At 44.1% G+C, this 72,089-nt stretch overlaps 2 protein-coding genes across 2 annotated transcripts; both read right to left on the bottom strand.

Moving 5' to 3' along the window:
- Positions 1-4,584: 4,584 nt before the first annotated feature.
- Positions 4,585-6,841, bottom strand: INS (insulin). Its single transcript, XM_065403901.1, has 2 exons — positions 6,655-6,841; positions 4,585-4,721 (listed from the first exon to the last, which is right to left on the bottom strand). Exons 1-2 carry the CDS (start codon positions 6,839-6,841, stop codon positions 4,585-4,587), a joined length of 324 nt encoding a protein of 107 aa, XP_065259973.1.
- A 16,163-nt stretch (positions 6,842-23,004) lies between these two features.
- On the bottom strand, positions 23,005-54,038 carry TH (tyrosine hydroxylase). Its single transcript, XM_065403198.1, has 13 exons — positions 53,949-54,038; positions 46,370-46,582; positions 40,702-40,876; positions 39,144-39,232; positions 38,118-38,185; positions 34,794-34,844; positions 33,173-33,318; positions 31,577-31,712; positions 31,374-31,443; positions 29,331-29,387; positions 28,002-28,097; positions 27,692-27,825; positions 23,005-23,164 (listed from the first exon to the last, which is right to left on the bottom strand). Exons 1-13 carry the CDS (start codon positions 54,036-54,038, stop codon positions 23,005-23,007), a joined length of 1,485 nt encoding a protein of 494 aa, XP_065259270.1.
- Between the last annotated feature and the right edge of the window lie 18,051 nt (positions 54,039-72,089).

Below are 72,089 nucleotides of genomic sequence, written 5' to 3' on the forward strand. Positions count from 1 at the left end.
AGTCTGAGGCAGACAGATGTAGCTACAGTTCAGTAGAATGTTCAGTAGATGTTGTTCATTGAGAGGAGGGGGAATGAGGCTAAGCCCTTGCTCTAGTGGGGAGTGTCCACTGCTACCAAGCAGAAGAGACACACCAGAGAAGAAGGGTGGTCTTGTGGTTAAGGTGCCGAACCAGAACTTGAGCAATACGTGTTCAGTTCCTGGCTCTGACCCACACTTCCTCTGCTCCCCTGAACTAGTCACTTAATCTGCTGGTGCTTCTGTTTCCCCCTCTGTAAAACAAGGATGATAACTTCCTCTCTCCCAACCTCTGTCTGATTAGACACTGCACTCTTTTGGGCAGAGACACTCTTGACACGTATCTGGACACCGTCTAGCACAGTGGGGTCCTGACCTCAGCTGGGGCTTCTAGGTGCTACTGTCATAAAAAGAGTTAATGATAATGAAGACACTTCTCCTCTAATTTTGATAAGCACCTGTACAATGGCAATGATGCAATATACAAAGCTTCCCCTCTGACCCTAACGCCCGTCTAGGGGGCCTGCATGAGATATAGAGCACCCCAGGAATGGTCAGGGATTTAAATGTGTGCAGCTGCCTTGATTGTTTTTTCTGGGCAGTCACTGTTCATCTCTGACAGCATGTAACAAAAATTGTAAAACTGCCTTCTCTCCAGGCATTGATATCTCACTCATTGCTGTGGTATCTGAGTGCATTAAATACACAGGAATGTAATCCCAGGTGCCTGAGAGTTGCTGATTTTGACTAGGACCTGCCTTTCCCATCCCCTCTCCTCCTCTATATGCAGGCAGACTGTCTAAGGGAAAGGGGAGGGAGGAGGAAAGAGGACAGTGGAAGCAGGTGAGAGAACCTTTTCTTGGTGCCCATGTGCAAGCACAAGAACGTGGGGGTTGGGAATCTCTTCTGGGAGAAGGAGTGGAGGAGGAGGGAGGAATTCTGGTATCTTTTGGGTCAGGCTCTGTGAAGAGGACCAAGGGGGGAAGGTGCTTTTGTTGGGTGAGCATCCAGGTTGAGCGTTCTCATTCACAGCATCCAGGCTGGTGTAGGTAAATCTGGGTCTCCCTGCAAAGCCCTTTGATGGGGCTTTCACCTGCAAAGCCCACGAAGCAGTGAGTAACTTTCCCCACCCACCCCGAACTGAGCTCATGCCAGCTATGGGTGAGGAAGGAGTAAGGAGGTAGGATTTCAGCCCCACAGTGGGGTGGGCTCTGGCCAAAGAAGTGGTGTATGTTCTTGGCCAGGAGGAGTTAGGGGGCTGGAGGATTCTTGCTGAGAAGGAGGAAAAAGAATCTGCATTGTACTCCATGCTTGTGGGCCAAGATAAATGGGGAGACATCCTGCTTCCCTGTGGGGGCTTGAGACATCCCCTTCCCCATCCCACCCCCAAGTTCCATCTCATGAAGCAGCACTGGAGCAAGAGCAGTAAATAATGGTATAATCTACCTGTATTAGTGGGCCCCTTGATCCCAGGGAATCTATTGCTGCAAGTCTGGCAACATTGTCTGACTTTGCCTGTGCTAAGGAGAGTGAATGACCAACTGCACAGCTTTCCGCTTCATACAAGAGACGGTACATTCAGCAGCAGAGTGACACACGAGGGCACTGGCTCGGTTCCGATTTCAAAGGAAGAGAGCCACCTGCTGAATTACCAGTGCCACTTTCTGCAGCAAGTGTGCACTGCTTGAGCTCTGCCCTCTAAAGCACAGCAGATCCTACAGGTTCATGGTGAAAAGTGACACTGTGTTGTGCTCCAGGTCACAATTGACTGACCTTGGACAAGACTCACTTAAGCAGGCCTCTTCCTCTGCTGTTTCTAAGGGGACCCCAATTTGTGTTTCTCTCTCTAAGGAAAGAACTACTCTGGCACCTCTAAATCCAGTCACTGAGGAGAGGAACGTCTGCCTCACAAGGCTCTCTGTTCATGAGGCTTTCCTCCTTTGGGCTGTTTGGCCTTCCACATTTGCGAGTGGAGTCAGCATCAGAATCCCTCTTCTGTCTCTGTGGCTCCGTTTAGCACTGCTCCTCTGGCATGATGGAGAGTGTGCGATTGCTGGAACTTAAGCTAAATGCCTGAATTTAATTAAATAACAGCCTTATCATTAGTAATTGCTCTTGGTATTTTTATTGCAATAATCTGAATCCTGGTGAGCTCACTCGGCATTAGCATAGCTATGATAAGTGCTTCTCCGGAGTCTTCCCTACAAATGAATGAAGTGATACTCAGCCTGGCTTGGAGCTAGTTACACTGAAAGCAGCAACAGCCATGCAAAGATCTCGTCAGATCTTCCCAGCCTGGGGCTTGTGGCCTGAGTCTCCCAAGCACAACCACAGGCACCACAGCTCTATAGAATAGAGGCCAAAGAGATGTGTTTCTAGTCCAGGATGGTGGCAGCTGTAGGAGTGAGATGCTGAGACAAGAGTGGTCCTGGGGTTAAGGCACTGGACTAACCCCCCATCCTGCATGACCTTAGGCAAATCATTGAATTTCTTTGGGTGAAATCCTGTCCCTGTGAAGGGATTTTCACTAGAACTGGGCTTGAATCCTTTGTGGCTCAGTTCCCCATCAGTAGAATGTGGATAACAACATTGCTTTACCTCCCAGGGTATGGTGAGGATAAATGAATCAATGTCTGAGGCGGTCAGATATGACAATGATAGGGACCGTATAAGTACCTAGCTAGGAAGAGGTCAACTGGACGGAAAGTCTCATGCTGTTTGATTTTCCATTTTGTGCAGGTGTGCTTCCCGCCTGCACTTCTGCCAAGGTGACCCACACAAGCCCACACTATTCCAGTCCTTGAACTTGTCACCACTTTTGCCAGATTGTGTCCGTGGTGGAACTAGGAGCTGTACTCTAGGAACATATTAAAAGATGGCACCTGGGCTACTGTGATCCCTCGCTGGGAGACAGCAGTTCTGACATCTTTGGGGCCAGGTTCTATGAAGAGGACTTGGGGACAGGACGAGGATGGGGCATCTGAATCTCTGGGAGGCATGTACAGGTAGAACCCAAGTAGTGCAAGTTATGCTTGTGAGCCTGCAGACCAGTGAGGATGCTCTATAAAACATCTGCTTATCAGCCATTTAAAATTGACCACTGATGGTTTTGTTTCAGGGAAGAGGGGACGTATATGTTCAGACTAATATGTCTCAGTAGCCTCCCTCATCTACTGAGCTCCAAGTGAAATTATCAAAATTTGTCTCTGAAAGGAAAGAATTGGGTTTCTTTTCCTGCAAGCAAATGAACAAACAACAGTTCAGTGGAAATACAGGAAGGAATAAAATGGATGCAGCCACCTTGAGGTGCTTGCTTTTCACTGAGTGGACTTAAATGTCCTTTACAAAGCGTGTCTTTCTCACCAACAGAAGTTGATCCAATAAAAGAAATTACCTCGCCCACTTGTTTCTCTGGATAAGAGGGTAGTCCCATAACTAATCTCAATGATGGAGCGGGATGTTTAGTGCAGAGCACAGGGGGATGCAGTGTCACCCCATAAAAAGGGACAATAAAGTTAAACACCCTGAGTGCAAAAATAAGATGGGAATGGTCTCCCACGCATACAGCATTTGAATCTCGGTAACCTTGTTTGTTTTATTGAACCGAGGCAGTTTGGTGTAGGTGCCTTTCAGGGCTGCAGCTGAGATCAGATTAATCAAGAAATGAAATTCATGTTGTGAGACAACAACTTGTTTTGAGTGGAAGGGGCAGTATGTTATAAGGGTCAGGGAAATCCCAGCAAGGAACAGAAACAATTCCATGTTCCACATGGAGCACAGCTCAAACAGCACATTTTGAACACTGAGTATTCACTACAAATGGCTTGGGGAAACTCCTTTCACTGAAATTAGCTTTATATCAACTATTGGTTAAAGACTGTTGAAAAACAAACTCATTTTTAATAACCATGAGCTACTTGTGGGCAATTTGCAAACAGAAAGAGGGCTGGATTCACTTAATCAGTCGTTCATAATGATTAATTTAACCAGTTATAGTTAAGAGATGACTCCACTCTTTGCTTATAGCAGCCTGAGCCCTGTTATCTTCTGCTATCTGAGTTCCATTTTCCCAGCAGTCCTTCTATATTTGGACCATGGACCTACAGAAAGTTGGTCAGTATCAAGTGTTGATGGAGATGGTATGAGAATAAGCTGCTGGCAAGACATGCTTCATCTTAAACCCCCTTTTACCACCCATCGCTAAGTCACTGATGGTAGTTTCTACTACTAACCCTGACATGCCCAGTTCAGCATTGCGTTCTCTGCTTTTAGGGCTTTTTAGATTCCCAAGAAGTCTTCTGAGTTGGGTAAAGGCATTATTACACGATGGGTGACTCCACTCCTTTCTGATCCCTTTGATACAGACCTATCAGACTGCAAAGGACTTTTCAGACTCTGGATTCCTGAAACAAACAGAGTAGGCTCCAGAGGCAAACATATAATGAATTACACAGCTCCTTGAGTAGATTCACAGCATTTTTATTCAATTGCTTTAAAGGTGCAATACCAAAAGTGCCTTTCTCTCTCTCACACACAGAGACACACTCCCCTCCATATTTGTCTCCTCTAATTGCAGTAGTTTTCCAGCTGGTACAGGGAGCAGGTGTTATGGCAGCATTGCTCAACGATTCCCCTCTTGTCTTGCTGGTATTCCTGTTGTTGGAATGGCAGTTCTTCCACTGAATTCTGCAGATGGCCATTCACTGCCAGGAAAAAGAAGAAAACCTTGTGGAATTATATATAGAATTACCTTTGACTGTTTTATCTCAGCTGGGGTACCTCTTTATAGTGATCAGCATTTCCTGTATAGAGCTGATTGGAAAATAGGGGGAAACTGAATTTATTTTCCCTTTATTAATATTGTAGCATATAGAGACCCTGTATTTAGGGTGATCAGATGTCCCGATATTATCAGGACTCTCCCAATATTAGGGACTCTGTCTTATATACACAACTATACCCTGCTCCCCGGAAAGAAAAAAAGTGACCCGATTTTTCACACTTGCAATCTGGTCATGCTACCTGTATTTCATGTTCCAACCAGGTTCTATAATTCATTAGCGGGGCCATGCCTGATGGGTATTGACAATACTAAAAGGAAGAGGGTGTGGAATTATTGTGGGGGACTTGTAGAAATGGAGAAAGATCTTCTGAGCTAAATGAGGTGCCTGGCTGGTAATAGACTATTGTAAAAATGTGCTGCTCTGTTACATGGAGATGAGTTAGGCTGGAATTGCAAATATCTCAGAAGGTCCTCATCTTGTGAGCCTGAGCAAACAACTACACTGCCCAAGGGATTGTGGGCAAATGTTAGTTGTCAGGTTGGGTGTGTTGCCTCTTGAATCTTGAATAGCCTTTTCCTCTTCACTGGCTGCATGTAGCCTAGGGATGACTGGAACATGGTACATATTTATGTGTGGTGAAAAGTTTTTTGGGGGAAATGGAGGACTTTTACAAAAAAATTCCAAATTTTTGATTAACTGAAATGTTTTCAATAGAAATATTTGGCTTTTCAATGAAAAACATGGAAAACTTCAAATGAAATGAAAATTTTTGCTTGGAAGAAGAAAAAAGCAATTGTACAACTACAAAAGTTTAGATGGAAAAATTGTGACCGTTTCCATTATTGCATCACTTTCCCCTGGCTCTTTGTTTGTCTTTGTTTAGAAGTTCTCTGGGGCTCTCTGTTTTATATTTGGAAATCTCCTAGCACAAAGGGGCTTCCTGTTCAATTGAAATTTTCCAGCCAGTCCTTTTACTGTCAAACAGAATAGCTTGGAAACAAGCCCATTCACTCTGCACCTCAGTCAGGCAGATGCTACAGTGCCACTGGCACCCAAGTGAGCTCCTGATTTCGACACCATGACATTTTTACATGGAGGAGCCTCTCTTCCCCTTGGAATGCACCTGAAATCTTGGGCTACCATGTAGACAAGCCTTGTCCTTCCTTCAGATGGTCTGTGCTCAGCCAACTGGCTGAGAAGAGCGGTGGTGCCTGTCAATATCACTTCCATGTCAGCCATTTGGCAGCATGAAGCACTTTATGAGCCTATCAGGAGCTGGGAATGGCACTGTTCCCAGCCCCTGCTTTCCAAGGGAGGAGACAAGTGTGAGCCTTCAGTGATAATTCCTACAGCATGTTGCTTTACTGCAGGACCACCCAGCCAGCCTTTGCGTTTTTTTTTTTTTTTTTAAAGCTTCATTTGAAATTTGATTTTCCAGTATTTGTACAATGGGGTCCAGATCCAGGCCTGGGATCGCTAGGCTCTACCACAATACACATTAATAATAATAATAATAATAAGCATCATTTCTTTGCTTCATACAGTTTTGCTCCATTGAAGAGAAGAGGGCTGCTAACATTTCAACAGTGTGCCCTGAAGGACAGATGGAACTATTAAGACATGCTGTGCCCTAGTTTTCTCCCTGCCAACACTTGCAATACAGACTTCCCCTTTCCTCACCGGCCACCCTGTGATGGAGAAGCATCTTCTCACTATGATTCAGCAACATGCTTCCTACACATATATACATAGCCTGCGAGTTCCTGCATAAAGAGAAGTGGTTTGCAAAGGGAAAGAAGCTGATGTGAGCTGCAGGGGAGGCAAGTGGGACTGCTGGAAAGAACTGACTTACCTAGGGGCTGCTCGAGGTCCCGTCGGGCTTTGGGAGAGTAGAAGAAGCCCCGTTCTCCACACACCAGATAGAGGGCCTCCACTAGGTGTGAGCCGCAGAGGTGCTGGTTGGCAGCAGCATGGCTGATAGGGGGGCCAGAAAGAGCAAGGAGGGCCAGGAGAGGCAGTGATCGGATCCAGAGAGCCATGACGAGAAAGGCGAGACCTAGGAAAGCTAGGAGGGGAAAAATGAGGCAGAGAGTGAGGGGGAGAATGAGCTAGAGACAGGGAGGGTGGGTAGGAGAGAGTTTAATATGAGACTTGCGTCGTCGTGCATCTTAAAGCCTTTAATTCTTTTGGCAAGAGAGTCAATGCAAGGTGATGGAAGGGCCCCTCTAACAATCCCACAGAAACATGGGTGAGAGGGTGCTTTATGAATCCCAGTCACAGGGAAACTTTGGTGCCTCCCATGTGATATTACATTAATAATAATACGTTTAAAAAAACAGCTCGTACCCAGTACGTATGGAACCCAGTCAAGTAGAAAATGGCTCATGTCTAATTTATCGCCCCCTAGCCTCTTCCCCCAAAGAACTTGACTGGACCCTAAGTGCCTGAGAATGAAATAACAGAGAACTGCTCTTAACTCCTGCACATCAGCCGCAGCTTGGAGCCTCAGGGAAGAATGCGAAGATAGCCTATGATCTCCCCAAATCCTGGGGCAGCAAAGCACTCAGGGCTCAGTGGGGCATATGGAAACCCCAGTCATATTCCCTACACCAGCGCTGGTGGGGAGAGGGCTTGTACTGTAGGAGCCACAACAGCACCTCTGCAGCAGCAGAGGACCCTCCTACAGCAGGATGACCCTTCTATGGCTAGTTATGTTAGTCATGTGGTGCTAGTTAGGGGATGGCTACAGCACACACCAGGATCTGGGCCATAGTCTTTTGAACGGAATGCTGCAGTCATCTGCCATGTTAATCCCAAGGTGCACACAAAGGGGTGAAACAGACCTGATCAGGCAGCTTCTGCTTATCCATAGAACAGGAACAACATGTGCCATAGCGGTGCCAGCTTCCCTACCCATCCTACCAATGCATTTCAGCCAGGGCCTGGATAAGGAGGCAGCCCACAACGCCCAATTATAAGGAGCTGGGTTTTTTTATAATTATTATTATTTTAGCCTATATTTAGACTGTGGGTTTCTCCCCCTTCTAGCAGGTTGCCCTTGGCAATGAATATTTTGTGGGGAAAACACTCAAGATGGACTTTCACTGTTGAGCCTCCGCGGTCACCCCTTCCCACTTGCGGTGCCCACCTGTGCTATGAACATAACAAAACCACCATTGTTGCGGGCACTGACTCGCACCCTTGTTTGCTGTCCTAGCAGAGAGAGCACGAAGACTGACCGGCCATGGATAGGTAACCCATTCATGTCAAGTCTAAAGCTCTTGGGCAGGACAGTGTGGGAAATTTTGATATCCCCATGCTGTGCCAATGCTGCAGATAGCTGACATCATTTGCCAGAGCTGTCAAGCCGACACCTTTCACTGGCACTACATTCTCCTAAGAAAAGGGCTTGGAAAAAAAACACAGTTAGAGGCTGAGATGATGGTGATAGAGAGGAAAATGGACTTACCTAACTAGGTGGCAGCAGGAGAAGAAGTGAGGTCTGCTTGGAGAGGCTAGAGTTGCTTTATAGTGACTTCCCTATCCTCCTTTCACTGTATTTATATCCTTTTGCATTTGTCCGAACAACACAGAAATTAATCAGAGCTCCACCTTCTCAGCGATGCCCTGGCCAAAATTTTTGCTGCCTAGGCACATTAAGTCCTCTCTGCACAGTGTCAACAGGTCTTTAGGAGGTTTAAGATAGAAGCAACAGTTTGCAGTTTCCATCTCATTTCACCTGTAGCCTGTTTTCGCTTTGCAGAAGCTCTGTCTGGAGTTGTGGTGACCCTTTTAGCAGGAGATAATGCTGCTATTAAAGCTCTAACGATTACACTAATGCTGGGCAATAGGCACTGCCAGGATTGAGGGGGCCAAGTGGCTGCCAGTCTCAACAGCTGTTTCTGAAGTGTAAAATTAGAGAAAAGCAAACATGTTAATATGTTAGGTTAATTTCAGCCCACTGAGTAACTGACGATAGGCCAAGCTGTTGATGAGACTGTGCTAGAGCTAGGTGTTAAAGAGGAAAGAAAACACTTCATTAGAGGGAAGGATATCTGTATCTCTCACTCACTCTCATATATATATATATATATATAAAATACCAGAAATTGGATCTTGGACCCGGAAAACGTTTCTGATGAAAATTTCTGCTGCCATGTGATTTTCTGTAGAATTCTACTCCATTGCTGGCAATTTTTAAATCAAGATTGGATGTTTTTCTGAAAGATGCTCTAGGAATTATTTTGGGGAAATTCTATGGTCTGTGTTATACAGGAGGTCAAACCAGATTATCCCAATGGTCTTTTCTGGCCTTGGAATCCATGAACCTCTTTTTTTTTTTTTTTTTTTTTTTTAACGAATTAGGTTCCTTGCCTTCAGGGTTCCAATGGAAAGCTTAAAACTGTGACCCAAATGTAAACCAATGCACTGGTGTCTGCAGAAAACCTGAAGGAATAGCTTGGAGAGGTGGGAGCTACTCCATTTATATTATTAGCTTGTTAATTCTGCATCCTAATGATAACATTTAGCATATTATAATGTGAGGAGAAATTAAAATAAATAGAATTTAATATCAGAATGAATAATGGAGGGGCTATTGTATTGACTACATTATTCATAGTCATAAAAACAAAAATAAAACAAATTCACCATAAGATGATACAGAATTTCTACTAGAATGCTCCAGAACATAGGGAGCTAAGTGCAGAATTTATGTTTCTCTCTCCTCAGAATATATGGGAGTCGGGAGGTTGCTGTCGTTCTAGGTTTCTTAGGAGTTCATATTGAATGCATAATGGCTGCTACGTTTGCCTGTCCAGATGCTACGTTACTCTGGAAAGCACTTGTAGCATAAAAAGGTGCTATATAAAACTACACACTGCAGACAGGGCATGGTTTTTTTTTTTATTATTATTATTCTGTACTTCCGTACTGGTATCCAAATGATACAAAATCAGTAGGGGAAATAAAACCGGTGGACATCTCCGCTCCTCTTAAGAGGTTTATTACCTTTACGTCTCTATCGCACAGCAATAAAGGGAATTATGGAAGATAAAAAGCATGAGGAGTAGTTGTTTGGTTCACGGTAGAATATAGGGTGGGTGAGAATGAGCAAAAGAGAGACTGAAGGGAGTTATAGGTTCAAGTGCAACCAGCTCACATGCAGGAAAGCTACCAGACATCAGCAGAAACCCCCTCTGTATTTCCAAAACCACAACTTGGATCATATCTTACTCAGGGCCGGTGCAAGGAAGTTTCGCGCCCTTGGCGAAACTTCCACCTTGCATGACCCCCCCCCCCAGCCCTGCGGCAGCTCCCCTCCGCCCTGAGGCGCCCCCTTCCCGCGGCAGCTCCCCCCTCCGGGGAGCTGTGAGGCAGCTCCCCACCCCAGCTCATCTCTGCTCCGCCTCCCCCCCGAGCACGCTGCCCCCGCTCTAATTCTCCTCCCCTCCCAGGCTTGTGGCGCCAAACAGCTGATTGGCGCCGCAAGCCTGGGAGGCGGGAGAAGTGGAGCAGCAATGGCATGCTCGGGGAGGGGGCGTAGCAGAGGTGAGCTGGGGTGGGGAGCCCTGCGGTAGCTCCCCCCCCAGCCCTGAGGCACCCCCACGGCAGCTCCCCACCCCCCTGGCCTGAGAAGCCATGTTGCAGCTCCCCACCCCAGCTCACCTCTGCTCTGCCTCCTCCCCGAGCACTCCGCCCCCGCTCTAATTCTCCTCCCCTCCCAGGCTTGCGGCACCAAACAGCTGATTGGCGCTGCAAGCCTGGGAGGCGGGAGAAGTGGAGCGGCGACCGCGCACTCGGGGAGGGGGCGTAGGAATGCTGTAAAAAAAAAATTGGGGGCATCGCTTTTTGGTGCCCCCAAATCTTGGTGCCCTAGGCAACCGCCTAGTTTGCCTTAATGGTAGCACCGGCCCTGATCTTACTTTTGTCTTCAGTAGCTTCCTCTTCTTCTGGCCTTCCTGCAACTCATGTTACTGCCCTCCACTCGATACAGAATTATGCTGCTACAATCACCCTTCTTTCTAATTATCTGATCACAACACACACCTTGTCACTGACCACTTTATTGATTTGCTCTTGCCCATTGTTTCCCAAAGTGTGGGGTGTGGTGGAACTCCCTGTTGTTCTCCAGTCTCTAGCTGGTATGGTTGAGAAGAAAACCTTCAGAACATGAAGTGAGTTGAACCACTATAGAGATGTTTGCACCTGAGTTTGCAGAGAGCCTGAAACAATAGCTCTGAGGTGTGAGATGCTCTGTTCATGTCAATGGGTGCTAACCAGATGCCAATGATGATACTTTAAATGTCAACACATTTAATTATTTCACTGCTCATCAAAGAAAGGAAAGAAAGCATCATACTATGTAGATCTACACCATCATTACACAAAGTATGTGAGGTCAAAAGGACTAACCAGCAAAGGGGCAGGGGGCATTAGTTTCATTTTCCTGAAAGTAAGCTCAACTTTCAAACACTGCTGTAGCCTACCACAGCAGGTTGCAGCTTCTTGCCTCACCCTCACAATATGGCTCCAGCTACTGTACATCATCTGAGCTCACTTCCTCCTGCTCCCGTGCCTGCTGCTGCCAATCCACTTGTGCCACCCTCTTCAAAACACACTTTTTCTGCAAAGACCCACAGCAAAAGAAATGCATTTAAAAAATCTGGACTCCTTTGATTGGACCATCTTCTGGTATCCTGTTACACTATTCACTGGAGTTACAGACGCTCAGCACCTCTGAAATTCAGGACCTTATATCTCTTAATTCTCTCGCCTGTTTAATCTAGAAATTAAGGGCCTGATTGTCCTCTTACACCTGTATAAATCAGAATTCCTTTGAAATGAGTGGAGTCAGACCAATATAAAAAATGATGAGAGCTGAATCAGTCTAAATTACCTAAATTAATGGCCTAAAGTCCTTAGGTAAGGGATCATGTCTTCCTCTGCTATCAGTGCTCTGTAAGTAATAACTCCTGTTTGGCATTTTCATGTTTTTAGGGAATATAGTATCATGTGTTTGCTAAATGACTCTGGGAGCAGAAAGTCTTGTGAAAAGTGGCAACCCTCTGATACATGGATGGAGAGGGGATTTATTTACCCACATAGATTATCAGTCATGTCCTCTGCTATAGATGCTCTCTCTCTCTTTTTCATGCTGCCATGACATTCAAACAAGTTAATAGCATCTCTGCACAATATGTAACATTATCCCCATCAACCCCCTCCCGCGGACCCCCAAAAAGCCTTTTGATGCACTACTGAGTGACCTGGCAGCATATTCAGGCATAGGGGCTTGGGTGCCAGGAAGATCTGAGTAGAGTAAATTCACTTAATCAGGCCTGCTTTCCACTGGGCTATGATAGGGTATTACCTGCTTCCTAGAGTAAATCCAATGTTCAGGAGATTTTCAAAACCACAAATAGAAACTGGGTGCCTACCACATCTCTGTGTCTTTGGCAATCTCCCCCAATATACTGATCCAAAGTAATGAATCCCACAGCCTGTTAAGCTTCTGACATTATAGGTGGCATTGGCAAAAATACATAAATGACTTAGGAGCACAAGTCCCGTTACAAGTTAGATGTTTTTAGTTCCCCCTCCTGCAATGTGGTTAGGTGTACCCAATCAATATACTGCACATCGTAGGCTCTGGAAGAACAATAGTTCACTAAACTGATTGCCTCAATAATATCCTATAGCAATGAGTTCCATAGGTTAATGGCAAGAGGTGCCATTTTAGAAAAGTGTTTCCTATTTATCTGTTGCCTTAGTGCTCCCTTGTTCTTGTATGATTGGGAATGAGTCTCCACTATGCCATTAAATATTTGCTTAGACTTTTGTTTATATCTCCTATTCCCCTTGTCTTTTCCACACCTTAGAACAGTGTGCCTTGAGCAGAGGCACCGTGCAAGGCTGTCTGCTCTTTGTCAGTTTAATCACTAGTGACAGCTATTAAGCATCAAAAGCATCACGGTAGGAAGGCCGGACCGTAAACTCTCTGGGTGCCCGTGACGGATTGCTGCAGAGAAGAGACCCGGATCTCTTTGTTTAAAGCCTCCATCCTCACATCTATCGCAAACTCTGGAGGTTTTAAAATGAGCTTTGATAAGCAGGACCCTTTCAGCATCCTGATCCTTCCCAGAAAAGTCTGAATGCAAGCCCCATTACCTAGGAATCAGTATGTCCTAGCAACTATCCCCGCTCCCATCCACCTATACTAAGCAACCTTTGCAGCCACTTGAATCTTGCATGTCTGCCTATGCCGGGGGTTGCTGCTGCCTGTTGGTTACACTTTTTAGAGCTGGAGGGCAGCAGATTTGCCTAACCTAGCAGGTCAAGTGCCATTGGGGCTGCTTCCAAGAGGAGCCTGCTCTGGAGAAAGGGCTTGTGACAACTTTGTACAGTTTGGGAAGCATCCTCAGATGTTTTAAACTGACATGGTTCCAGGGAAGTCAATAGAGCTCTTCTGATTTACACCAGCCAAGGAGGTGGCCCATATGACACTGATTCAGCTGCAGCTCCAGCTGTCCTTGTCCTATCATTTCGTTTATGGGCCTTACTTAGATGTCTGAAGCACTGCTTCCAATTGCACCCAAAACCAATTTTGTTTTGTGGTTAACTGGACTTAGGCCACAGGCCGATCCCTCCATCTATAGCTCCCATTAATTCTGGATATCCAAATCCCTTAGGCAGGTTTGAAAATCTCATCCTGTTTCTGTAGCATGCACACACGAGGTCTAGTATGGCATCAATCTTTTCAGGAATAAAATAACAGCTACCTGTGGAAAAGGAGAAAAGCCAAACTGCACCTGTCCAGACAGTAATTCCCATAGGTTTGCCATAGTTTGAGAGCACTTACTAGGACTATTGGAGTGTTGTTTTGTTCAATTCATTTTCCATTTCTGCAGACAGCTCAGTTTTTACAGATGGGGGGGAAATGATTTGGGGGAAAATTCAAAATTTTGAAGTTGTTTTGGAGTTCAAAATAGACCCATTTTCCACTTCTTGCCAAAACTTTCTATGATTTTTTTTTTTTTGCCCAAAAAATCATTATCAATTATATTGCATTTCAAACATGGGCTTTCAGTGAATGAAAAATATCAACAATGATTCTGATATAAATTTCAATAAAATGTTGATAAAAACATTCTGAAAAATGTTGTGCAAGAAGGACGGTGTCAATGAAGACAAATTTTTGCAAAAAGTTGAGAGTTTGAAAGAAGGCCGTCTTTCAATGAAAAATGTGTGAAAAATCTCGACCAGCGCAGTCAGTTTCATTGTGGGGTGAACCTACCCCTGGATCATCACTTAACTAGATGGAAACAGGCCAATGTCATAAACATTTCTTTGATTTTTAGGCCAGATTTGAACAGTGTGTTCAAACCCCCTGCACCGCCCCATCCTCTGGTCATTTGGACAGAAGAACATGCTGTGGGGGGTTGAGAAGGGTTGTTGAACTGCTCATGACTTCTGCCCTGTGTGACATAGTTTCAAGTCACGTCCAGAGCTGATATCTTCCAGCAAGACTTGTGCCTCCCCCAACCCTAAGTGCTTATATCAATGGGAACTTGGCTTAGGCAATCCTCAGCGTCGTGTAATCAGGTTTTACAGTCTGTTGCCAGCACAATAAATCCTTTACTACAGTAGATGTCTAGCATTTTCGAACGCTGTCCTGAAAAATAACAGGACTATTATGGGGGAACTGGTTAACGATTACAAGTTTGTGCAAATTCTACTGAAACCAAAGGTCAGATTCAGGGGTGAACAAGTTCTCGGTGAGTAAACCAATCGGTACCACAAGTCACACCCATGGCTTTAGCTGCCTCACTTGTATTGTGTTCACTGTTCACTGTTCGGGCTGCCCTGTCCCCATGCCACTGCCAGCTCTCTCACCAGCCTGATCTTATCACACTGCTGTTTAACCATGTCCAACTGTTTTTTGTTTTAAATGGAGATATCCTATCTCCTAGAACTGGAAGGGACCTTGAAAGGTCATCGAGTCCAGCCCCCTGCCTTCACTAGCAGGACCAAGTACTGATTTTGCCCCAGATCCCTAAGTGGTCCCCTCAAGGATTGAACTCACAACCCTGGGTTTAGCAGGCCAATGCTCAAACTACTGAGAAATCCAAACTGAGAGCAGATGGGTAAGTGCTTGTGAAAGGATATGGATCAGCAGTAAAAACGGAAGCCCTTTCTCCATTAAACAGGTACAGAAGTTCAGTCCTTGGCAGGCTGATTAGTCAGTTGCTCTGTCAGCTGTGATTATGGTTTTTGTAATATGGACACCTTTCTTATTGGAAATGGGGCAGAGACCATGGACTCATTCTCTCTAGGGATCACCTGTTGTTGTCGTCATCTTCTTTCTTTTCAATTGTGGACGAATTCATTGCATATGAAACCCATAGTAGCTGAGCTAGGCATAATGCATGCGAGCACTGTTTGAACTTTCCCCAGACCTTTCTGCCACTGCATCTTCTTACTGAGCCAGCAGCAACAGGGCCTCTCAAGATGTTCATAAAGATCAGAAGTGTTGTGTAGCAGCTTTTATGATGTCCACTTAGCAAAGGAAATAACAAGCCAACTCATAACCGAGATCTAATCTGGATCTGAAGACAGGGGTCTGTTTCTCTAGCTGCAGTATGCAAGTAAATCCCCTTGCTGTCAGTGGCAGCTGCTTTGTATCTGTGGTGGGAAAATAGAGCTTCCGGGAGTCCAACAATGAAAGGCCAGTCCATCAATTCACAATGCCACCCAGCACCCATATTCTGTGTCATTCTGCATGTGCTGCTCTCTCATACTAAATCCTTATGCTCAGCATAATCAAAAGAGGAGATGAGGATGTAATGTAGTCTAGAGGGTAGGGCACTGGCCTAGGAGTCAGGAGGTCTGTTCCCAAGGTCACACAACACAGAGGGGAAGTTGTTTCACCTTTATCCCTTCCAATCCTGTGTTCCATTAGACTGGAAGCTCCAGGGCTGTTTCTCACCATGAGTTTGATTAGCTCCCTATTGCTCATATTAAATCCTCAGCACGTCGTACAATGGGGCCGCAGTGTGCTACTGCATTACACACCATAACAAACAGATCAGGAAATGAGGAATCTGCAGTGGAAACGCAGGGTGAATTGAGAGCAAGAAGGGGATGTAAATCCAGGATTAAAAGCTCGTGGTATCCGAAGAGGGATGTAGCTTCAGCCTGCAGGTGTGGCAGGGAATCTCTGCCTGTGTGGGAGATATGGAGGCCGAGAGCTGAAGAGCAGTGGTGGCGAGCTAGAAAGGCTTATCTGGAACCGTACAATGAGAGAGATCATTGCGTCCAAAGGGACATTGTGCAAGCTAACAAGGACTTCACTCCACTATCTGGGATAAAAGCAATCCAGCTTGTTTCTAGAAACTAATCCAGGCTGTCAGCCAGGCACACCTCTTATGGGCTGACCTGATCTTCCCTCCAGCTATAAGGCCAGAGGAGCAATGTTACTACCGGGCTGGATTTCACAACTTTCCAAGCTCCTCCGGGTAGGGAACTTTGTCTTGTTCTTTGTTTGTAGGGTGCCATCCACACAGGGCCGGCTCCAGGCACCAGCCCACCAAGCTTGTGCTTGGGGCGGTACCTGGAGTGGGGCGGCGCAGCGCTCTGGCTCAGGCCGCCGGGGAGAGCGGAGCCCCGGCCGGGCACTCCGCCCTCCTCCCAGGGCTCCGGCCGCCCTCCCCCCCCCGCCCCCCCCCCCCCCCCCGGCCGCGGCTCACTGCCCCACCCCGGGCTCCGGCAAAAAAGCCAGAGCCGGCCCTGCATCCACAGCAATGGTGCCATAGTATAAAATCAAGGGCCTGATTCAAAACTCAGTACAGTCAACTAGACTTTCCCCTGGGTTTTGTATCCGACTCTACCATCAGATCTGATCTGTTACAAGATTGCTAGAGAAAGGAGATATATCTGTGTATATCAATAGGTAGCTAATGAACATAAGGAGTACCATATACAGGTACCTAAGAATACATAGCATTGTTCATAAGGCAGAAGGTTCAATAAAGTGGTTGCTATACACAGCACATGGCTTCTTGACTCCAGCTCTTACTACGATTCCTTCATCCAACGGTGACATTGTAGCAGGGAGGAAACAATTGGCCCAATTCCTTCATCCCTTTTCACATCCCTGGGAGCTCAGATGATTCTACTTTCCATCCACACTTCCCTCTTTGGTTAAGCTTCTCCACATGTGCTTCTTTCTAAAGTAATAAAGTAGAAGATTGTGTTGTTTGTGATGGAAGATTGGATCATCTAGGAGGTTTGTAGTTTAAGTTAAGCTTAATGTCAAATGTAGTATTTCTTATTGAAAATAAGTCAGTTTGCCCTTCAGCATGACTTAAAAGGCCATTGTGCCGACTGGATTTCTTAATAAAACCTAGTTCTGATCATTTTTCATCAGCAGATCTCAAAGCACTTTACAAAGAAGGGTCAGGGACATTATTTATTCCCATTTTACAGATTGGGAAATTGAGACACAGGGAGGGGTGGCTGCTGTTTTGAGGCTTGTGCCTGGAATTAGTTTATTTTATCCATAACTTTCTTTATCATCGGTTACACTTAACTCTTGAATAGCCCCTGGCCCTGTGAAGCACTATGAGGTTACAGAAGGGTTAATTCTCTCATGTGTGTACACACATACACAGAGAGACCCGGGTCTTTAAGACATTCCCAATTATTCTGGAAATCTATCAAATCCCTTGGGGTTAGATACCAATAATAATCACTGGATAAGTGGATTGTTTTGAGCACTTAAGGCTTAGAGGCACAGCAGTAACTGGTGGGTAGATTTTGACTACTGGTTTATTGGGTACCTAGACAACGAGGTGTAAATCCCACTGATAAGCACCCTTACTATTACAGGGTCCACAGAAACTAAGCCAGTGATAGGCTGGAGAGTGGTTTGGTTGGAGACAGGCACATGAATCTCTAGGTTCTTAGGGGAGATAATTAGTGGAGAGCTGGTTCTCTGCTGTCCCTCTCACAGGGGCTGTCAGCTGTGCAGCCTGCATCTGGTGCTTCAGAATCCCTCTTGCTCGCACTGTGGAAGTGACTCGAGGCATTGGGCTATCACTACCAGTGGGGGCTCTCCCGACTTGCTCCAGCTGAGGATCTGCTCCCATTAGTTCAAAGTTACCTCCTCTCAGTTCTTATCAATGTTTAGAAAGAAAGCTCCAATCTGTTCGTTAGTGGTTTGGCCTTAGCTATAAATCGAGGGGCCCGGTACTTTGCTCTGACATTGTTGTCCTTGTTATCTTGTCTGTGCCCCCAAAGGGAGGCAGAAGAGTTATTTAGGGCTGACCTCAGTGGAATAAGAATGAACAACTCGCCTTTCTCACTATTTTTCTCTCTCTCAGGTTATTATTTGTTACATCAGATCATCAGAGCAGGATATCTAATACTTCCCAGGCCATAAGATTATTTTTGAAATCATTTCATTGCTCAGTTACCAAGTGTGTAGACATAGTAAATCACCGTAAATAATAAAAGAGTAAGAGCGTTTAACAGCAAGGATAAAAATGGATCTTACGTCATTGTTTCTCCAACAAGACCAATTAAGATGGTTCCTGCTTAACTCTGAGTCACCAATGTGCCATCCCTTTGGCTCACATCTCAAAAAGCACCTGTGTTTCATTCCTAATTAACACTGCCAGCATCCCTCTGGCTGAATCTTTAGTGTGTTATATAGCAATGTATGTACACATCTCTCTCTTTGTCAATGCGGGGCAAACCTCTAAAGGTTTGGAGGTTGGGTTAGAGTTGGATCCAGGGTTTGACACTGGGAATTTAGATCTGGATCCAAGCTCTTCAAAATTCTGGGTTGTTCAGTGCCAGGGTTTGTTTTTTTGGATGGTGGGGGGAGATGGATCCATCTCTAGTTAGGTTTTGAAAGCTGCCCATGCAAAACTCCTCCATTCACAGTGGAGCACAAACATGACTTGTGCATGTACAATACCCAATGAGTATATGCAAGCCAGGATTTGTGTGCACATATTGACGTGGTCATGCACAAATCCTGATTTGTATCTATGCAAGGCAGGCATATATAAAAAGGGTGTGCAGATTTGAACATTCGGCCCCCAACAGCTCATTTTATTAATCTAAGTCTACGAAACCGGCAGTATAATAATTGTAATGTGTTTGCTTAGTTTGTAATGGAAGTTGTATGTTGAGAACTCAACAACGCCATATCAGTATGACTTCTGTTTTGTAGTCAGTGTTTATATATTTTTAACCATGAATCCTTATGTGATCTCGCCAAACCTAGTTAGTCAGCAAAATGGGGCTCAAAATCTCTCAATCAGGCATTTTCATGAGATATTTGATACTTCCTGCTTTTGGCCAAGCCAGAAACAGCACAAGACCAGCTTTTCTATAGGACTTTTGCTTTCAGTCCCAAACATAATAATGCGCAGCTGCAAAGGAGCTGGACTATTGAAAACTAATAAAGAAAAGTACAGAACATTTTTTTTGCCTCTCTCCCCTTCCCCCCCCCCCCAAAGAGGTTGATTTGCGCTTGATTCGAATTTTGGGTGATGGTTCAGGTCTGTTCTTATTTTATCCAAATCAATTCACAGGTGCTTATGTGAAAACACAAACATACCCACACCAGCAGTGTGACACACATTAGGCAGAGCTTCAGTTCAGACTGCCATTGTGGAACAGCAAAGCCAGCTGTCACAATTTTTTCAAAAGCTGTCACTGAAGAATAATACACAATTATTAAAAAAAAATAGTACTTGGACCATTTTTTGTTTGCTAAAAACAAAGTATTTCCTAGGAAATACTTTAGATATTTTCAGGACAAAATCCTCTTTAATAAAAACCCGAAACATATAACTGCTCTGATTTGTGCAGTGATTTGAGTCTGATCCAAAGTTTGTCATACTCAACAAACTGATTCAGCAAGGTACATGCCTCTTTTCTCTCTATATAATTTCCCACTTATACTACCACTGGTGTGGCTCCTCTGGTGAGCGCACTAATGTACACAGTGCCGTAGATAGCTGTTGCTGTGTTAACCACCAGCTTGTCTGTATCTCTGCTCAGAGCAGGTCTAGACAGAGAGAGTCAAACTGCAGCAGCAGCAGGTGCATTTTTCATCCCCATCAAAATCACTTTGTGTTACAGTTAATAACATTTGTTGGTTCCTAGACAAGTGCACTTGTAAGGACGTCCCTAGGCTGTTCATGGTCATCCCTAGATAATCCCTACATCATCTGCGAGGATTGAACCCTGGACTTCTGGATCTAAAAGTAGAAGCCACCAATGTTTGAGCTAGAATACCAACCCCATTAGTGCTGAGACAGTAACAGACTCACAAACCTCTCCTGGGCTCATGCTAGTGTTCTAAAACTAGCTGTGTAGATGGCATTTTGAAGTTGTGGCTTGGGCTAGCTCTGGAAGCGGAGTGGGCTTCAGAGCCTGAGCCGCAGGGTAAGCTGCAACTTCAAAATGCTGTCTGTCTATACAGCTATTTTTTAGAGCAGTAGCACAAGCCCAAGTCTGCTGACCCGGATTGGGAGGCTTGCTGCCATTGGCTGTGTAGACATACCCCATGTGGTTTAGCCCCTCGAGGTGGACAAAGAGACACAGTGGCTAAGCTAGCACTCCTACCATTACTAACACCACTGGAGCTGAACTTGTGGTAGTAATAGTGGGGAATTTAAGAAGGGGACAAGGATAGTGAAGGCAAGGCTGAAGCAAGCTTCTGTTTGGTGTTACTACTAAGAAAAAAGACATCTCCACTAATGCAATATGAGTAACTGTGCAATTAATAACACCTTGTGAAGGCAACAAATAAGCCTGTTCCCTAGGATACAATGGCTCACTAAGTCAATGTTCTGTATAAGCAGGGCTGGCTCCAGGCACCAGCTGAGCAAGCAGGTGCTTGGGGCGGCCAAGGGGAAGGGGCAGCACATCGGGCTCTTCGGCGGCGGGTCCCTGTCCCTCTCCGAGGGAAGGACTTGCTGCCGAAGAAGAAAGCGGCGCGGTGGAGCTGCCGCTGATCGTGATCGCGTTTTTTGTTTTTTTCCCGCCGCTTGGGGTGGCAAAAACCCTGTGTATAAGGGACAAGTCGGAGATCTTTTGCCTTATCAGATCCTTGTTATGTTTGTGTCCTGCCGGCAGACACGGGGCCTGGTCTCAGTTTGGAAATGAGAAAAGACACAGAAACCAAACCCAGGATGCTAGACCAGAAATATAATCTTTATTATTAATAATATGTGAGCAGCAGCATGACTTTGAACTGAAAAATAAATTGTTTTTCTTTACACAGACAGACAGACAGATCCATCCACAGCAGCAGCAACAACAGTGAGAGAACCATTCATCGAGGCATTAGTATACACAAATATCAGTGAATAAACTAAAGGCTGAATCAGATGAAGGCTTTGTATCTTCCTCCTCCTCCCTGCCCCAGAACTCCTCCTCCCAGCATGCTTCATTTAAAGGAGAGTTAAAACAGTGACCAGTTGCTCGTTCATTCTCCAGGTCATTTTTATACAAACTGCCTCCACATGTCATGAGGCCTGGGGAAATGGCACTGTAGCTTCCAGATCCGGCCCCACAGAGCACTTAGGAACATGCTTCACTTTAAGCACCTGAGCAATCTCATGATGGGTGTTATCCAACACAACTGAAGTCAATACAAAGATTACCACTGATGGGATTACCTATGTGCTTAACGTTAAGCACGTGCTTAAGTGCTTTGCTGAATCAAAGCATAAGACACTCCTGCTAAGGCACCTTCGACCCCTCGATGTTCTCTTTACCCAGCCTGCTTGCTTGCTGGGAGGGGAGAGAAATGGGACAATGGAGCTACAGTAACTATATATATTTAGTTTCTTGTATTTGAACAATGTAAAATAATTAAAATCCTCCCTTTCGGAATGAGCACCCTCACTGGTAGAATGGCAGAATGCAGACTAGCGTAGCCTTTGGGGTTATTATCTCTCTGTAACTGAGCAGGCAGAGCATGGAGGCCCCCTCAGAGTAAGTCTGAGAATGGGTTAAATGGGTGATGTGTGGTGTTTGCATTAAAACTCCTTAATGAGTCCCAATGGGAGGTAGGAAAACAGAGCTCCACTGAAGGGTTGGTTTCTCCTGCCCTCCTTCTAATTGTCTTTATCCTAGGGAAAATATATTTTAAGTATTTATAGCTTGGGCTAACATGTTGGTGCAGTTTTCCTTGGAGCTAGAAAAGGCTGTTTGCTACTAGCTGTGAGACTCCATTTTCGGTAAGATGGAGAGGGCTGATTGGCCAGATTCCATTAGGGGTGGGGCTAAGGATTTATAAAACTAGCTACTAGCCCCAAAAGGTCACTCCACATTGGGAGTTCAGTCTAGTCAGAAGGCTGCTCCAGCTCTGGGGTGATGGTTGTGGTTAATATAGCTCAGGAGTTCACTTCTACCCGGGAGTCTGACAGCACTCAAAAGCTCATTCCAACTTGGAAGTTTGGTGTGGCTCAAATGTTTGTTCCAGCCTGGAAGTTTAGTTTAGCTCAGGGGCTTGTTTTAGCTTTTGGAGTTTACTCCAGCCCAGAGAGCCCAGCCCAGTTTCAGAAATTTAATTTGGGTTACGAGTTCAGCTCAAACTAGGACCTAGAGCTGATAGGATTCACTTAGAAGCCTTTTTGCCCTCAAAGGGGATTTAATACAGGGTGGTTGCTTCTTCATGAAACTGCTATTGGGATTTTTTTTTTAATTAAATGAAATGTTTCCTGTGGGATCTTAAATGAAAAATCCCTTATGTCCAGTATTTGTAATGGACTCCTGACTTCTTGTGCTCTTAATTCCATTAATTGCACTTGAGTCTATGACCCACAGCTCACGTATAATGACTGTAGTGTGACACTATATTGGGGACTGACCCAAAGCCCATGGTAGGCAATAAGAAGACTCCCAGTGACTTCAGTAGGCTTTGGATCAGGCCCTTAACCCGTCCATCTTCCATTCAAACTGGATCATCTCAAAATACAAACATCCATCTTTAAATGACTGTGGAGATACAATGGTGGTGGGCAGCAGTACAAACCCTAAGAGAATGGGTTGAAGCTATTGCCCAGGACCTGGCTGAAAGCACAGTGGCAAAGTACCAGAGCAGGGGTCATCTCTGTGATGGTGGAAGGAGGAAGCACCCAGTGGCAGAGGGGAGAGAAGGAACATGGTTTTCATATTAACTGATAACATTCAGCGCATCAATTAAGGAGTGAAGCTCGTCCCTCACATTCTCCAGAGAGTGGTGGATCTTCTGCGAGTTGTCCAGAAGCTCAATGCTGTGGGTGTACGGATCGTATTTCACCGAGAAGGGTCGCTTGATGCGTGCAGCATAGCTTCTGTAGGGAGAGGGTAGACGCAAATGTAATGAGTAGAAAGGGGCTGTGAGTGGGTTGAAAACAATGGGGGGGGAGCGCATATGCTGCCATGAAATATCTTCAAAACGCTCTCTCTGCTTTCAATCACTTTCCATTTTAACATTTTATCAACTTCAAAAAAAAAAAAAAATCTGCACTTGTCCCAACATCAAGTTTATCCCCAATGACAGTGGCAGAGATGTAGTCTCGATATATCCCTAGTGTATTTCCATGTATTGGAGTCACACCTGGGATGAATTTGTTCCTGTGGACCATTTGTGGACCATGGGGGCAGAGAGGCTTTGTTCTCAGAGCTCTGCGGGCAAAGGGGAAGTTTGCATGGCTTCTCTGTACAGTGTCCTGACTCAAGACAGTACTTCACTCTCAATTAGTAACCCTGCACCTGACTCAGCATTAACCCATTGACTTCAGTTGTAGGTGTAAACGCTCAGCACCTCTCAAAAATCAGGACCATAGCCATTTGGGATAAAGATCACAGGATAAGTTAAAAAACAAAGGCCAAGATTGTCAGAACTGGGTGTCTGACCTTAGGTTCCTACGACAATATTAAGCACCTAAATAAGTGACATGATTTTCCACTACTGAATAAATATGGACTTAGGATCCTGACATTAGACATCCAAATTTGAAAACCGAAAAAAGCTTACAAAGATGGGGGAACAAGTTTGTTCTACTAAAGAGAGTATTTTTGATGAACCCCAGTTACATGAGTCATTATTTCTGATGGCAATAATTGATACTAGTAAACAGGTAACAGCAGGTTCACGTGGATAGAGGTGGACAGGGGAATGACTGAGTGGGATGATGATCACCCAAAGCATAGGAGAACTAGAATAACCAACAGTGTTAAACAATATCCTGCACATTTCACCTTGCTGCCAATATTTGACAGATCTGTAATACCTGGTTCACCTGCATCCTTTACTGATAGTCTTTATAGTATCAAGTAACATTTGTCTTTCCTTAGGTTCTGGCACCCTCTTGTGGTCTTTAAAATGCCATTCACTTACAGTTAAAATAGGGAAATGTACGATCTTCCAGACCTGGTTGAAAATTTTTCTACAAATCCGTATTTTCCAACAAGAAATATCTGCCTGAATCAGAACAGTGACTTGAACCTGGGTGTCTCACCCTCCCAGTGACTGCCATAATCACTAAGCTATTGGTTACACTGGCATGGATGGTCTCCCTTGGGTTTTTTTTGTTCACAAAAATATTTTTTCTCAAAAAAGTTCTAGTTTTGTTCCAACGTGGAACGCAACCATTTGTCGAAATTTTTCATGAAATGGAGTTCTTGTTTTCTGGCCAGATGTATTGCCTTCCTTTCTCTCCTAACTATGCCTCTGTTGATCACTAAAACCACAAGGAGTCCGGTGACACCTTAAAGACTAACAGATTTATTTGGGCATAAGATTTCGTGGGTAAAAAAACTACTACTTCAGATGCATGGAGTGAAAAAGTGAGGTTTTTTACCCATGAAAGCTTATGCCCAAATAAATCTGTTAGTCTTTAAGGTGCCACCGGACTCCTTGTTGTTTTTGTGGATACAGACTAACACAGCTACCCCCTGATACTGTCCATTGATAACTGTTTTTCATTGTTACTCGGATTAGAATGAATAGCTCTTTGAATGGTGGCTCAAAAGATAAAAGAAGCTCTGACAGGGCACTGAAAGAGTTTACATTACTGACAATGGTGGTCTTATTGGAACTGCAGTGGTCTGCTGCAAATTGGGATGTGGAGAATCCTGGGGGAAAACATTAATAATTAGAAATGTGGGCCCTTTGAGGATCCATATCTCAGAACTCCTTGGAGATCTTGCTTCTCTTGGTGCATAGGCACACAACATCCCCTCTGTAGGTAGCTTCATGGATAACTAAATAAGTGCCAGATTGTAAGCTCCTGGGGGCAGGGACTAACTTTTAGTTCAGCACCTACCACAATGGGGTCCTACTTCATAACTGGTGTGGTGCTGGGGAGTGCATTTCAGGGCTGAGCTTCCCAGACAGTATGGACGGGGCACTGTGAAGCTCTTGTTATGCAAGGCTAGTTGGAACCGGCACATAATAAAGCAAATTTCTTGCAAACCTGATGCTTAGGCTTCTAAAAACCTTTGTGAACCTGAGCCTGAGCGATCCCTGAGCACCACAAGTGAGGCTCCTAGATGCTAAGGTAATAATAATACTAGTGAAGTAACCTCATGTTCAACTCTTGTGTAATTCCTAAATGGCCTTTAAATAGGATCAGACCTTGGGGTATCTTCCATCAGTGAGAGACATTTTTAAGCAATCCTCTGTCCACACATGCAGCACAGTGGGTTTCTCAAAACTGCAGATGGCTAATTAATTATCTGTCAGTAAGAAAAGAAGCCTCATTTCTTAAGGAGGGCAGCCTGAGAGTGCTTACATCTTGGTAATCGAGTCCCAAAGGCCTGGAAGTGATGCTAGTGAATTTTAACATATTCAGGGGTTCCCTAAAGATTCTGGTTTAAACATTGCAGGTTCTTAACACATTATTTAAAATGGAGCATTCCACCGTCAAGATGCCCTGGGCCTGTACATTGTGTGATATTAAAAAAAACACCTTTTTCTTTGCTAATGGCTAAAGGAAGCATACATTATTTCCCCCTGACACTAGAGAGTAAAATGATTGAGTATAAGTGTGTTCTCCTGGGCACAGTTTTTTGCATGGTCCAATAGACTAATCAGAGCAGTTCCCTACAGAGAAAGGTATAAAGTAAACAACAAGTCCTGCAGCCATATTCTCCTGCCCATCATGAGTGCTCACTACTCACACAGTTGTATGTTAGAGCTGCCGGCCAACAGTGTGATAGGGATGGGGGACATGAGCCTGGAGATCATGGGGAAAATTGGGCCACAGACCTTGGGATCCCCAACCAGCCATGAGTCTGGTCTCTGCCATACTCTGCAATAACGGCATGGCTGACAGATGTGCCACGTCACCACTAAGTGTGGAGCTGGGGCTCCACTCTGTGACCCTTCTGATAGGAGTCCAGTAGTAGAGATAGAAGTGTCCATTCCTTTAGCTCATTCAGTCTGCCCTCCAGCTCACTGCAATTGACAGGTCTAATGCCTATGAACGATTAAGGGTTGGACGGGTGGGCACTGTGGCCTAGTGCTTAGAGCAGAGGTTTAGGAGTGAGAATTCCTGGGGTTTGATCTTGGCCCTGCTGTGTGAGCTTTGCAGAGTTGCTTTAACCTCATCGTGCCTTAGTTTTCCTACCTAAAACTGAGGCTAATATGCTTACCTGCCTGTAGGGCCTTGTGAGGCCTAATTAATTATGGTTTCTAATGTGTTTTGAGGTCATAAATGGGGACTTTCAGTTAAAGTGCCATATATACTCGTTCATAAGCTGAATTTTTTTAGTAAAAAAGGGAAGCACCAGAGAAGGGGGTCAGCTTATGAACGGGTATAGAGAGGGAGAGGTGGGACACAGCTCCTCCCCCCAAGAAAGGGGGCAAGGAGAGGCAGCACAGCCAACAGAGACAGAAGGGAAGAGGTGGGGCCAGAGTCTCTCCACTTCTCCAGTCTCCAAAGCAGCTGCAGCTCCGGGGCTGGCAGGCTGCGGCCATGCCGCCCGGCCCCGCCCGCCCACTGGAGCATGCTGCAGCTGCGCTGCCCAGCCCCGCCTGCCGGAGCACGCTGCGGCCATGCCACTCAGCCCCGCCTGCCGGAGCACGCTGCGGCCACGCCACTCAGCCCCGCCTGCCGGAGCACGCTGCGGCCACGCCACTGAGCACGCTGCGGCCACGCCACTCAGCCCCGCCTGCCGGAGCACGCTGCGGCCACGCCACTGAGCACGCTGCGGCCACGCCACTCAGCCTTGCCCACCAGAGCAGGCTGTGGCCGCGCCACCTGGCCCGCCGGAACATGCTGCGGCCGCACTGCCTGGTCTGGCCCGCCGGAGCAGGCTGCGGCCGCACTGCCCAGCCTGCCGGAGCAGCTCCAGCCAGGCCAGAGACATCCTCCCCTGGCCCGCCCCAGATAAGGTGAAAAGGGATGGGATGGGGAGAGTGTGGGGGTCCCGGGCTAGGGGTGGGGTCATGTGGGGGGTGGTCACAGGGGTTACTCCCCTGACGTCCAGCTTCTCTCCCCCCAAAAAATGTCCCCACCAGTTGCTGTCTCGGCCCATCAGGGTAAGCAGTTGGCATGCCGGGACACTTTGTTTTCTTAGGTTTACCTCCGTGCCTGCGGATGCTCAAGGTAAACAAAACATCTCGGCCCGCCAGCGACTTATCCTGATGGCCAAAAGTTTGCCGAGCCCTGAATTATAGGGTCGGCTTATGAATGGGTCATACACATTTTCCATTTTTACTTATCCATCTTGGCTTATAAACGAACCGGCTTATGATCGAGTATATACGGTACCAAGTATTGTTTTGAATGATGCAAGGAGGAAGGCAGGCCATGATATAATTAACTGTATGTATTTAGTTGCCCTGGTGGCATTTCCATTCTGGATCCTACCTGAGTTTGTCTTTGGCATCATTGAAGCTTTCGGATACAAAATACACTGGCTGGTAGTTCTGATCCTGGTAGGGCTGAACAGCGGCAGCATCTGGGTCAAAGTTCCGGACCTCCGGCTCGTCCGACAAGGAGTGCTGAGGAAAGTACGAATAAAAGCCAATACTTAAAGGAGGGGAAGGAAGTTTGTGTGCATGAGAGAGAGAAATGCGGAAAGTGGATTCGCTAAAGAAACTGGAGGTGTGCAGAGGGGAAAGGGGCCCTTTGCCTCAATGTGTCTGAGCAGAGAAGGACAAGGTAGGTCGAGACTTACTATTAGCTCCCCATAGGAGGATAGGAGCCCAGCTCCATAAGCTTTGATTATTCCATTCTGTTTGCAGAGCCCAAACTCCACTGTAAACCAATAAAGCTGCGAAGGGAAGAGAAAAACAAGCAAGGAGTCACTCCTCCTCCTCTTCATTTTCCTTTCACCTCCCCGCAGACCGTTCAGATCAGAGAACAGCCTTCCCGGGGCTGTTAGATGGGCTTGAAAGGAACCAGAGAGGTCACTGGCCACAAACCCAAATCAGATCACTCATACGCTTTGGAACAACTTGCATCTCTCTAGCCTGTCTGCCTATACTGTGCCCATCACTGTCATATCTGACTTGCATTGACTAATTGAGACCTTCTCAGGAATAAATCCCTCCTTCGTAGCTGGTGATGAGCTGCCTCTTCCCTCCCTCCCCCCTTTGGAAGATCTGGGGGCATGGTGCTGTCTGGTTTCACTGCTGGAAGGAGTGAGACAGACAGCAAGTTAGTAGTTTTATTGGGGTCCCCAATAGCATGGGGCTCGAAGCATTTGCTTGTGTTGCAGGTGCTCAAGGCCAGCTAGTCCCAATGTGGTTCACGCATCTCTCTGGATAATGTACTAAATAATCTGGTTATATCACTGAGTATTCAGTGTCAACAAAATACCTTTGTGAATGGGCCTTGAAGCTGAACTTGGTTAGGCAGACTCAAAGGAAAGGGATATAACTTAATCCAGCTCCAAAGATTCCTTTCAATGCTATGCAGTAAATCCCACATCTTTGACAGCGTGATGCCAGATGATAAAGAACTGTGAGTGCCATTGTCCATGAAACTTAATGTGTGGCCGGGTGAGCTCTGCTCAACCTTAGTCTTTTGTAATTGACCTCTATCCCTGTGAGTGAGGTAGACTGTGTTCCCAGCATGCACTTCAAGAGACGCTGCAGAGCCCCATGATGAGGCCCTGTGTTTCATTAGTGGTATGTGACGCTCTGGAGAAGGCCACCTAAGAAGGGAACCAGAACTCTGTGTTCTCCACTCACATGCTCCAGTGGTGTAATGCAGCATGCTGTGTGGGAAACAAGCCAACAGAGGCTCCCCAGTGACACATCTGCTGATTGGACAGAGAGAACGTGAGGGGAGAGACAATGAAGACATTTGGAGACAGGACATTAGTGACTGATCTTAATGCCTTTACTGAACCTGTATGTATGTAACTCAGGAAAAACTGCCCCATTTCCTAACTAAACCACATCCTCCTGAATCATCCCAGCCACTAATACCCAAGGAGGAGAAGGAGCTCACCAGCTCTGCTAGGGTAACAGGGATCCCTTCAGAGTAAAGGAAAACTTACCGTTGCAAGTTTCTCAATCTCTTCCTCAGTGGCTCCCAACGATGCCAGTCCAATATCCTAGGAAGAGAAGGAAGAAGGTTAACACATAAACACGGGTTGCACCCAGAGCCATTTCAATCCAGTCAGTTTTGCTAATGGGTTTGGCTTCTAGCCTGCTCAGATGTCACTCATTTTATGGACTTCTCACACCACCCCCTAGTTAGCATCCCAGAAACCAGCAGCCAGGGGGCACTACGCTAATTCTGAGCTTGGTGTGTAGCAGCTGCTTCGGTATCATTTTCTCTAACACCTTGTGCCACGGAGGCTGAGAGTGCAGGAGGAAGAAGGATGATCTTGTGGTTAAATCACCAGGCTGGGATTCAGAAGATCTGGTTCTATTTCTTGGTTTGCCACAGACTCCTTGGGCAAGTCACTTAATCTTTTGGTCCTCGGTCCCCCATCTGTAAAAGAGGGATAATACTTCCTCTCTCTCTGTCTTGTCCATTCAGTCTATAAACAAAGAAATGATACCACACCTCACATTTAAGGCCCTTGATGGCCTATCTCCACCTCCCTATCATCTCTCATTCAGTATCAAGATGTCAATTTCTGCCTCCAATCAGCAAATGTCAGCCTGTGTCACTCGTCTGTTACATTTTCAAACAAGGACCTTCATGCTTTCTTCTAAGCTGACCCTCCTGCTCGGGAAGAGCTCCCCATAAACATCCATAAAGCTGCCTCATTATTTTCCTTGAAATCCCTCTTTAGAATTTTCCTTTTCCATGATGCCTACCAGAAACTTGAAAACAGTTTGGCTACTGGTGCACTGAGAACACAGCCTATCATGCTGACCAATATTGTCTCGTCGTTTCCTTGTACTCCCCCAGCTGTCTGTATCCTTCTATTGTCATATTTAGACTGTAACCTCTTTGGGGCAGGGACCTTCTTTTGTTCTGTGTTTGCATAGCAATTAGCACAACAGGGTCCTGGTCCATGACAATAGTCATGTCAATAGTAATAAAAATACTACTACACCTCTACCCCGATATAACATGAATTCGGATATAACGCGGTAAAGCAGAGCTCCGAGGGGGCGGGACTGCGCACTCCAGTGGATCAAAGCAAGTTCGATATAACGCGGTTTCACCTATAACGCGGTAAGATTTTTTGGCTCCCGAGGACAGCGTTCTATCGGGGTAGAGGTGTATTACTAATGATGTAGGTGGGCAGTCACCCATCAGAAATGAACAAAGAGTAAAAAGCACAGCTCGAAGTAGAGAGGGCACAAACAACCTGTGGGCTGAAATACATACACACCATGTATTTGAGGAACAGTTACTAAGAATGACTACGTTCATAAAATGCAAAGTTTGATCTGTGGATAATTTGGGGGGGAGGTGGGAAAGGCCTAAATCCATTGGATAAATTATTTGCTGTGGTTGATACTCTGTCCAGCTCTAGTCCATGATCCTATAGCATGCCGTACAACAGGGGTCGGCAACCTTTCAGAAGTGGTGGGCCGAGTCTTCATTTATTCACTCTAATTTAAGGTTTTGCGTGCCGGTAATACATTTTAACATTTTTAGAAGGTCTCTTTCTATAAGTCTATAATATAGAACTAAACTATTGTTGTATGTAGATTAAATAAGGTTTTTAAAATATTTAGGAAGCTTCATTTAAAATTTAAATTAAAATGCAGAGCCCCCCGGACCGGTGGCCAGGACCCGGGCAGTGTGAGTGCCACTGAAAATCAGCTCACGTGCCGCCTTCAGCACGCGTGCCATAGGTTGCCTACCCCTGCCCTACAATAACTCCTGCTAGGGCAGTGCTAGGAGTAAGCTCCCACACAGCTACTATTTCCATGCCATTCCCAACCATACTGCTGGGGAAAATTGGAAGTGAAGTCGCTCCCCTATAGCCAACATAACCAGGCAGATCCCTAAGTAATCCCTGGTGGGCTAAGTTGGGATTGGAATTTGAGTTCTCACCATTCCCTAAAATGGCTTCTGAGCATCAGGACCCATTGCTGGGCTTTCAGTGCAAGGACCAATCTGCCCTAATTACCTGGGAGAACTGTGCGAACGTCCTGTCGGCCAGCATTGGTACGTGCCCCAGAAGTTCGTGACAACAGTCCCTTCCATTGGAAAGAAAAGAGGAAGGATGGATTAGTCACTGCTAGAGGGTTGAATCCCATTTCCTGGTTTTACACTGTGTCAGGAGCAGTGTGAGGACAGAGAGGATTCTGCATTGTACCCGGCCATACTCACGGCTCTGGGGAATGCATGGGTGAGGATGCATGGCGGATGTACTGCGTGCACTGGAATACCCTGAAGGCCAAGCTGGATAGGAAGTCACGTGCAGACAGCAGGCCAGCCACAGGTCGGAGCTGGAACCCAGTTCTCTCTGAAATAATCCAAGCAACCACTTATCTATAGGGCCCTACCAAATTCATGGCCTTGAAAAACATGTCACGGACTGTGAAATCTGGTCTCCCACCGTGAAATCTGGTCTTTCTTGTGCTTTTACCCTATATTATACAGATTTCATGGGGGAGACCAGCATATCTCAAACTGGGAGTCCCAACCCAAAAGGGAGTTGCAGGGTGGGGTCACAAGGTTATTTGAGGGGGGTTGCGGTATTGCCACCCTTACTTCTGTGCTGCCTTCAGAGCTGGGTGGCTGGAGAGCAGCGACTGTTGGCTGGGCGCCCAGCTCTGAAGGCAGCAGCGCAGAAGTAAGGGTGGCAATACCACACCATGCCATCCTTACTTCTGCGCTGCTGCTGGTGGTGGCTCTGCCTTCAGAGCTGGGCTCCCGGCCAGCAGCCGCCACTCTCCAGCTGCCCAGCTCTGAAGGCAGCGCCACCTCCTGCAGCAGTGCAGAAGTAAGGGTAGCAGTACTCCCACCCCCTAATAATCTTGTGACCCCCCCCCCCCACACACACACACACACAACACTCCTTTTTGGGTCAGGACCCCTACAATTACAATGCCATGAAATTTCAGATTTAAATAGCTGAAATCATGAAATTTACTATTTTTAAAATCCTATGACCGTGAAATTGACCATGAATTTGGTAGGGCCCTACTTATATAGTGAAAGTCCTTTGAGCCGAGTCTCAGAGTGGGGTGTTCATTAGTCATGGTAGTATTATCAGCACTTACAGCAAAAGCTATGGTACTGTAAGTGAATGTCTTCAGTTTTACCTTGGCAGACCTAGCATTTTTACTTGCAATAGACAATAAATTCCCTGCAAGCCAAGAGGACGTGGTGACTGGGCAAATGCTGAAATTCACCACTAGGTACAATGGGGTCCATACACGAATATTTCAGTGCTTGGGCTCTCCGTCCCAGCCCACACACCCTCCACACTAGCCCCTACATTCCTTGAGTTGATTCTCACTCCTGTGCTTGGAACACACATTTCCACTCTAGACTGCCCCCCCCCCCGCCCAATCCTTCTTTGCACTTCTGACTTGGAAGCCCATGCTTCAATGCACTGACTCCTGCCACCACCCTGAATTCTCAGACTGGGGCCCAGAATGCTCGCTGGCTCCCTCCCTTTCTCTATAGTCACTCTCAGACTCCCCAGAGGAGTACACACTCTTGCATGCGCCCCTCCCCCCCGCCCACTTCCCTCCTGGAGCACACTAGACCTCTCCCTTGTTTGTACTACCCTACAATACAGTTCATGCTGTCGGCCTCCATAGCAAGCACTTCTTTACCCTAACCTCCAGTTCCCTCCTGCAGATTCACATTCTGCCTTGCAATGCACCCCAGCCATTCCACGGATTCACATGTCTACATGCTGATACCCACGACCCTGTAATCCCACTCCTGGCCCTGGAATGTGCCCACACCCACCTTTCAGGAAGCAGGAGACATCCTCCAGTTGAGGAATGTTGTTCTCGCTGTAGCCGCAGAATCTCTCTAGCAGGTGAAAGGCCTCCAGGTGCTCTTTGCAGGCATGAGTCGGGTACAGACTCTTCAGTGTGGTGTAAACCTCCCTCCTTCAGAGTGACAGATAGGAGAGAGGGTGTGAATTCAGGATCTAGCCCTGCCAGCCTTTGTTGTGCCTCTCATCAGGACAGACAACACCCAGTACACATCCTGCTGGAATTCCTCTCCCTGTTTTTTTTATTTTATTTTATTTTTTAAACCATTGATTTTCGATCTGTTCACACATACATGCTCGAGCACATGTGCACACACACACTCCCCACCCAAGTGCTTCTTGCTGACCGTGAGAGTGGAGAATTCAGAGGCCACCTTCACAGGGACAATTCGTGTATCTGGAGATAACTAACTCAAGGTCAAGGTGCATCAAGAGAGTTCATTCTAACTGGGAACAAAAATCCAGTCCCAGTGGCTTTATCTGTTAAAAAAGTCACACTAGTGAAAGATAATTAAGAGAGACAGCAGATGGATAATCCAGAAATACACCTCAGCAGCTCCCCGATAAGTCATCTTCTCATTAGTGGTCCAAAGGTAAGTCTACACGGCAAACAGAAACCTGCAGGTGTGAGTCTCAGAGCCCAGGTCTACAGACTCAGGCTCATGGGGCTCACGTCATGGCTCAGGCTCTGAAGCCCGACCCTGTCCCTAGGCTTGGAGGCTCGCTGCTGTGGGTCTTAAAACAGTTTAGACGTACCCTAAGAGGAGCCTCTGGAGACAATAAGAAGTGGAACTGTAATGGACTTTAGGTACAGCCCTTATAGGGTGACCAGACAGCAAGTGTGAAAAATCGGGACAGGGGGTGGGGGGGAGGGAGGGGGTAATAGGAGCCTATATAAGAAAAAGACCCAAAAATTGGGACTGTCCCTATAAAATCAGGACGTCTGGTCACCCTAAGCGAGGAGGAGCAGCAGAAATTGATTTATGGTACTAAAGGGTCTTGGATGTGCCTTAGACCTTGTTAGGTGACTGAGCAGTTAGCAAGCAGAGTGGCAGTACAGGGTCAGATTTCCTCACATGCTGCACCTCTTTCTCTGAGTTACGAACATTAGCATCATCTGACGTTCTTGTTCTTTAGGGATGGGTCTCCTGGACCCTACCACTTAGAATTCCCTTAGCTCCCAAAAAGAATGAGGAGTACTTGTGGCACCTTAGAGACTAACAAATTTTAGTCTCTAAGGTGCCACAAGTACTTCTCATTCTTTTTGCTGATACAGACTAACGCGGCTACCACTCTGAAACTTAGCCCCCATGGAAACCCTTGCAAACAGTCAGAGCTCTTTACAGAGAGGCAATTAGGCAACATCCACACCTTCGTGATACATTTTTTAAGACACTCCACCACAACCATTCAGTTCTCAACTTCCAGTATTGGCCCCAGTATAAACCCACTACTGTTTTCTGATTTCTCTATTTGCCCAAGGCACACTCCCCCACAGCTGGTCAATGGGACAAAATCTTTTATTTCTTTCATGGTTCCTAATTCAGCTGGATGGAGTCAGAAAGGATTTTGCATTAAATCATCACTCACCATGTAGCTATCTCATCTGCCCTGTACTCCACTCTAGGGATTGGCTCCCCGCTGCAAGGCAAACATGGGGTTAGGGACGATAGGAGATGGGGAAACACAATAACAACATGCTATACACTCTGGGGCCCCAACCTTAAGAAAGCTCCCCCACCCTTTAAGAAAAGAGCACTACGTTTACGATGCACAATATCTGCACAGTATAATATGGATCAGACAACTTTAAACCTAACACATGGCTAGCATATGGGGCACAGGGTTAGCACAGATCTAGTAGGAAACATATGGGTCATAAATAGAGTTGGGCCAAATTTTTTGATCAAAACTTCTTTTCGCCAAAAATGCAGATTCAGTGACACCAAAACTTTTAGTGAATTTCTGTCAAGATTGTTCAGTTGTTTGGGTCAAAATGAAAGCTAAAAAAAAAATCTAGAAAAATGGAAACTTTGTTTCAAAGGTTCCTTTCATTTTATTTATCATTTTTTGTAATATATTAAAAATGCTCAAAATCAAAACAAAAGGTTTTATGGTGCGCCCAACAAAACAACGTTTTACAAATATTTTGATTCACTGAACCTGTCAAAAAAAACCTTCATTTTTGTCCCCACCAGAAATTATTTTTTTCTTTAATTTTTCAGACTTGCCAGCGAAAACTGAAAACGCTATTAGTTGCCCAGCTCTGGTCATAAGGCTAATTAGAGACACAGCTATTATATGAAGATGGGGCTAGCATGGGTCTAACTGGAGACACAGAGCTTAGAACTGAACATAGGGTTAGGAGGGCTTTAAACTAGCAGCTACTAGGGTGAGTGCTAAAGAGTCAAACCCTGCACATATGCTCAAAACATGTAACTGAGACTCAACGTAGCTTGAAGGTAAAGAATCAAGGCATCAAGTGCCGTAAGGAGAAGCAATTCTTCTATTGCCTGTACACCAATGCTAGAAAGCTGGGAAATAAACCATTTTATAGAAAAAAAGTGATGATTGGTATTACTGAAACCTGGTGGGAGGAGTCACATGACTAGAATGTTAAAATCACTGGATAGCCTATATTTCCTTGATAGGGTATATGTCTACACTTTGAGCTAGGGGTGTGATTCCCAGCTTGTATACACATACTCACACTAGCTCGATGAGAGCTAGAGTATAAATACTATTGTAGGTGTGGTAATATGGACAATGGCAGCATGGCTAAGCTGTGCTGAGTACATGCCCACAGGGCTCAGGTGGGTTTGATCTTGGCATAGCTAGGCTGTGCCTCCACTGTCACTGCCTATGCTCCCATAGCTACATTGCTATTTATACTCATGCTAATGCTCATCAAGCTAGTGTGAGTATGTGTATGTGAGCTGGCAATCACAACCCTAGCTCATAGGGTAGGCTTAGCAAGAAGGGAAGGGAGTGACACACTACATTAAAGATACTATTGCCTACTTTAGAGTTACTGACAATTCAGAAGGACAGGAACAGGAATGATTATGGATCAATGTTCTAAGTGATAAATCACAAGAATTATATACATAGACAGACAGACAAACACAAACACACACACACACTTGGTGCTTTAAGACGGACAGTTCCCCAAAGCTGACAATTGAGTAAAACTGAGTGGGAGGGGAGGAAAAATTTAAATATCAAAATGTGAGTGATCATTGACATATGTTTAATAATGCTTCATTCAATGACCCCAACAAACCCACAATTCCACAAGAAGTCTTTTTTATTAAAAAAACATCCTGGTAAAAAGGAAAAAGAAAAGTAGCCATATATATATATATATAGCTACTTTTCTTTTATTTATATATATATATATACACACACACACACACACACACAAGGGGACAATGGAAAAGTTGATAGCAATGAATACAAATGGATAGTTAGGAAATGCAGATGATTGATAAGGGAAGCTCAAGGTATCAATGAAAAATGTATGTCCAGTAGAGGTAAATATTTCCTTCTTGTTGTCCTTAAATATACTAAAACAAACAAAATCCTAATATTGGGATAGACCTGGTGATAGAGAAGGATGATAAAATTGTCAATTATGATGTAGAAAAGGCAGAAGTATTCCATAAATAACTTTGCTTTGTATTTGGAACGAAGCAAGATGATGCATTCATGCCTTACAGAGATAATGAAATACTTTCTATTCCATCAGTAATTAGGGAGTATGTTAAACAGAAATTATTAAAGTTAAATGGTTAACCGATGGATCTAAAAGTAATTGTAAATGGGGAATCATCATCTTGTTAGGGGCAGTGGGATCCCCAAGGGATCTGTTCTTTGCCCCATGGTATACAATATCTTTGTCAATGATTTGGAAGAAAATACAAAATTATTGCTGATAAAATTTGTAGCTGACACAAAAATTGGAGGAGTGATAAAAAATAATGATGTGGTCAAGTCAGTTCTAAAGACCAATCTGGATTGCTTGGTAAGATGAGCTCCAAGTGTAATACTATAACTAAGTGGGCGGGGTGGGGTGGGGAAGGGAATGCATTCCTTGGATGCTTAAGTAGGGACAGAGAAGGTGGTATTACATCTGTATCCAGCATTAGTGAGACCATTACTGGAAAACTGTGTCTAATCCTGGTATTCATATTTCAAAAAGAATGTTGAAAAATTGGAAAAGGTTTAGAAAAGAACTACAAGAGTGATTTGAGGTCTGGAAAACATACCTTATAACGAACTAATTAAGAAGCTCAATCTATTTATCTTATCCAAGAGAAAGTTTAGAGGTGACCTGTTTGCAGTTTACAAGTACCTTTATGGGGAAGGGAGTTCTGATAGTAGATGGTTCTTTAATCTAGCAGAAAAAGGTATAACAAGATCCAGTGGTTGAAAGCTTATTTCTAGATTGAATTTGTCTAGCTTTAAACACACATTTTTAACAGTGAGAGTAATTAACCATTGGATCAATTTACCTAGGGATGGGGTGGTTTCTCCATTACTTGAAGTCTTTAAAACAAGACTGGCTATCTTTCTAAAAGAGATGCTCTAGCTCAGACTAAAGTTATGGGCTTGATGCAGAAATTACTGCATGAAGTTCTATGGCCTGTATTATGCAGCAAGTCTGTTCTGGCCTTAACATCTATGAATTAATGAACATGTAGATTTTTAAACATGGGAGGAAGCTGAAATGAGTGCAGGGAGCAGAGGACCTGAGAAAATAAATTGGAAAGGGAGAATGGAAGGGCAAAATAATGAACAGAGAAGAAGATAAGTTGATAGAAGACAGATTTATGGAAGTAGCATAATGAGTTCCCAGCAGGTGGCACTGTGCTATGAAATTGCTCCTGCACATACGTTTGGAAAGTGTCTTACTGCTTATAGTGGAAGGCAATTTCTGCTATCATTTTCCTTCGCTGCCGGTATGCTTGGTCAGAGAATCCCTGTGACAAAAGGGAACAGAGAACAAGTGTTTAAGTTCGTTAACATTTCATACAGGAAAGTTCTCTCATTTCCCGCACCACCACACACACACTTAATATAGGCCCTATGGTGGGGGAGATATACACACCCACACATTAACAGTTAGCAACTGCCCCTCATTACAACAGAGGCCCCTCCTTTCATACCCATAGGTAACTCCATTCCCCATCTCAAAGTGAGAGCTTTGTATTCTCCTTCTAGGTGGAGGAATTGGGCCCTGCCCCAATCTAGTGTATGTCCTGTCTATTCATTTTCTGATAAGCCAGGTCCATCAAGCCAAACACAAGACATCTCTACTCCGTCTCTGGGAAACCAATTCTGAAACAGAACCAGTTAAAATTTAGGCTGGATAGCCATGAAAATTTCCGCAGAAGTGAGATCTTTTGGACTGAGGAATAATCTCCTTAGGAATGTAGTAGAAACCCCATCTCTTGATCAAACTAGACTAGACAAAGCACTGAGGAATACAGTATCCTGCAGGAACTAAACCTGTACTGGCTACAGGGCGATAGACAAAGTGGGATTACAGGTAGAGCTAGGCCAGAAATGGTTTTCCCATCCTAGGAAAATGTTTGACATTTTAAAAAGCTTTCCTTTCCCAATTTCGATGAAAAGTCAGAATCTCAAAAATATTCATGAGCTGACTATCCCACGAAAGTTTTGGTTCAAGTCTATCAAAACAGTTCCTTTTGATTTTGATCTTTTTGTATTTTAACATTTTTTTTAAATGAAAAATTAGTCCAAATGGACCCTTTCCTGAAAACAGTTATGGTTTTGCAGAATCAACATTTTCTGATGGAAAAACATTTTGTCAAAAAATTCCCAACCAGTTCCAATCACCGGTGCTTTCCATTTCTCTGTTTCTGTTGGAAGACACGTGGCTGGAAAGTGAGGATATGTCTGAACACACCAACTCACCGGATGATCCAAATCCAAGTCTGGGTCAAACTTGGTGACCAAGTGGTGACACTTGTCCAGTTCAGAGATTTTTCTTGGAAACCAGTAAACTGTAAAGAGAAATAAGACCATAGAAGTGAACGTTGAGCTAAGTATATCTCATGCCAAATGGAGGAGATAAGGTCATAGCACACACATGACCTGATGTGGCACATGCATAAACACATGACCACATCAATTCCAAATGATTTAATTGCACATGACACCACTGTGCTTCAATGGCTATGTTCCATGACTGCCCATGATCCCTTCCTATGGTACACCTATCCCACAGCCAGACATAATAAAGTGACCTCTATCACATGAGCAAACATGACTTCCCTTTCCACCTCCCAGCACAATGACATTTTCTGATACTAGGAAACCACTAGGGGAAAAAATGGCTTTCACTCATAGCAGCTTCACCCTCCCCAGGGTAAAATAATACATGGTCACTGTAAGACACCTAGGATCCTGCATGACCCCCACACACCTCTCACTGCTTCTGTTGATGAAGCTTAGGTACATCAAGGATTAGGTAGTAAGGGAACAAATCCATTTTACCAGCCTTCCCAGGCTTGTATGTACATAGAGAACCATCATCCAATGACTTGGACCAGGCTATTCACCTGCATCGCTAGGTCAGAGAGAGATGATGCAGCACTGATCAGCTAACACTGAAGGGACGGAATTACAAGGAATGCAGGGAGATAATAATGGCCTCAGATTAGCAGGGTGATACCCAGGACCCCAGGCACATGATCTTCTGATGCCAGGTATAGTGAGGAAAGCCCCCATGACTGATCACTTTCCCATCATCCCCATCTTCTGCTCTCCTTTCTGTTTGTATCTGTTGGGCACATTTAGCCAGAGTTGTTCCCTATCTAGCCCAAATATTGCCTCAGCCTTTATATCATGTTTAAATCACTTGCCAATTCTTGGAGTGCTGGCATCTCGCCAGGAAAAAATTAAAGCTCTTATTGACTTTTTCTGATGAACCTCCAGGGCTACCTTACCCTTACCACCCACCTAATGGCTGCTCCAGGAATTAAAGTGGGAGGAAGAGAGAAATCCTCTGACCTTAGTGATGTATCAAAGTAGAATTCTTGCTCAACTAGAAAGGATTCATTTTATTAATCCGTAGAGACAAGCAATTGGTCACTAGTGTCTCACTGGTGTAGAAAGAGCGCCCTCCAAACACATGTGGGGTTACTGACACATGGGTAGAAAGGTCAGAAATGTAAAACAGACAACTGGCTAGAATAAGCAGGGTGGAAGCTGTACAGTACTAGGTATTGGGCATTACATTTCTAATCCTGTTGCTATTTGGACCTGGAAGAAGGAATCCGACACCTCTTGAAAGGGGAGAAGGTGAGAGAGAAAAGATGGGATCTGAGGAGCTTGCTGGGAGGAGTATTCTAGTCTAGTCTAGTCTATTCAGATTCCTGGCATGTGAATGCTGAAATCCCTGTGCCACAGTTTCTAAAGTTCAATCTTCATGTTAGACTTGGGGGGAAAAAAACAGCTGCAAGTTCCTTACACTTGTCTTCCTTAGTGCTCCTCACATCTTCTGACACCCTTCTGATGGAGCTCATGAGAGTGCTGACATCGGAGCTATGGACTTCACACCGTACAAAATATTCCAGCTCAGTGGTCCCTGCCCGAGGTTTCCTGCTGGGCCTTGTCTCCAGGTGGTGAATTTTAGCTTCGAATGTCTTTAGAGGGTGGAAGAGGGGAAAGATATAATATAAAAATACAGGCTCTGATAACATTGCATTGCAAACTTTCCAACGGGTGAAATTAAAGTGGAGAAAGTCCAAAAACACAAACTCTTTCCAGGATGTCTGCAGGGTAGGAGCATGGGTATTTCTGATCCTGAGCTAGGAACGCCTGAAATCAGAACAGGACACTTTCCTGTTAATTCCATCCCTTTCATATACTGTAACGTGAGTAGGTTGAAATTCTATGACTGAAACATTTTCCCATTACAAAATGCCACTAAATCATAATGGACATTTTCTGCAAGGTTAAACCACATTTTGTAATGTCAAAAATTTTGCCCAAGAAAATGTGAACCATGGTGACATATTTTTCAATTCTTCAATTGGGAAAATCAAAATGAGAAATTATTTTGAAACAAAATGTCTCATTTTGAAATGGTGATTTGAAAAATTTTTGCTTCAATTTAAAATGTCAAAAATTAGCATTTCCTATTTGAAATTTTCAGAATTTTTTAAATTAACTTTTTCTCTATTTTGGCTTTTCACTCTGACTCGGGTAAAAAGTAATTTCTAAGTGGCGGCATTTCCTGTACATGGACTATTGCCCTCCTCAAACTGTTCTAATTGTTATCGAAGTGATGAGGCACCAGCTCTCAGCTCAGAGTGTGCAAACAAATGGCTGCAATTTGTTGTAGTTGCAGAACCTTATTACTTATGTTGAACAGCTGCAGTACACACAAGGAAGTGACATTCCACCAATACACTTAATATCTCTCAAATGCCTATTATGGGTGTGGATTTCAGCCACTATTACCCCAAAGGAAGCAAAATGCGAAGTGAGGAGCTAGCTTTCATCTACCAGGCAGTGTCAGTCCTGTGCACTGGCCAAGGTGCTGAAATAAAGACAGTGAAGAAACTGTCAATGCTATACATCATTAATGAGTCGTCTTTTCTCTCTGAAGGAGCTACAGGATCAAACACGCAGAGTTGCTCTCTCTTTCCAACACACAGACAGTTTTTCATGCATTACACCCATCTCCTCTGAATTCCTTAAGGATCTTATACCACAGCTACTATATCTCAGTCAAGGAAATTCCTTCACAGACTCTTGTCAAAAAAGCTATCGGCATCTCTAAAAAGTAATATTAAGATCCACCACCTCTGTCCTTTCTCACCAGCCATATGAACCAGCAGGTCTGCATGCTACTTCCACTGTCTTCCCATCCCCTCTTAGCCTGGAAGCAATATTCTCACTCTAATCTCCAGCATGTTAACAGGTTGTGATACTGCTTGGCCATTGGGCTGGCTCACAGAGAATTGTGATTGGTTTAGCTTCCCTTCCAATACTTTGACTCCTGATACATGGTAGAACTAATAAGTAACTTCCTTCAGCTCCATTTGGAATTAATTACTAGACACTTATGAAATCATAAATAACTGGAAAGGTTCCTCCTTTGTCTCCTGTTATCTTTATTACACAACAAAGGGAAGGCAGCAGCATCATGGGAGATCAGCCAGTGTTCACGCTGCCATTGGAACATCTTGCTTCTTGAGAAGAATTGGAACTTGGCCTCATGCCCTACCCTCCAATCTCAGTGACAGAGCTAGGTGTGCTGCTGGGAACGTCTTTTAGTGTATTGGAGAATCCCAAAGCACCCACTACGAGATCCCCAACAACAGGTATAAACTGGCATAACTCCATTGAAGCTAAATGGAACTAAGATGAGTTACACTAGGTGCGGATCTGTCCCATCATTCTAATTCTTTTATTAAACATGAAAGAGAGACCCCAAAAGTCAGACATCTTAATAGAGTTTAACTAGCTTATAAATTAGTCTGTTTCTCACTAGCAGCACTCGAGTGGCCCATTTTCTCTGCTGTCTCCAGACTAACTGAATGCAGGTGCAAGCTAGACTTTTAACTCAAGCTATCACATTTTTTTGCTTATTCCCCAGGCATTTAGCTATAGGAAAACAGGCTTCATTTTAGCACATGAGCTGAAATGATTGATTTAGATGGAATAAAGGAGCCCAAAGTGTTAAAGGTGTTAACATGACCCTGGAACTCTCCAACATTAAACAGTTTAAAACAGTTTGGTATACAGAGACCTCACCATGACAAACACTTTATTAATTTTAAAAAACATTTTATTAAAGATACAGAAAAGAAAGAGAAAGAGGTAAACCATCAGAAATTTTAAGTGTTAAGTAAGGCTTTTATTCTAACATTCATTGTTCCGTTTCCCTTTAGAAGTAGGGAGTCTTTAGAAGGGGAAAAAAAAGCCTTCTGTGACAGTCATTTAGATGCTATTATAGGTGGCAATATCTGTCCTTCTGAGGAAAAGAGCAGAAGTTGGTTGGGCTCTAGCTGTTATTGCTTCGGTTGTCAAAGTCTGATCCTGCTTCCTTTCAGACAAAACAAAATGAACACAAGTAAAAGGGGGGAGAAAAAAGAACAGCAAAGATAGAAAATGCAGCTTCTATCTTTGGTGTTTAATCTTACTTGTGTCCTCTCTGAGTTTAAAAACAAAAAACAAGCACAGCACATGGTCTTATTAGCCACTTCAAGACCCGGGAAACTTATACCAACATCTGGCTGTCCAAGGCATTGCTTTTAGCTGCCTTTCTGATCACAGGTTTACAGCAGTGGCACAAAAAAGACCAAGTTGGACCAGCTAAACCAGTCTCTGATTAGACAGAAGGAAAAAGGAGGGAAAAATAGATATGCCTATGTCCCACTCCATGACAAAATCTGGAAGCAGATGGGGTGGCTCTGGGGAGGCTGGTGCCATGAGCAAGATTTCACCTCTAGGTCACAGGATTGAGTCAAGCCTCAGGTTGGTAACAACTGAGAGTTAATCTGATTGCTGTTGAATGACCTATGTGAAATGGGTTTGGTGGCCTCAGTCCTGGGGACAGATGTTGATGTCATCAAGCTCACTTCCACAACTGGCATCTCAGTGGGGAATGATGACTGAAATTATATCAGTCCTAGAGGTGGTCCCTCCAGCTAGGGCAAAGGGAAAGAATAGAGGGATGCTATGGGAAGCTTGCTCTGCAGCTGCCCATGCTGTACCTGAGCACTGCTTGGTCTTCAGGGATATCAATTTGGCATCTTTCACCAACACTTAATTCACTCAGAGATAAAGAGTGGAGAAGGGGGATTGGCCCTTTGCATCCACAGGAGGGTTCTGACTGCTTCCTGGATATTTTCCCTGGTACAGGGAAATCTGGCCCTTGCAAACCCATTTCTCTGGGTGATGACCCAGTCTTTTCCGAATCTCTGAGTTCTTCAGTAGAGGAAAGGGTGTGATTTTTAGTTAATCAGAGGCAGAACGAGAAGAAAGAACGGAGGCAATGTCATGGATAAATTCAATTTAGGACCATGTTTTTAAATGTACCTACCCACCTCTCTATTACATTGTCCCCCAATAATCAATACCTTAGCATTAATCTGACAGCTCTGATTGCATTACCTATGTGTTGGCTGCATGCAACGCATACAGCAGAGTGAAACCAGCCTCCCTGCAGCCTGTTTCATGATGAGGCAAATGTCATTACACCCGTCTGTTTTCATATCTTGTACCTGCATTGCCAGAGGGATCTGAGAAATGAATCTTCCCCTGTTGTAACTTGACACGCTTGTGGCTTTTTTAAAAAAAACCTTCTCTATGTCAAGCTGAGAGAGCGCTTCCGCTGAGAGAGCTCCTCATGCAGTGAGTAAATTGCCCCAAGAGGAATCAGGTGCCATTTGAATAAAAGCCATCCTGAGTTCTTGCTTGACTTTTTAAATTGTTCTCTGCTGCCTTGGAATATATTTTATACACAAACACACACACACACACACACACAGTGTAAAATAAATATCACCCACATCTACTAAGTGCAGGACCCTGTAAAATTCACGGGATAAGAATCACTTTGCATCTCATACCAGAGAAGTAGTAAATTGCATTTGAAATCTGTTGTTGATGCGCTTCTGAGCCTTTTCTGACAGCCGCAAACTTCCTGGAAAGAGACAGCAACTGTGACCAAGACCAGCAGGGCTCTCAAATGCTTGCCTTATGGAGCACTTCTGGTCCACAGATCCCACTGCAAAGGCAATATGCTACAGGAACGCAGTGTTAAATACTGTAAATTGGTACATTTCTATCCTGCTTCCACCCATCCTTTCACAAGAGATACAAGGCCACTTGCAGTCCTTAAAGATCCCAAGCGGCTTTCCATAAGATTAGAGGAGGTGTCCTGATCAAATTTCACTTTGGGTAATTACTAACTAAACTCCCCCCTCACACATACACACAAATTCAACTGAATATTTTTTCTTTTCTACCTGTCCTCAGCTGTTTTGCAGTGTTGCTGTGTATTGTTAATGGTGGTCAGGTTTCACCCCCAGAAGTGGCTGCATTTCACTGGGGACTAAGGTGTTACGCACACACATACATGCACATACGACCGAATTCTCCTCTCATTCACACCACAGAAGACGATGGAATTAAACCAATATAAATGAAGAGACTCAGGCTCATGATTTGTAATCTGCTTTTGAAAATTTCTGCATGAAAAGTACTATATAAATTCAAGTCATTATCTTTGACGACTGGCTAAATAAGCAGCACTTACCTAGGTGAGCTTCTATCCATGGTACCAATATCATAGATAATGCTACTTTTGACTGGGAAAGCCCAATTATTTATCATCTCCCTATGCAATTGTATACAGTGATAAGAAATGCTTCTTGTCACGGGCATATTCAGGATGCAGTAATGAAGGAAATCAATGCAACTTTTGAAAGTTTATGGACCAAACTCATCCCTGGGATAAGTAGGTATCATTGACATTAATGGGCACTATGCTGATTTATGTCTATGCTGAAGCTGGTCCAGTCACTTTGGCTGAAGTTCAGTGGGGATATGATTCAGAGATGGGCAGAGCCTTGAGCGAGGGGGTGACTGAGGCTATGTGAGGGAGCTGCATGGTTCATCTGCAATCTGTCCAAACTCTGCAGTCTCTGAAGTGTTTCAGGGATTGCCATAAAGGTGGACAACAGTGCAGAGTGCGGGTCATTAGAGGGCACCATGAGAATCAGAGGTGAATACAAATCCACAGTTTAGTTGTGCTGGGTACTGGCTCACTCTGGGCAATGTTCAAGCAAAGGCAATTCCAGAGCCTGGAATTACAACCACAGCATTGTCAGGCAAGGGGTCTGTCTCATTCGTATTGGTCTCCTTGGGAAAGAGTGTGATAGAGACACCAGTAAATGAATAGAGTGTACTACTTAAGTTAATGTAACCATCAATATTTGAATTCATCCAGTTAAGCCCTGAAGAATTAAATCAATAATTCATACTAGGGAGGCTTTAAACTAGACCCTTATCCAATTGAATTTTGGTGAGTTGGCAATGTTCCCCCATGCTACAGTAACAGACCTTCCACCCACATCAAATGCAGTTTTCATTGAGTGCAGTACAGGAGGTTAGCCACTCACCTCAAACACTTTAAGTGCATGGGATAGCGATGAAGTCTTCGCTCCCTTAAGCATGAAGAAAAGGTTCAACATGGCCTTCCCATCCTTCTCCTCAAAGACAATTGTTTCTGTGGACTCTGCAGCATCAGTGGCGGCTGCTGCTGCTGCAGCAGCTTCTCTCTCCTTCCTGGCATCTTCGATGAGGCTCTGCCGTCTACCAATGAACCGTGGAGACTGGAAGGAGAGCAGAGTTAAAAAGCAGCAATCTTCTCCTTAAGACAACCGAGGAACAATGGGACTCCCACCACCTGATCCCCATTGTAACATTCCTTGAAGGACTAGCAGAGCAACTAGAGCAATCTGGCTCTGCAAACCTCAGTCTGGGTCCACGTTCTTTTCAAGGTTCTGAATTTGGCAGTAAGTGTAGTCAGGTACTGGAACTGTTCCACTGCAAAACATGATCCAAATAATTCAGGTGGCAGAGTAGTCATAGACATTTTTGTAAGTAGGGCCTGATCTCTTGCCCATTGATGTCAATGGAAAGTCACCCATTGACTGAATCAAGCCCCTAGTGAGTCACTCCTTTTCTTCTGGATGCAGATTGAGGCACGTCACCTTTGCAGTTCAGATTCCCCAGTTTAGACTCCCTACCATAGCTAACCAAAAGAGTGTATTTCTTGTATTACTAAGGTTGAGCCTGGATTTTTGCTATGGGCACTATGGATTCTATTGTTTTCGTGTGTTGTTTCATGATAAAGAAGCTTCTTCTAGAGCTTTGAGACACACTGATTTAAACCCTGGCCTCTATGGGAGGCAGGAGTCCGGATCTCGCAAGTGCCTACTTCAAGGAGCTGACTACCTTCAACTCGCATTGGTTTCAATGGGAATCACAGGTTCCCAATGCCTTACTGGGTTAGTCCTCTCATGCTGTGGTAGGTTCTAGTGCAGAGCGAATATGCCAACCCAACCACCTTTTACTTATGATCCTCTTATTCACTGCCACCAAAAACAGATCTTGGGCCCCATTCTCTGTTGATGTAATTGGGCTAGATCCATTTACACCAGTAGAGAAATTGATCTATCTGTTTTTTGTGTGTGTGTCTTATGCGCATTCCCAAACACTGAGGCAGGGGTATGTCTGTGGAGGTTTTGGGCCTGCAAATAGCATCTTTTATAGGCTCCCTTGTGTTTTTTTTTGTTTGTTTTTTTTTAACACCACTCTTATCAGAGATAATAGTTTCAAATCCATCTGAAATGGCCCTCACTGGAGTATAAGAGAGCGAGATGGTCCATCTGTAAACTCCCACCAGGCTTGTGTCTACTGGTCATTATGGGATCATACATTCATGATGTTTTGTTTGGTCTGACCAGAAAAGCTGTAAATCCATCCCAGCCACAACTAGTCAGACTGGCCTCAGCACACTGCTGGTAATATACCTCCTTCCCAGGGCAAGACTTAGCAACAGAGTACGAATAGGCTAAGCAATAAAATAAAACCAAACTGAATCTTCACCCCACATTTGAAATGCTCTTTATTTCTGAGCTCCCTGATTGCAGGGAAGAGTAGAAGAAGAAAAGTTATTTCAGCTATTCTGGCCAGGCTTGGAAACAGGAAGCATTGTGAGCTCCTGAGAAAACCTGTTCCCAGCCCAAGTTTGCAGGCATAACAGGTTTGTCTAATTCAGATAAGATGGTGACAATAACCCAAACTTTTGGGTGCTTTTCCAAATGGAAACTTTTATTTGTATGACCGTAGCACATAGAGGCTCCAACTCAGCTCAGGACCCAAATTAGCTAGACATTTTACAAGCACAGTAAGAAAGTCCCTACCCTAAAAAAGCTTCCAATCTAGATGGACAAGGCAGACAAAGATTGGGAGAAGTGAAATATTATCCCCATTTTAGAGATCCGGAACTGAGGCACAGTGAGCTTAAGTAGCTTGCCCAAGTTTGCACAGGAAATCTGTCACAGAGCAGGAACTGAAGCCAGTTCTTCTGAGTCCCAATTCCAAGCCCTTCTTTCCTCTTGTATTGAAAAATCTCTGAACTTTTTGAGGTTTGCCCACCCATAGTTCTCCAGATGTGTTGAATATGCCAACAGGAGGACTAGTAAAGATTAGTCCTGCGTACAATAAACAGTCACTGAATATTTTGCTCCCCTACAGATGGGTATATGTGAGCTTCCTTAGGTGGGTGGTAATACACTAAAGTCTGGTTTTAAAGCTTTATAAAATCTCTCACTTCCTTTTTCTCCCCACCTACTCAAGTGCCTTCATTTAATTAGTAGAGCTAGGTGCAAACCTCACTCACCTGTTGAAAAAAGAGTTCTTAACAAATTTGAAAGCATTTACCTTCCATTTGTTTTCATAATAGAGAAATTTTCTCTCTCATTGATAATTTGTGTTTTTTCCTTCAAAAAATTGAACATTTTCTACATCACAATCGGAAGTTTTCAAAATAAAAAAAACCCTTTAAACTGTCAAAAGAATCCTACCATATAACTCATCCTAACCACTCCCCCAAACCTGATGATGAATGATGACAACTGAGCATGACAAAAAGAAGACATGACTTATGAAGAAACACAAAGAAGACTAACACCAAGAGACTAAAACCCAGATGGCTACATTTTTCAGTTAGTTTCCATTGAAAATATTTCAAAAATGTCCATAACTCTCCCAAAAGGTTTGGGGGGGAAATTAAAAAAAAAAAAATCTTGCAAAATTTAAACCAGCTCTACCATTTAGCCTTTTTTTTGTATTTTTAATTTCCTCCACTTACCCAGGTGTATTTTCTTTTAAAATCATGCATGCATCTTTTATGCAGCCAGTCTCAAAGCTTTCCTCTCACATTTTAAACACATTCATCTGATGAAGTGGGTATTACCCACGAAAGCTTATGCTCCAATATGTCTGTTAGTCTATAAGGTGCCACAGGACTCTTTGTTGCTTTTTACAGATCCAGACTAACACAGCTACCCCTCTGATATTTTAAACACAAGCACTTATATAGGTTTCTGTGCCGCATATTTTTATACATCAACCCATGCACCTACCCCCAGTACTTTTTATTATAGATTCCCTTATATGGTGATATTTGAAGCTTGCCACACGTTTGTTCCTTGCAGTATAAAACACACACGTTTGAACAAATCATCACAGGTTATCTGCATGATCAAATCCACAATGGGTATGGAGGACTGGGTATGTGTTCATGTCCAAACAGAAAACTCATCTAACAAATATATTACGTCTCAATTGAAGAAAGCATCCCCATTTTGGAAGCAGTTAAGCACCGGTTTAAATCCCATCAGAAGTGTTTAAAGTTAATCAAATTAATTTAAACTTCCCACGATAGATGGAACAAACACCCCTGTGCAACACTCGCCATCTGTAACAAATCACCTCCTCAATGGTCCAAGTCAAGCAATGTTTTAACAAAAAGCTGCATCTTGTCCTGTTCCCTGAAGTTCAACAAACTTTAGCTTTGGCTGAGTAGAGAAAAAGAGAAAGAAGGAAAGAACCACGCATGAGAGATATAAATCACAGAGTCTAATGGACAACTGGAAAGGGCTCTGAAAGCATGATCATGTGTTGTATGAAAATCAGACTAGAATAAGCAGATCAGATCATTGATAAACATCCACTTGACATAAGTTGCTTCCATTAGGTGAGTTATGCTGGCATTCAGTCCCCAGCATAATCAGACATTGACACTGCAGCTTTGCTAAAACTTACTACATGACACCTCCTCCTCTGCATGATTAAGGCTGGCTTCACGGATGTGCAGCAGACTGCACTGGATCGAAAGGGAATCCGTTTTGTTTCCCTTCCTCCTCTACATCTGGCTACTAGAAAGAACTGTAGAATCATCCTAGCATGGCAGGCAGTCACCTGAACGTTCACCTAGTATGTCTGGGTAAGTTAACAAGATACTAGATTTTGTTTGGAAGGGTCTGGGGGAGGTAATATTTGCCTGCTATCTCCATGGCTTACTCTATTCCGTCTGTTTGCTAGCTTTCCATCACACTGGTCTCTCTCTCTTTACCCTCCTCTTTGCTATTTTTTTAGATTGTTATTTACTCCCAAAGAGGTTAAGTTGTAACTCAATACAGTTGCAGAGGGTTTTCATTACCAATTGCAAATTAGATACACACAAACAGAATTGATTCCTCTTTCCACACTGACTGTTCTCCCAGTAATGCTTGTTTTTTTTTAGAAGTCATTGTTGAAAGGTGTGTTTTGAATCAGCTTGCAGATTAGTTCATCTCGTGTATTTTAGAATTCTTACTACAGTAAAAACATTACTTTTGTTCTGTTAAGCATCAGGTTGCTTATTCTGGACTAGATTGTGAATCCATGATTGACATTTTGTGGTACTTTACTCCTCCAACAGCCCCTTTGAAATTGTGGCAACTCAGCGGGATGACTTGGTGTGAGTAAAGATGCCAGAGTATGGCCTTCTGAGTTTGAGTAACCACAGCAATTTAGCTTTCTCCCTGCTTATAATTTTCAAGAATCTAGGAAACAGAGAGGATTTTACTTGTTAAGAACATTTACTATAGCCTAGCATACTGATCTATATTGTGTCATTATTTCCTTTTGCCAGTATAGCTTATTTTGTTCAGGAACTGATATAAACAATACTAGCAAAAGCACTTTTTTGCTGGTATAAGCTGCATCTCCTGTAAGAGAGTTTGACGGTACAGTTATATCGTCAAACCATTTTTAGTGTAGACAAGGCTTAGATCCTCAATGCTTTGAGACAAGCACTGTCTTTTCGTTCTGTTTTTGTACAGTGCCAAGCACAGTAGGGTCCTGTTGCATGATCATCATCATAATAAAGGAAATGCAACAGCTCCTTTAGAACAGAGTGCGTATGTGGGACAGGGAACAGATCACTGACAGGATGTTAAAACACTCAAACAAGATGACAGCTTGTCCCAGACATACAGGTCCAGATTTTTAAAACGATATAGATGTTGCTGCGGTCAGCATCACAACACCTAAATGATTCAGGAATCTAAATCTCACTTTCAAAAGGGATTTAGGCACATAGGAGTCTAAATCCATCAGTTGTCTCTGAGATTTAGAAAAAGAGATTTAGAGTCCTAAATCAGTTAGATGTTGCGATGCTAAGCACAGCAACATCGAAATAGCTTTAAAAATCTGGGCCCACTCAATAAATAGCAAAAATGCAGGGGCAGAGCCTCAGTTGATATAAATCTGATTAATGAATAATGGGAATGTGGAAACCTTCTGCTAAAGGTGCAGTAAAAAGGATAAACTGAAAAAGAAAAGACAGAGTCTTAAATGTGCATTTCAGATTTGCCATCTGTTATTAAAGCTTAACAATTTCGTTCTGAGCTTTTCCAAGTCCCCTTCCCTTCGAAGGCAACGGTGTTTTGAAATAACTTGAAGTCTGATATAAGCTTCTCAGTGCTGAAAGTGGAGTGAAAAAGATGTGTGTGGGGGGGAGGGGTCTATCATAATCCAGGAGCAGCAGCTTTGGCAAAACAGTACTTAAAGTGCTCCCCTCAGCAGTCCGGCTCAATTTTTAAATTAGCCATTTGGGCGGAGGGAGAGAGTCACTAAAAGGGACAAAAGGAGACAATCTAACACAATTTCATTGTTAGCTTTTCTATGCTCCCTTCCCAGGGTGCCATGAAGGAGACAGTATTGCTATCACTAATACACCTGATAAACAAGACCATTCAATGTCACGTTTGTCATTTAAAGACTAAATACCCACATGAATTGTATACAGCACCAAATAAACGCCCCTTCATTGTCAGCTCCTGCTGTTACCATAGACAGAGGGGTGTTCTTCTAAGCATTCATTTGACTGGCAATCTGGAAAGTGCCAGTGTTCTAAGAGTTCACTACTACGCCAGCCAAAGCACTCTTTTGCTGGTACAAGTTGCATCTCAACTAAAAGGGTTCTAAGAGTTAACTACCTTGTAGTTCCCTATGTGCCAGTTGGAAAATGCCAAAGTGAGATATGGAAACTCCCATGGTTTTCTATGATTGTGTATTACAGAAATCATGCTTACCTCTTCATTTCCTAACTCTCCTTCCTTTCTTTCCTAGCATGCTACAGTGTCTAGGAAACTTTTTTGTTGTTTGCACAGTAGTTGATTTTACAAAATACATAGCATCGCATAGAGCGGAGGCAAGAGTGGGTCAGCAAAATACCGAGAGCAGAGAATGGAAAGCTCCATCCCCTGCAAATAACATATCAGAAGTCAAATCCAGTTTTACACACAATATTAAGCAACAATTATGTAGTGGATAGATGACCTCATCTCTCTTTCTTTTCTTTCCATGTCAAATATCGGTGATTCTAGAAATGTCTTTTCTATCCATGTCTAATATCTGTGGTTCTGGAAAGTGGTAGGAAAGAGGGGAGCTTTAATTTGGGGGGTGAAGTTTATGTGGGGAAGCTCTCATATGACTCGGCTAGGGAAAAGATGGTACAGTCACTGCTAGGAAAAGCCAAGGGATATTAAAACACATATATACTCTACGGTATAGACAAACCCTAAACTTATCTGAAATCCAGATTTTCAATACGTACTCTTTGCACCCAGTAAGATCCATTTTAAAAAAAACTTTACAATCTCCTACCTACTGGTATTTGGGACAAACTATAGAAGGCACTAAATTGAGTTAGCTTTGATTAGCACCTGCATTTGGCAATCACTTGAGATCCTATAGTGCCCTAACTGTGGGGCATTTTTAAGTTGTTCCATACAGTTGATTGCCCACTGTAACAGTCAGCCATCTAACAGAGAGAGAGACTGCCACGAAAAGGGACAAACTATGCATTAAAGGTTTGATCTTACAGGATGCTGCATGCCTTATCGTCTCATTGGCTATAATGTCTCTTAGAGACATCAGTTGGCGCTAGATGACAAAACTGTTTTTAACTAAAACGCCCTGCATGTCCCTAGTGCCAGGCCAACTGAATCAGTGTATCTGAAACTCACCTGGATTCAAATTTTAAAGGTAGTTTAAGACTCAGCATGAACTATTATTTTCCCCTCATTTATAGTTATATTGCATGCGGGGTCCTAAATCTCTGTGGGTGGAAGCAGACCCTGCAGTAATTACATAGTAACAGTTAGCAAGTTTCCCTGAATTCCCACCACCTTGTAGCTTCACTGGAAAAAAGACAGACATGCGTTTTCATTCAATTGGCAAAGAAGAATGCTCTTTGGCTTAGTGCCGTGAAATTAATAAAACCTAGAGAGTGTTTAGATTTTTCAAAGTGCATTTTTACCCTGGGGATTCCTTGTTAGTCTTGTTTTCGCTCTATTAGTTATTCCAGTTTAAGAGGGCGGTTTTATTATATTATTAGTTAGGATTATTTGTTTTCTAATATTTATATTTATTGTATATTAGTTTGTGTGCATGAATTATTTAGGCTGGATTTTATTTATGATTTGCCAACCCTGAGTGCCTAGATGCCTGGGTGCAGTGATGCTTTAGAAATAAAGTTATCATTCTGTTAGTCCATCTAGCTATAGTTGCAGTCCCTTGTGCAGCTTTAGCCATTCTGGAGATTACTGGGGGGTGGGGGTGGGGTGGGAGGGTTCTTACCATGATGGCCTCGGCTTGCTTGGAGTCCAGCTCTGACACCGCCCTGCGGAAGCCTTTGGCTGAAGAAGTGGAGGAGTTGGGGGTTGGCATCCTTGCTGTCGTACTGGCTCTGCTCTCAGCTTTGCCTCTCCTTGCCAGGCTTTTATAGGGCAGGTCTGACGTCAAAGACCCTTTCACATCCCCCCCTCCCCTTCCCCCCTTCCCTCCCTTTAGCCTGAGGGGGAGAGAAGAGGAGGAGGAGGGGATGTGGAGGAGAAAAACGCTTCTGTCCCATTAAATCTAATTGCTACAAAGATTGCAGACACCCTGCCTCTGCAAACCAGCCATCAGCCCTTCTCCTCCTGCACCCAAAAGCTTTCGCTCTCTGTTTCTCTTTCTCTGCCTCCTTGCAATGGAGTTCACGCCTTGGTCCTGTGTGTTTTATTCTCCCCCACTTTCTTCTCCAGTTTGGGCTATGCTGAGCTGAAGTGCTTTAATGCTGTAAAAGAATAAAACCAAGGGAGAAAAAGAGTCAGACCATTCTATCCTTTTTAGTCTGCAGCCGTACAATAACACTGGTCTACAATTTTTGAGAAGTCGTCTGCTTCAGAGATAAAATGTGCTATTTATTATGTATTTTGATGTGCTGAATTCAAATATGACAATTAAAACAACTGATTGGCTACTTTTTCTAAGATATTTACATTTTTACATTTTATGTCTATGTATATTGTGTAGATAGTAGAGTTTTAATCATAAATTGTAAACCTAGGTCTTTTCATGTGTTTATGGTTGCTTTACATGATAATATTTCACCTGTCCTGTTTATGTAACACTTTAAAAATCAGCAAAAGGCTTATATAAATAAAATTTATTATGAAACAAAAGGCAAAAAACTATTCTGTACATAGTTTAGTCCTATTCAGTGTCTACTCGGCGCTTCTTGGCTTGTCTCTTGTATTCATTAAATGGAGCATCTCTTGTCACTGTCCAGCAATAGTCTGCAAGCATTGATGGGCTCCATTTGCCCTGATAGCGTTTCTCCATTGTTGCAATGTCCTGGTGAAATCGCTCGCCATGCTCGTCGTTCACTGCTCCGCAGTTCGGTGGGAAAAAATCTGGATGAGAGTGCAAAAAATGTATCTTTAGTGACATGTTGCAACCAAGGCTTTTGTATGCCTTGAGGAGGTTTTCCACCAACAACCTGTAGTTGTCTGCCTTGTTGTTTCCGAGAAAATTTATTGCCACTAACTGGAAGGCTTTCCAGGCCGTCTTTTCCTTGCCACGCAGTGCATGGTCAAATGCATCATCTCGAAGAAGTTCACGAATCTGAGGACCAACAAAGACACCTTCCTTTATCTTAGCTTCACTTAACCTTGGAAATTTTCCACGGAGGTACTTGAAAGCTGCTTGTGTTTTGTCAATGGCCTTGACAAAGTTCTTCATCAGACCCAGCTTGATGTGTAAGGGTGGTAACAAAATCTTCCTTGATTCAACAAGTGGTGGATGCTGAACACTTTTCCTCCCAGGCTCCAATGACTGTCGGAGTGGCCAATCTTTCTTGATGTAGTGGGAATCTCTTGCACGACTATCCCATTCGCAGAGAAAACAGCAGTACTTTGTGTATCCAGTCTGCAGACCAAGCAAGAGAGCAACAACCTTCAAATCGCCACAAAGCTGCCACTGATGTTGGTCATAGTTTATGCACCTCAAAAGTTGTTTCATGTTGTCATAGGTTTCCTTCATATGGGCTGCATGACCAACTGGAATTGATGGCAAAACATTGCCATTATGCAGTAAAACAGCTTTAAGACTCGTCTTCGATCAATCAATGAACAGTCTCCACTCATCTGGATCGTGAACGATGTTAAGGGCTGCCATCACACCATCGACGTTGTTGCAGGCTACAAGATCACCTTCCATGAAGAAGAATGGGACAAGATCCTTTTGACGGTCACGGAACATGGAAACCCTAACATCACCTGCCAGGAGATTCCACTGCTGTAGTCTGGAGCCCAACAGCTCTGCCTTACTCTTGGGTAGTTCCAAATCCCTGACAAGGTCATTCAGTTCACCTTGTGTTATGAGGTGTGGTTCAGAGGAGGAGGATGGGAGAAAATGTGGGTCCTGGGAGATTGATGGTTCAGGACCAGAAGTTTCATCCTCTTCCTCTTCCTCGTCTGACTCAAGTGAGAATGATTCTGGTGCATCAGGAACCGGCAGTCCTTCTCCGTGGGGTACTGGGCGTATAGCTGATGGAATGTTTGGATAATGCACAGTCCACTTTTTCTTCTTTGACACACCTTTCCCAACTGGAGGCACCATGCAGAAGTAACAATTGCTGGTATGATCTGTTGGCTCTCTCCAAATCATTGGCACTGCAAAAGGCATAGATTTCCTTTTCCTGTTCAACCACTGGCGAAGATTTGTTGCACAAGTGTTGCAGCATATGTGTGGGGCCCACCTCTTGTCCTGATCTCCAATTTTGCAGCCAAAATAAAGGTGATAGGCTTTCTTAACCATACTGGTTATACTGCGCTTTTGTGATGCAAAAGTCACTTCACCACAAACATAGCAGAAGTTATCTGCACTGTTCACACAAGTACGAGGCATCTCTGCTCACTTTGGCTAAACAGAAATGTGTCCCTTTGCAAAATCAAACACTGACAAATAAGAGAGCACGACACTGTATGATTTCTAGAGCTGATATAGGGCAATTTGTTCAGCAGAGTGATGTAAGCTTTGTTATGATTGCATCATCCATGACTTCTAGGAATAACATGATGCAATTCATATCATGTATGACGCAATATCAGCTTCAGATTGCATCATTCATTGTTTTGCCTAAAAAGCAAGTACTGTCCAAACCCAGTCATAGATTTATTCATAGATCCAGTCAAAGATGTATTTTAGTCATTTCTGGTTTAAATTGAGATCCCTTCCCTTTATAACTCACTTATCCTCCGCCATTCCCAAGTCAAGGGTCGTATATACTGACCCAATAGCATATCTTGAAAACTAGAGCCAATCAACAATTTTAAGCATCATTTTCATTCTCTGTGACCCAGAATTATTAAAGTTTGACTACACTTATTTCAGAAGCATTTTGGCTGTAGAGCAGTGTAATGTAGACAACTAAATAATAATGAATAATAGAAATGAAATAGGACGTGGCATGCCCACTTTGGACCTGATTCTGAGCTCACATCCACCCCCGCTGGTGTAAATCAGGAATAATTCTGCTGAAGTCAAAAGGGTCAGATCTCCAGATGCAGTAAATAGGCACCGCTCTCTTGACTTCAGCACTGATTAACACCAGCTGAAGATCTGGCCCAAAGGGGTCAGACTGGTGTAAAACCAGCATAAATAAGACTAGAATCCTTGGGAGGAAAGGGGGAAGATTTTAAATTAAGAAATCTAATTGGAACAATATGAGAAGGATTCAGGGTTTTGCTCCGTTATTAGTCCAAACCCAATGACTCGAAGTTCCATGGAGCTATGACGATTCACTCCAGCTGAGGGGCTGCCTCAGGGATTTGGTGCTGCTACAACTGCCTTTTTCTCTTGGGCAAGACTTATTGGAAACAACTTCTGATCATTTTAAAAAATGGTGTTAATGCTGTGTGCTGGCTTGCAAGCCTTAAAACTGAGGGCCAGCTAATGTGAATGGTCATAGCACCATTGAAGTCAATGGTGTTATGTCAATTTGCATTAGCTGAGGATGTGTCCCAGAAACCCTCTCTTGTTAATTACATGGGCCACAACAATGTAAGACTCATGTTATCTCCCTAACGGGCTCCCAACTCTGGCTGGGAGGGACCGTCTTCAGTGGAGAGATGATAGTCTAGTCTTGATGGCCTATCCGGTCCTTAGCCTCTCTACTAAACTGCCAAGTTGGTTTCAATGACACTGGTGTTTGCTGTGTTGTGGGTACTCCGACACTGAGATCTAGACTTAATAAGCCCCGTTTGTAAAGTGCCTGACGTCTCTTGACGTCTCTTGACTGTTACAGTTTTGTTGTTTGTCATCTACCATAGTTAAATTGGAAAGTACAAACAGCATGACAAAACTGTATCAGTGCACAAAGATATTTTTGACCAGCACATCGGCGGGTGTATGGCAGCTTAGCTTCCTTGACATCAGAGTTATACCAATTTACACCAGCTGAGGATCTGTCCCAATACTGAATACAAATAAATTTCAGCTGAATTTGGTCATTTTGGATTCCACTTGCCAGCACTAAACACATGCAAATACCATTGTTAGACGGTGAATTGGCCCCTTTATGGGGGAGCAGGGTCCAGTGCACCTGTGACTCAATAGCTGCCTCTCAATTGGGTTTAAATAAACACACCTGGGCCAGAGAAGTGGGGAAGTCAGGAAGGGACAGATGACAGCTGCCTGGGGGCAGAGGAGAGAGAGAGAGAGAGAGAGAGAGAGAGAGCTAGTTGTCTGAGGGGAAAGAGTACCAGGAAACCAGGAGGAGAGCAATAACCATGAGCTGATGATGATAAGTATGAAGCTAGAGCTGAGGAACCCTGCAGGAAGGCTTGTGAAGTGGTCCCAAGGAAGAGTGAAAGAACCAGTATGGTCAATGTAAGCTGGCCCCAGAAGCAAGCAGTTGATCCTAGAGGGAGGTCCCAGGGAGCAGAGGTAGGACTCACAACAAGGAAGCCTGGGGAGCGTAACACTGCAGAGAGACCTGAGTGGAGTGCTGTGGGAAGAACCCGAGAACCAGGGGTTGGTCCTGGAGGGAGGTTCTTCTGAGCAGGGATAGGAATCAAAGGTGAGGAGTCCTGGGGCAATGAAACACTCTGAGGAGACCCTCTTTCAGCAGACCTGACTTGGGGCTATGGGAAAAGACTTGTGGGAGACAAGTGGGTCTTGGAACTCTCAGGTAGGAGGCCTGGAGAGTGGGGCCTTGGCTCAGGACAAAGGAACTGGGGTAGACTAGTTAATGACTCTTGAGTGGGTGACCTGGGAATGGTGACCTTTGTATGGGATCGGAGAGCTGCTGCGTGGTAACCTTTGTTTTACTTAGGCGGTTTTGAGAGGAACTGGTTTTACTATGAGGGATCTGTGGACCGGGGCACTTTATATGAATAAAAGCGTTTGAATTTGCCTTTTAGAAAGACAATATTCCTTTGAATGTGTGGAGAAAAGGGAAACTGAGGAAGACGTATGGTTATGCCATGGCCTGCTACAGGAGAGTGGCCCTAGAAGGGGCTGCCTCAAAACAGCCATTCTTTAGAGGTAAAAAAACTGAAGCAATGTGCAAAGTACCAGCCAGGGAGTCTGCTATCCCAGCTCTCCTCAGCTCTCAGCCACCTCTGCCTCCCTGATTTTCACGTGCCCCTTCTCTCACGTTTTGAACACTGAGTTCTTTCCATGCCTTTAATTTCATCCCTAATCCCCTCTGTGCCTCTCAAACCTACTGTTCTCCCTCTGCTAAACGCTGGCTGCTTGAAATGTGAGATGAAAAATAGTCTCACTTACCAAACTGAAGTGCAGGACAGCACTCGGAACCTTCCTACATCACCTTCCTGAAGTCCGATTGTGTTTATCATAGAACCAAAGCAGTCCACTGTCCCACTCAGTGCCTATGTGCTACTCCCATTGATAGTTCTAGGCAGTGTATGAAGGGGAGAGCAGACTGAGGTATACGCTATAGACGCCATAAAATATTTTGGAAAAAGAAGCAGGGAGTGGTGTGTGGCCAAAGTGCTCCTGAGCTCCGGTGACCTTTGGCTGCTGGAATGGCACTTTGGGGCTACTGGGAGTGAGAAACAAATTAGAGTATCCCTGAGGCTGATTTAGTTTGTGCCAATGGCTGAAGTGACCCCTGGTGAGCAGCTAGACTGGGGTTTGAGGAGGAAGGGGAGCAGTGTGTGTCAGGCGGCTTAGAGATACCTTTGTTCGTTTCTTTCCTCACTGGATCAAGCACTGAACACAGGATGTGCAGTCCTGCGGGTTGAGCTCAGTATTTGAGTTATTGTCTAAGTATAAACTTTTCCAGCATTTGCACTGAATATACATTTGCTTGACCCCCACTTTGGTTAAAGTTAGGGTGACCAGATGTCCCGATTTTATAGGGACAGTCCTGATATTTGGGTCTTTTCCTTATATAGGTGCCTATTACCCCCCACGCCCTGTCCCGATTTTTCACACTTGCTCTCTGGTCACCCTAGTTAAAGTTCTGACCAAGAAAACATTTAACTTGAAAAATGAAGGGAGATTCCTACAGTCCTTCACCCTTTTTTCTAGGAGTGTGCGCATACCCACCCACCCCATGGATTTATCACAAGCTAAGGGGAAGAAACATTTTGTTGAAATTACTCATTTAGGGCCCAGTGCAACTCCCATTGAAGTCAATCCTTATTGATTATGTCTAAAAAGAATCTCTAGGATAGGAATGATGCCTCTGAGTTGTCTGGACAGATTCAATTACAGGGAAATATCGAGGTACATTGTCAGTATCAAGAAACTATTCCATCAAGACGGGTCAGAGAACTGAATATGAGCAGCCCCTAAGGAGGAATTAACACTCCCTTCTATAAATGCTTCCTGAACTTATCAGCTTGGTGCAGTAGAACTTTGTGATGGTGAATTGTAAGTTAAAAGAAAGTCAGAGAATTGAGATCAATTATCTTAATATAACCCATGAGGACCTGTGGTAAGAACAGCCATTGAATGGAACCAACTTTTTAAAGAGGTGATGGAATCAAAAGTCACTTGAATCCTTCACGTTATAATTTGTTGAACCGATACGGGATATGGTCTAGATCAGTGTTTTTCAACCACTGTTCCGCGGCACACTAGTGTGCCGCGAGATGTTGCCTGGTGTGCCGTGGGAAAAAAATATTAAACCATGCTTGAATGTCGGAACTGGTTACTAAAATTTTTGAATCCCACCACTGATGTTAAGGACTATAAATAGCTCCGGTGTCACTGTTACACTAACAGGAGGAGGACAGGAGGAGACATCGCAGTAGATCGCCGATGAGCAGAAGAGCGCCAATGGATCTGGATTTGGAGGAAACATGAGCAGAAGAGCGCTGACTGATGGATCTGGATGGAGACATGCGCAGAAGAGTGCTGAGTGTGACGGACAGCGGCTATCTGGAGGAGACAAGCGCAGTAAGTACTGAGTGACAGTGAGATACTGCAGTGATGGACAAGTTTTTGAAAAGGAAAGAACTGGACTCTGAACAAAATTTGGAGCCAGATGAGAGCCCAAGTATGAGTGGGGATCAAAAGAAAGCAAAGATGGTTAGCTCAAGCAAATTCTCTGGCACAAGGCAATATAGCGAAAGCTATATTTCATTTGGATTTACTTTCACCGGAGATGCAAACAAACCAACTCCACTGTGCGTGGTGTGTGGTGAAAAGCTAGCTAACAGTGCTATGGTCCCAAGCAAACTTAAACGCCATCTCCAAACGAAACACCCTTCGCTTCAAAACAAGAATGCGGACTATTTTGTTCGCCTGCGTGAAAACACGGAGAAACAGGCAACTTTCATGAGAAAAACCACAAAGGTAAATGAAAGAGCTCTTAAAGCTAGCTATCAAGTTGCTGAACTTATAGCCAAGTCAAAAAAGTCGCACACTGTGGCAGAGACATTAATACTTCCCGCCTGCAAAGCTATTGTAGAGGAGATGCTTGGACCTGAAGCAGCTAAGGAAATAGCCAAAGTCCCTCTCTCAGACAACACAATTTCCAGACGTATTAATGACATGTCTGCAGACATCGAAAGTGTGGTTTTGGAAAAGATCCGTATCAGTGAGAAATTTGCATTGCAACTTGACGAGTCTACTGATATCAGTGGACATGCTCAACTCTTGGCCAATGTGCGTTTTGTTGATGGTGATGCAATTAGAGAAAACTTCTTTTTTTGCAAGGCATTGCCAGAAAAAACAACAGGAGAAGAAATTTTTCGGGTCACATCAGAATACCTTGAACAAGGAGGACTTAAGTGGGAAAACTGCACAAGTGTCTGCACCGATGGAGCTGCAGCCATGGTCGGGCGCACCAAAGGCTTTGTAAGCAGAGTGAAGGAAAGAAATCCAGATGTGATTGTTACGCATTGTTTTTTACACCGTGAGGCCCTCGTAGCCAAGACTTTACCAGCAGACCTAGTTCATGTGTTGGATGATGTTGTGCGCATGGTAAACTTTGTAAAGTCACGACCCGTGAAAAGTCGCATATTTGCAGCTTTGTGTGAGGAGATGGGAGCGAAGCATAAAACCTTGCTGTTTCATACGGAGGTCCGGTGGTTGTCGCGTGGCAAGGTCTTGGTTCGTGTGTATGAGCTGCGGGAGGAACTTAAAGTATTTCTGACAAATGAGAGGTCAGATTACGCAAAGCTGCTTGCAAGTGATGAGTGGTGTGCAAGGCTGGCATACCTGGCAGATATATTTCATCATCTGAATGAACTGAACACACGAATGCAAGGCCGAAATGAAAACCTGCTTACAAGTACAGATAAAATAAATGGATTCCGTTCAAAGGTGCAACTCTGGCATCAACACGTGGAAAGTGGCAATCTTGAAATGTTCACACTCACCAAGCAATGGCAAGGTGTTCACACTGCTGCACTGTGTGAGATAATAGTTAAACATTTAAAAACTCTCGAGGAGAAGTTGTCATTTTATTTCTCTTCAGTCTCCACTGAATGCCTTGACTGGGTTAGGGACCCTTATAGCTCAGCATCAGTTGGTGGAAAGGACATGACTTTACAGGAGCAGGAGGAACTAACTGAACTGAGACAAAATCGTGGTTTCAAGCTAAGATTTGCTGATCTACCTTTGGACAGTTTTTGGTTGGATACTGCCAAGGAGTTCCCCCTTCTGGCAAACAAAGCTATTTTGACATTGCTCCCATTTTCCACTACATATCTGTGTGAGATGAGCTTTTCAAGCATGATTGCTATAAAAACTAAATACAGAGAGAGACTGAGAGCTGTTGACGAAGAGCTACGTGTGTGTCTTTCTTCGATTCCAGCCAGAATATCAGCTTTGTGTTCAGCCAAACAGGCCCAGGTTGCGCACTGAATAAAGTATTTTATAATTTTTCATATTTCTGTTTACTTACTATTTCATAATAAAGTAATTATAAAATACTTTCTTTGTGTTTATTTGATTCCTATTCAAGAGAATTACTTTATATATAGTCAATATAGGCACAGAGTTAAATTTTTTAACATTTTCTAATGGTGGTGTGCCTCGTGATTTTTTTCATGAAACAAGTGTGCCTTTGCCCAAAAAAAGGTTGAAAAACACTGGTCTAGATGTATTAGGATACTGCTAAATGACAGCACAAGAGAATGGACTATATGTCTCTTTCAGCTGTAACAATTTTGAGATTCTTTTTCTGACCAACTTATCGTATGCATTCTTATAATGATACCATGGTATGACTCTTATTTCTAGGGAAGTTTAACTAAGGAAGCCATAGTTAGACTGAGAACTGGAGAGGTATCTGCAATTAGAGCTGGCTGGAGAAACTTTGAACCATATTCTGACAGAATATGCAGTTCTGTCAAAATTGAAATGTTTCATGAAATTGGGTTCATTTTGCTGGAATTTCATTTAGGAAGAAATGGTGGGGAGGGAAGACTTGACAATGTCAAAACATCCAGTTTCATTTTTGGAATGAAATATTTTGGTTTTTTTGTTCGGAAACATCTTTCCATTTAGATATTTTTATTCTGCATTATATTATACATTACAATGTGTACTACTGTGAATGAACCAAACATCCTTTTAAAAACTCTCCTGCATATGGAGAATTTTGTAATTTTGGGGTTTCACTCAGATTTGGAATGAAGCCAAATTTTGAAAAACCCAAATCCTTTGTGAAAAGGGGATTTCCATCCTCCACACAAGTCTAATATCTGCCTTTAAATAAGGAAGACTTAGCCCACTTTCATGTTGGCAACTTAGCACTACCACACACTTGGAAAAGCAGAGCTTTTCTTGGAGTAGCTTTTAGTAGGGGATGGTGGGCATAAACCAGCCACCAAAAACAACTCCAGTTGATGGTATATTTTTAAACTACCAGTTCAAGTGGACAGAGGATATTGGCAAAGTACTTTGCTTTTAATAAATTCACTGGGAGCACAAAGTGTCATTTAAATGTCTCTCTAGCAGACAAATGTAAAGCAATCAAAGATTATATATAAAGAATGCTCTGAAAAGTACTGGCTTTAAAACCACATGACCCCACCAGAAAAGCTTTCAAGAATATTGTACTGATCAAATGAGCCTGTTGGGTTATATTTTCTGTATTCCTTTTGCCTCATTCTTGATCACTTGCATCCACGTGCAAACAAAGACTTCACTGAAGTTCATCCATTCTTCCTACTTGTTCCACTATCCTTTTCAAAGTCCAATCCTTCCTGCTATGGGGATGCATAAAGGAGGTCACTCACTGCTAGAGCACTTCCATGTGGCCAGCTGTGGCATAGCAGCTCTCTCCCCAATTGGTACCCCTGCTGACCATTGCTCCAACCCTGCAGACCCATAACTTGGCCCTCTGGCCAGATCACAGTTTAAGTCCACTCCTTTCAGGTTACCAGAAAAGTCCAACAAACAAAGTCCAAGACCTTGTAGCAAATCTTCGCCCTCAACTCTGGGCTTTGGGATCCTCACTCCCATTTCTCAGGGCTCTCTGTCATCCTTGTCTGCTTCTTAGAGCCTTCAAACCACCTTTCCCAGTGACAGGATCTGGGCTGTCCTACTATACTGGGTTCCAGCCCAGAGACCCTATAACCAGCAGCCAAGGTCTGCTACTTCCTACCTTCACCTTACTCTGGCCTTCTCCCTCACAACCTCTCTAGGCTCACCCTTCTATCAGGGTCAAGATTCATAAGGCTTTCCCCTGGAATCTCCAACAAAATCCCAAGCAAACAGTATAACCTTAAACACCCTACAACCCTCCTTGGGCTTTTTCTGGTCCCAGAGGGTGACTGCAGAGTTCCTGTCTCTTTCCCTACAGATCCTTTACTACTGTCAAGTTCCTTTCTTTATATTAACCCACAGCTTGGATTGATCAATAATTGGGGCTGGCCCACCCACCAGCTGAGGCCAGGTACCTTGAGATCAGTAGTTCTAGTTGTCTGTTTCATGACAGTGTGGAATACATTCCCCATCACAGGATGATATTCTTAGCCATATGAAAAAACAATCCTTTTTTGAACTGTAAGCTCTTAACCTCCATGTTATCTTGTGGCAATGAGTTCCACAGACTAATTATTCATTTTGTGAAAAAGTTATCTAGGATTTCCTTAGAGGCATCTGCTGGGAGAAATAGTGTGAAACTAGGGTAAAATCCGGGACCCATTGAAATCAGTGGCAAAATTCCCATCAACTTCAATATAGATCAGGATTTCACCCATAGTCAATAAAAATATTTCCAGGTCTGAATGCTCATGGAGATGGAATTTAATATTTCTGTCCAGGAGAGGCCAGTCCCTCAAACTGAAATGACTCACCTCTTCCTTTCTCCTTTGTTTCTTCTATCCCCTTTTCAATTGACCACAATTTGGCCTCTTTTTTTTTTTTTTAACTGTATCCTTTCTAAAAGTCTCTGCCCCCACTCCCCAGGAGTCTTCCACTCCTTCTAGTGCTGAATGGGTGTTTCTAAAGGCAATGCATTCAGGCAGCTGCCTGGGAGAGAGAGAAGTGTCAGGGACGTGCTACTTGGGGATGGAGACAAAATGGCAAGTTCTTTAACACCCACCTTTCTTCTGGCATTCAGCTGAAACCCTCTTATTTGTGCCCCCATGCAATAAAAATGTATTGGGGTGGTGCTGCCTTTTGGTACCTCATCATCTTCTTAGTAATTCCATGGGAAGAGCTGGAGACACCGCCTGTAGGAGAAGAAAGCTGATGAAGATTTCACCATGAGTGAGTCTCCTTCTGGACAAGGAGGGTTGGGGTGCAGCTCCTTTTGGAGACAGTTAGTGCTGTTCAGTGCATCTGCCAGGAGGAGTGGGTCATGGCTGCACTGCAACACAAGTTATAGCTTCCTGGCAAGATTTGGTGCACGCTTTCTGCAGCACACCCAGCCCCTTCCTCATGGAGCTGAATCCCCCAGTTGGGCTTCCCACCATAGTGGTGGGTTGCACAGTCGCTGTGGCCCATCAGTACAGCTCCCCTGCTTCCCAAATTGTGCTTCTTAAGCAGTTATTACTGATACCTCAACCTTAGTTCAAGTTTGGACTAGAGATGAGCAGGAGTCTAAGTATGGCTTCATTTAACATTTATTATTTGCATTACAGTACTGCCTAGAAGCTGCAGCTGAGACCAGGGCCCCCTGGTGCTAGGTGCTGCACAAGCATACAGTGAGTGTCAGTCCCTGAACCAAACAGCTTACAATATAAATGGACAAGACAGACAAAAGAATCACTACCCCCATTCTCATACATGGGAAACTGAGGCACAGAGACATTCAGCGACTTACCAAGGTCACACAAAGAACTGGGAACTGAAGCTGGAGCTCCCAAGCCTCAGGTGAGTTTCTTAATCATAAGATCAGCTTCTTCTACCGTCCATTCTCTCAGGGTGGGTCAGACCCCTCTCCAGTTCAGAGAGGAGCAGGACAGCCCATCCAAACAAGAAGTGCACTAATGAAAACCAACCCCCACCTGCTAGGAGACCGCCTACCGCTCTGACATTTCCATCCCTTGGTGTCTCTGTGTCTCAGTTAATCATCTATTCCATTGGGTGTACAATTAGTGCTAATGTCAAATGTAATTTTTGTGTGTGTGCCTAGCTAAACATTGGCCGCACCAGAGCCTTGCCTGCCTGCGGTTTCCACCACTATTTGACTAAATAATGAACCTGCTTCGGGAAGAAAGAGGAGCACTTCTTTAGAAAGCATTTGAAAGGGATTCAAGATGAAGCAAGAGCGCTCGTTCTCTAGCGCTATGTTTCTGATGTTCAGGCCACAGATTTCTCTCTGCATGTGTATAGGCATCATGTTCATACAGGGACGGTGCATGTGTATAAAGGGATTTATCGGATCTTATTCCTGAAGCAGAAGTGGAAACTGCTAACACCCTTGGAGGCAGCATATCTGAACTGGTCTGAAAAAGGGAAAGCAACTCTGACTGTGCCTTACTAAAGGGTAAGCCAGAGCTGAGAGAGATTAAGGAAATGGCATTATCATACACAACACTGTTGGTCTGTCTTTTGGATGTTCATTTCACCTGCTGTTGGATCCTAGTGTTGATGATACAGAAGAAATAGCAGGGAAGTGTCTGTTACTTCAGGCATTTCGGGTGGATTAATTTGGTTGTTCGTACATCTTAAATAAATGTTTGTAATAAATGCCCTTACTAAGTGTCCTGGATGCAGGGACAAATCTGCTTGTCTAGTGTACGCTTGTCTAAACTGCCCAGGGGGCACTCAGCTGAAAAGATCACACTAATACTTTATGGCCCTAATCTAAAGCACATGATGGTCGATGGAAAGACACCCATTGACTTCCATTGGCTTTGGATCGGGCCCTAGCTGAGCAAGGATATTAGTATGTATTTATTTGTATTGCCATAGCACCTCGGAGCCCCAATCATGGAGCAGGATCCCATTGTGCTAGGCGCTGTACAAACATAGAACAAAAAGGCAGTCCCTACTGACATGCCACTTGGTATCTGACGACTGCGGGTTCCACTTCAGGGCAGATTGTTCAATAACAAGGAAGATAGCCCAGTGCCAGCTGTGACTTTGACTCTTCAAATACACCAGCTAACCACACTGGTTGTTAACTCTGTAGACTTTTTGCCAGCCTTCATATAGAATTTAAACAGTCCCCTTGGAAACCCCAGTCCCTCTTGGCTCTAAGTAAGTGGACCCCTGTAATATTAGGCCCCTTTCACTGTAATATAGCAGAAAATCCAATTTCCTCTGTTCCCAAAGGACTAGAAACATGTCACAGGTCAGTTCTTCGTTAGATTTCCCTCCTTTATCCAATAAGGCAATGCTCAGTCTGATCCTGTAATAAACTTATTTAGCCTTTATTAATTAAATGAAAATGAAGCAAGAGATATTTGCACAATGCTAAGAATACTAAACACTCAGACAGACCAAGCCAAACTTAGGTTATTATCTTATAAAACTTCTGTTCAAAGTAACAAAGTCTCATAGGTTCTGCTTCTGAGGCTTATCCCAGCTGTGGAAGCTAGGGGTCCTTTATCTGGCACACAAAGTCCTTCCCTCTTAAGATCCAGTCTGGTAAAAAGAATCTGATTTCCTTCTCCTAGGCAGATTTTATCTGAAAACCCTGCCATGTGCCTGTTCGGAACCTAGGCTCACAGATGAACAAGGTGATGGGGAGGAGTCCATGAGGTAATTCTTCAGTGAAGTCATCCTGAATGACTCATCCCTGGGTGGGAGTTTCCTCTTCTCTGTTGTCCTGTACACTGGTTTCTACCTATTGTATTGAGAACATGTTGCTTTTTAATGGGTATCAATTGACCATTCTTCCCCTAAGAGGTATAGTCGTTTCTATGGGTGAAACTCTGCAATGATTAATGGCTCTTGTTCTTGTGGGGTCTGTCCCAGCCGTGTGAGAGTTATGTAAAACGCATGCACAGATGTTACTCTTCACATGAGAAATACAGAGATTAACATGTATCAGAGGGGTAGCCGTGTTAGTCTGAATCTGTAAAAAGCAACAGAGGGTCCTGTGGCACCTTTAAGACTAACAGAAGTATTGGGAGCATAAGCTTTCATGGGTAAGAACCTCACTTCTTCAGATGCAAGTATCTTGCATCTGAAGAAGTGAGGTTCTTACCCACAAAAGCTTATGCTCCCAATACTTCTGTTAGTCTTAAAGGTGCCACAGGACCCTCTGTTGCTTTTTACAGATTAACATATGCATATTACAGTTATCAGATCACCAGCATTTAGGAAAGTCCAAACACTACATATTTTACTTTACTTCAATTTTAACAACTTAATTTTAATAACATTCCACCAGCGTTTTGCCTGACGCTTTCAGCTGATACATAGGCCTACAATTGGCCTAAGTCTCCAGCATCACACCTATCCAAAGAGCTTACCTTCTGGGGAGTGCCCTGAGAGTCATGCAAGCAGTTAGTGTTTTACTTGGTATCTCTTAATGCCCCCCAAATCATGTATATAACAGCATAGCTATATTACTTCTTCTACAGCCCATCAAGCCTTCTTAGAAACCCCACCCAGAAGCGGAAGAGCTTTTATGCCCATGGCCTTAGGCAGCACGTGCAAAGGCCCAAGGTACTACTAAAGCACCAGCGGCCTAAGCCACTGTTGATTGAAGTGGATGGAGAGATTCCGACTGACTTCAGTGGGCTTTGGATCAGGTCTCAAATGCATCACATTCTCCTATAGCTACTGGTGGCACCATTAGGTTGCTCATCACTAACCACCCAGGCTCCTAGCTGAATCAGAGCCCCTGTGAAAGAGCACCTCCTGTCACTGCCCAAAAGGGCGTGCTGGCTCAGTGGGGCCAGAGGCGTAACGTAAAGACTCAGGAATTGACCTCAAAGGCAGAACTCATTTGATATTTCAGAAGCGGGATGGTAGGGAGTGCACTTTTGTGGGTGTTACCATTCACCAACTGGTCTAAACATGACTGTAGAATATCCAAACTCTTAGTAACCGGTACATTCCTCCTCACTGTACCACAGACTGAATGTGGGATTACATGGCCCCTTCACTGAAAAACAAATGCTCTCAAGACACCAAAGCAAGAAAAAAGGGGGGGAAATACTTCCATTCCAACAGAAGCCATTTAAACCATCCACTGAAGAGGCTGTGTGTCCTCTGCTTGAGACCAGGACCTCTGACTCTGACTATTCCTTTGCAGTGGTGGTGTTTTTAATTATTTGTATTACAGTAGCACCTCGAGGCCCCAACTGAGATCAGAGCCAAATTTTGCATACACATGAGGGAGAAACAGTCCTTGCCAAAAAGAGCATGCAGTCTAAATAGAGAAGATAGACACAGGGGAAACAGAGGTGAAGTGATTTGCCCAAGATCACACAGCGGATCAGTGGCAGAGCTGGGAATAGAATCAGGTCATCTGAGTCCCAATCCAGTGCCATATCCCTTAGACCACACTGTCCCTCTCGTTCTGTGGCATAGTCCCTACACTGGAGTTTCACTGGCGCCCCTCCGCCTCTTTGGGAGTTGCTGTGGCATCAGAGCAAGCCACAGATCATTCTGTTTTTCTTTTTGGAAAAGGTGTGGCCACCTGAAGGGGACTGGATTTGGCCTTCCTTGATGCATCATTAGGATCATTAGGATGACATGTTGCTGAGTCTATTAGTGTTATTATGCTGAACAGTGGGAACCTGCTTATATGTGTAGAGAAGCCTAGAGGGCCTGGGAGTTGGGAAAGCTGTCCCTCCTAGGAAAATGTTGTGTCTGTCCTCTAATAAAGCAGTTGGCATTGTGTTAGGAGCCCACATGTAAACCAAAGCTCTGCTTCCCGCTCAAATATCACAAAGTCCCATTCCCCAATAGGATTCAGGCAGGATGTTTGCCATTCTTGGAAGTCAAAAATAAATCAGACACCCTCATCCTGGGGTACAACCTGGAACTGGTTGCTAGTGACAAGCAGCAAACCTCTCCAAGCACTGAATCACAGCACATGGAGCCCCACACCCAGCTAAATTGCATGAAAGCTCCCTGCACCACTCATGAATCACCCAGAAAAAGTCCCCAGCAAATCTCCCAAGCCCCCAGCCTTGTACCCCAGAACTGTACCGTCTTGTCCTGATCAGAAGCCTGACCAGTGTAAGTTCATTACCCAGTCCACCCCTCCCTCAATGTGGAGAGGACCCACACTAGCCTATGAAAACTGAGCACTTTAACCAAAACACACTGTTTTAGGTAAAATATAAAACAGATTTATTAACTACAGAAAGAGGGATTTTATGTGATTATAAGTGAAAGGCACAAAAGGTCAGAGATGGTTACCAAAGAAAATAAAAGGTAAGCATGCAGTCTTAATCCTAAACCTTATTAAACTAGGCAGTATTTGTATCAAGCAGTTTTTCCTCACCCCACTGGATGTTGCAGGTAGGTTACAGTCCTCAATACATAGGCTTTCTCTTTAAGCCTGGGACCAGTCTCCTCAGTTCAAGTCTGTGTCTTCCCCTTGTTCTTGTTGCTTCCACCATAGGTTAGCGAGGAGAAAGATAATCGCATGATGCCACTGTCTCTTATTTTATACCCTCAGTCCATGTACCTGAAAAATGGAACATACTAGCCCAGACGTCCTGGTGGGCTTTGCTGAGTCCCTGAGATGGGTAATCCCCATTGTGGTGCTTGCACAACTCTCTTACAGAACTATAAACCTCTTGTTTACAATACCCCTGCTGATTAATGGTTGTTTAACACCTGCCTGGGTGTGGATCACCTCCTTTGTTGTCACTGGAGAACTAGCAGTGGACGACTCCCAAACTGATAACGTATTTCAATAACAATACAGCAACATGTCATAACTTCATACACACTAACGATATACATATTTTGACAGAATAATGGGTTTCAGGAGATCATGACCTTTCATATGATATCTTCCATGGCATGCTTTGTATGAAATAGCACACCTATATATGAATGATGCTACTTTGAGATACGGTGTGTCACATTCTCCTAATAAAAATTCTCTTGGCAACCTTGAGTGCCCTTGTCATGGGAGAGGTAGAGCACTGGGAACACAGCAGCACTCGTTTAAGCTCTTGGCACCACCTTTCCCCCAGCCTCAGCTCCTATGTTGCGTGCAGCCCAACGAGATCCAAGGAACTAGCCCTATATGCTTTAAAGAGCTGATATATACTACTGTGAAAGTGACCAGTACCTACTGATCATTCAATGGGATGAAATCTCATATGACCAACAGTGCACAATACAGTGTTCTACTGATGACCATGTTTGGACTTCAGTTCCCCATGTGGTTCTCTCTCTCCCCCCTCCTTCCATAGTCTTGAATAATTATAGTCTGCCACTTTAAGCAATTACAACAGAGTTTTGCCAGCTCTATCAAATCGTGCTTTTTCCATTCACAGCTCCATTCAACTTCACTGAATGCCCCAAAACAGTTTAATAGCCCATAATGATACCTCACAGCTCAGCGTCATTGGCAACCTCCCTGGGACTGGAGGAACA

The sequence above is a fragment of the Emys orbicularis genome, chromosome 4 (assembly GCF_028017835.1).
Source record: "Emys orbicularis isolate rEmyOrb1 chromosome 4, rEmyOrb1.hap1, whole genome shotgun sequence".
NCBI lineage: Eukaryota > Metazoa > Chordata > Testudines > Emydidae > Emys > Emys orbicularis.

Excerpts from the sequence above, each read along its gene's own strand:
- INS (XM_065403901.1), bottom strand. The coding sequence starts at position 6,841 with ATGGCTCTCTGGATCCGATCACTGCCTCTCCTGGCCCTCCTTGCTCTT. Across the intron at positions 4,722-6,654 it reads GGACCTCGAGCAGCCCCTAG|TGAATGGCCATCTGCAGAAT; the intron begins GTAAGTCAGTTC and ends TTTTCCTGGCAG.
- TH (XM_065403198.1), bottom strand. The coding sequence starts at position 54,038 with ATGCCAACCCCCAACTCCTCCACTTCTTCAGCCAAAGGCTTCCGCAGG. Across the intron at positions 39,233-40,701 it reads GAGCACTAAGGAAGACAAGT|TTTACTGGTTTCCAAGAAAA; the intron begins GTAAGGAACTTG and ends TTCTCTTTACAG. Across the intron at positions 34,845-38,117 it reads ATTGCCTTCCACTATAAGCA|CGGGGAGCCAATCCCTAGAG; the intron begins GTAAGACACTTT and ends TTTGCCTTGCAG.